At 38.3% G+C, this 72089-nt stretch overlaps 2 protein-coding genes across 5 annotated transcripts in view; one reads left to right on the top strand and one right to left on the bottom strand.

Moving 5' to 3' along the window:
• The window catches only part of RTCA (RNA 3'-terminal phosphate cyclase), a 26236-nt gene extending 24341 nt beyond the window's left edge, over positions 1-1895 (bottom strand). Inside the window, exons 1-2 of one of the 3 annotated variants that reach the window (XM_059375508.1) lie at positions 1612-1895; positions 1423-1523 (exon numbers count right to left, since the gene is read on the bottom strand). In XM_059375508.1, coding sequence (XP_059231491.1) covers positions 1423-1523; positions 1612-1656 — 146 coding nt within the window. In that variant the 5' untranslated portion in view covers positions 1657-1895. Of the gene's footprint in view, positions 1-1422; positions 1524-1611 lie in introns of those variants that run through there. The other 2 variants (XM_059375507.1, XM_059375509.1) reach the window with 2 other exon arrangements.
• Positions 1896-15913: 14018 nt separating this feature from the next.
• On the top strand, positions 15914-70222 carry DBT (dihydrolipoamide branched chain transacylase E2). Of its 2 annotated transcripts, XM_059375505.1 has the most exons (11): positions 15914-15996; positions 21879-22002; positions 25394-25469; positions 36868-37049; positions 46022-46143; positions 56047-56263; positions 57813-57979; positions 62476-62553; positions 64116-64307; positions 64459-64530; positions 68570-70222. In XM_059375505.1, exons 1-11 carry the CDS (start codon positions 15946-15948, stop codon positions 68735-68737), a joined length of 1449 nt encoding a protein of 482 aa, XP_059231488.1. In that variant the 5' UTR covers positions 15914-15945; the 3' UTR covers positions 68738-70222. The 2 variants fall into 2 exon arrangements, with proteins under 2 accessions (XP_059231488.1, XP_059231489.1); XM_059375506.1 differs by lacking the exons at positions 15914-15996; positions 21879-22002; positions 36868-37049 and having other exon boundaries at positions 25393-25469.
• The last annotated feature ends 1867 nt before the right edge of the window (positions 70223-72089 follow it).

The raw sequence follows: 72089 nt of genomic DNA, 5'->3' as shown, positions 1-72089 counted from the left end.
CTCATGTTGAAGCCCTGACTCCTAATACCTCAGATTCTGACTCTATTTGGCGTTAGGGCCTTTAAGGAGGTGATTAAGTTAAAAAGAGACAAGGGACAGCTGGTTGGCTAGCTGGCTGGCTGGCTGGCTGGCTGAGTCAGTAGAGCATGGGACTCTTGATGTTGGGGTTGTAAATTCAAGACCCACATTGGGTGTAGAGATTGCTTAAACATAAAATCTTAAAAGAAAAGAAAAGAGGCAGTTAGGGTAAGCCCTAATCTATTCTCTGTGATATCTTTATAAAAGGAGATTTGGATATACAGAGACATCAGGAGTACACATGCACATAAGGATGACCATGTGAAGAGGCAGCAAGAGTGAGGCCATCTCCAACCCAAGAAGAGAAGACGGAAAGAATCTTCCCATATGGCCCTCAGAGGAAACCAGCCCTGCCAGCACCTTGATCTTGGACCTGCAGGCTTCAGAACAGTGAGAAAAATAAATTTCTGTTGTTTAGGCTACCCAATCTGGTATTATGGCAGCTCTAGCAAACTAATGAAGTACCTAACACATTCTTAATAAATTGGATTTTCCTTCTGGTGAAACTGATTGCTGCAAACAACTGGTGTGACTAAGGTAATTAATGTTTGCACACATTAATAACTGCCTTTTAATAATTTCAGAAGGAAATGTGGTTAAAATAAAAGACCAAGAGATTGCTCATCTCTTACAATGTCCAAAGGAATCAGTCTGGCTTCAACCTGGGTCCCCTTCTAATAGGTGCCTATACCTGAAACTTAGCTAGTGACCCGCTTGGTTTCGCAGACAGAACGAAACAAGTTCAAGGGTCAACGTGTTTCCTTGTCCACAACTGGTAATTCTGATTGTACTCGTAACTTCTTAGAGGTCTGAATGTAAGCTAGGATAATATGTTAGGGTCCTTGCCTGAACTAGGATTCTAAAATGTGCAGCAGCAGAGAATACACTGGTTAAAAAGTGGGTTTCCTCCCGCCCTCCCGGCCGTGCTGTCCTGAACCCTCTTGCCCTTTGCCGCAACCTCTCCAGGTACTTAATAAGCCCAATGACGGGAGAAAACATTTAAAAGACAACTCATCAGAAGACTAGAGAACTTTAGCTATATAGAATGAACGCGGGCCTATTTTTTCAACTTGCCCCTTCAGGCTGTCAAGACCGCACAGCCCCTACTACCGCTAACCGCCCCAGCTGGAGCGTGGTGCCCCGGGGCATTGATGTTGGCTTCAAATTCCTCAACCTTGGGACCGGTTCTAACAAGCATCACACCCGGGCTGCCAATTCCCCAGCCACCCAGGGCGACCCAAACCCCAGGCCCCGAAACAGCAGCCCGTCCCCCCTCCCGCACCCGGCGCTCGCTCACCCGCATCCCCCAGTCCCGCGGCCCCGCCCCCCAGCGCGCCGATTCACCTCAGGCCAGGCGTGCTGCGGCCGGCTCGGATCTTCTGTACCCGCAAAGGGAGGCCCAGGAGACAGCTCAGGGCTGTAGACACCCTCAGGATCTGGCCGCCCTGCCAAGGGTGTGGGTGGGCGAGGAGAGAAAGAACATCAGACGGGGAAGCTCACTTCCCTCCGCCACCGGCCCTGCCCCGCACTCACCCCTTCCATGATCCCGCCGTCCACCTCCACCCGCTGAGCCGCCATCTGGGGCGCCCTGCGGTCCGGCCCGTAGCGACCAGGCCTCTGCCGGAATGCGAGGAAGAAAAGATGCTCGCCCCGGCCCCGCAGCTCCGAAACTTCCGTCCCCGCTTGGGGCCGCGGGGGCTTGCGGAAGCACGAAAGCGGCGCCGGCTCCCGGGAAACCGGAAGCAGCTGAAACAAACCCCGACACTCCGCGCGCGGGGACCCGGGATCTCCCGGCCCAGCGGCAGTACGCGTGCGCGCCACGGCGCTTATAGAGGCGATGCCGGAAAGATGCAGTCAAATCCCACGCTCTCCCGGAGATGCGGCGGCGGCCTGGCAGGCACCCTGGGGCTGCGCAGTAGACTCGTCGCTTGAAAACACCAGCCCCCTAGCACGGCAAAACACGCAGACTGAAGAAACTCAAACTGGATTCTCCGGTTGTCTCGCGGGCTTCTGCAAACATCTGTGTTTATCTCTTTTCTCAAGGATCCTGCTGTTTCCAGAGCTGACCAATTTTAGAGCTGAAGCTGGAAGAAAGATCTGGGTCCTGCAATGCACAGACCACCTTCTCCCTGGTCGGGTTTGCCTCTTCTGCAGACGGCCCTTTAATACCTTTGAGCCCGTCATTGGTCACAGGGTTGTGTGTAATAGTAGTAGTAGTAGTAGTAGTAGTAGTACTGTAGTAGTAGTAGTAGTAATAGCGTTCTTTTTCTCTTCTGAAGCATGATTTATTTGGGGATGGGTGGGAAAGGGCAGAATTGGAATCAGTAATGTTCTAAAAAACTAGTTATGTCACCTTGTCCAACAGCAAGGGCAAGTTCATGACAGTTGAACTAACGTCATTCACCTCAGACGATGGCAGAAAAAAAGTCAGCTTTTTTATTCTGCTTGTGGCTTGTTCCTGCAGTAACTGAGTATCCTATGATATGCAAACCTCTAGGTAAGCAAAGAGTAAGGCAACTTCTGCCATGAGGTTACTGGAGGTATATTTAGGACGCTGAGAAGTAATCAATTACAGCGTTATACTCAATGGTAATATAAATAATATTTAGCATATACTAATCTTAGAGTTAAATAGGAGGGCACACAAATCAGAATATGGTAAACCACAACAATAACAGACAACATTCATTGGGCATTTGCTTGAGTGCCATGCCCAGCATGCTTTCACAATCTGTTGAAGTACTTAGTGTTTTTACCTCTGCTTTACACCTGCATATATTAAAATTTTGCTGCAAGTCCACACAGTTGTTAACTAGAAGACTGGAACATGAACCTGGGTAATCTGATGTAACTACCATTGTTTCCTAATCCTAATAGCCAATCCTAAGAGATTATTCTGCCACTTTTGTGACAGATATGTTCTGGGAACACATACTCTGTATACTTAACCAAATCTGAGACACTGTAATATCAGGGACTAGCCATAAGTCATTAATCAGGGAAGTAATCATATTTGCATTTTAGAATGTTGACTTTGACAATGTGTGGAGGGTAAATAGGGCTAAGAGGCTGAAGAGAAAAATGACAATGGTATAATAATCTAGGCAAGAGAAGATAAGAATTTTTTTTTTTTTTTAAAGAAAGGTGGGATCACTTCTCGGCCTTTTGACTGAGATCAAGTGTAGAAAGGTGGGTCTTTGTTTTTGTTGTTAAAGATTTATTTGAAAAGGAGAGAGAGAGTGAGTGTGTATGTGTGTGTATGTGTGTGTGTGTGTGTAAGCACGGAGCAGAAGGAGGGGCAGGTGGAGAAGAGAGAGAATCTCAAGCAGATTCCCTGATGAGTGCAGAGCTGATGGCAGGGGCTCAACCCCTGGACCCTGATATCATGACCTGACCCAAATCTTTTTTTGTTTTTTTTTTAAGATTTTTTTTTTTTTTTGACAGAGAGAAATCACAAGTAGATGGAGAGGCAGGCAGAGAGAGAGAGGGAAGCAGACTCCCTGCTGAGCAGAGAGCCCGACGAGGGACTCGATCTCAGGACCCTGAGATCATGACCTGAGCCGAAGGCAGCGGCTTAACCCACTGAGCTATCCAGGCGCCCGACCTGACCCAAATCTTGAGTCAAAAGCTTAACCAACTAAGCCAGCCAGGTGTCCCAAGAGATAATAAGAATTTGAAGAAAAGCAGTTGCAGTGGGGATGGAATAGTAAAGCTCTACTCCTATTTGACATCTTAGATCCTATTGCAGAAACTTAACCTTCTCAGGATCCTTGGTCTTCATTTCTAACTTTGCTATGAAATTCTGCCTCTGATCCATTTGTCTCATTTAACTACTTCCAGATGTAGGAGGAAGTGAACAAGATGGTAAGATAATGGAGAAACTAGCCAGGCAAGAGTAAATAATAGTAAGCATTTATATAATGCTTTCATATACATTATCTGTGTTAATGTTCACTGGAAGCTGTGAGGTCGATGTTACTGTATCCATTTGGCCAATAAGAATCTGAGGCCTAGGGCGCCTGGGTGGCTCAGTGGGTTAAAGCCTCTGCCTTCAGTTCAGGTCATGATCCCAGGGTCCGGGGATCCAGCCCTGCCTCGGGCTCTCTGCTCAGCAGGGAGCCTGCTTCCCCTTCTCTCTCTCTGCCTGCCTCTCTGCCTACTTGAGATCTCTGTCAAATAAATAAAATCTTAAAAAAAAAAAAAAAAGAAGAAGAAGAAGAATCTGAGGCCTAGGGAATCAAAAGACATGCCAAGGTGACATAACAAGTAGTATAGTTGGGTTAGATCCTGGGTCTTCGCAATTATCTACAAAGAAAAGACACTTAAGCTGACAACAAATTCCTCAAGAGAACAATGGAAGTAGAAAAGATAATGAATTGGGAGGCTTCTGGCTCAGTAGGTAGGGTATGGGACTCTTGCTCTCAGGGTCATGAGTTCAAGCCCCATATTGGGCATAGAACTTAAATTTTTTTAAAAAAGGGAAAAAAAGACAATAGATTCATATCTTCAGAATGCTGATAGAAAATTAACCATCAACATAGAATTGAATCATCAGCAAAATTATCTTTCAAGAATGAGAATGAGATGAAGAAAATAGTTTCCAGATATATAGAAACTGAGTTTAAGATACTTAGTAGAGGATGTACTTAAGAAGAAAAATTATATCAGTGACACCTGGGTGGCTTAGTTTGGTAAGCCTCTGCCTTCTGCTGAGGTCATGATTCCAGTGTCCTAGGATCAAGCCCTGCATCATCGGGCTCCCCACTCAGTGGGAAAACTTTCCCACTCTCCCTCTCCCTGCTGCTCTCCCTGCTTGTGCATGCTCTCTTGATCTGTCAAATTAAAAAAAAAAAAAAAAAAAACTTTAAAAAAGAAAAATTAAGGCAACTGGGTAGCTCAGTCGTTAAGTGTCTGCCTTCGGCTGGGGTCACACTCCCAGGGTCTGGGATCTAGCCCCCCATCAGGCTCCCTGCTCAGCAGGAAGCCTGCTTCTCCCTCTCCCACTCCCCCTACTTGTGTTCCCTCTCTTGCTGTGTCTCACTCTGTCAAATGAATAAATAAAATCTTTTTTAAAAAAAAAGAAAAAAGGAAAAATTGACTCAGAAGGAAAGTCTGATATGTAAGAAGAAAAGCGAAAAAGAAATTATAAACCTATCAGTTTATCTAAAAAAGCATTACATAAAATAACACCAGACAGCAAAAGTCAAGAGGTGGATGACTAAAGTTAAAGAATCCTAAGATCTTCTTTGGGCATAGAATTAAAACATAAATTGATTAAAGACTTTAAAGTAATATGCAAACAGGGTGTCTAGGTGGCTCAATTGGTTGAACATTTGCCTTTGGCTCAGGTTATGATGATCTCAGTCCTGGGACTGGCTCTCTGCCTGGTGGGAAGTCTGCTTGTCTTTCTCCTTTTTTGTTCCTTCCTCTACCTCATGTACTCCCATGCTCTCTCTCATAAATTTTTTTTTTTAAAGGTAAGTATCAAGTTAAAATTCAAGGGTAATCAATAAAGTAACATTGTATATAACTTCTAAATGAGCTGAAAGGAAGAATGAACTAAGTGGAAAACACACTTCCGTCTTTAAAAAAAGAAAAATTGAATCAGCATAAAAAAGCAGGATATAAAGAAAGCACTAAAGCAAGAAAGTAGAAATGCGTTCACGTATACAACTAATAAAAGTAAAACTTAAAGTAATTTTCTGGTTGAAAGCCAGAGATTGATTCTTTTTAAAAATAATCCATTTGGGGCACCTGGTGGCTCAGTGGGTCTGCCTTTGGCATAGGTCATGATCTCCAGGTCCTGGGAGGGGGTCTGCCTCTCCCTCTACCCCTCCCCAACCCTCACTCATGTTCTCTCTCTCTCTCTCTCTCAAATAAATAAATAAAATCTTTTAAAAAGAAATTCCAGGGGCTCCTGGGTGGCTCAGTCAGTTAAGCGCTTGCCTTCTGCTCAGGTCATGATCCGAGGGTCCTGGGATAGAGCCCCACCTCGGGCTTGCCCAGGGGAATCCTGCTTCTTTCTCTGCCTGCTGCTCCCTCTGCTTGTATTCTCTCTCTCTGACAAATAAATAAATAAAACCTTTCTAAAAAATCCATTTATAAGAGATACACTTAAAATATTAAGGATCATGAGAAGTTGAAAATAAAAAAGATGGAAAGATGTACCAGATAAATGCCAATTTTTAAAAGAAAGATGATATAGCTATATTAATGATAAATTAGATTTAATACATAAAGCATTATCATTGACAACAAAAAAAGGTAGCTACAAAATAAAAGGTTGAATTCATGAGGAAAATATAACTCTTCAAATCTTTGTAAGCCCTAGATCAAGCAGGTGAAAATTTAGGAAAGATAAGGATAATTTGAACAAAACAACAAATAAGTGTGATTTAATGGCAATGATATATACATATATATTTCCATATATATATATTCTTCGGGCAGTTATTATAGATTATGTATTTTCTTAAAGAACTCATAAAACATAAAAGTGACTAAGTCAAAAAGCAAATCTAAACAATGTCCAAAAGTCTTGTATCTACAGGTCACATTTTTTTTTTTATTTTAAAGATTCTATTTATTTATTTGACAGACAGAGATCACAATTAGGCAGAGAGGCAGGCAAAGATAGAGGAAGGGAAGCAGGCTTCCTGCTGAGCAGAGAGCCCCATGCAGGGCTCAATCCCAGGACCCCGGGATCATGACCTGAGCTGAAGGCAGAGGCTTTAACCCACTGAGCCACCCACGCGCCCCTACAGGTGATGTTTTCTAACCAAAATGTAATTTTGTTAGAAATTCATTCCAAAGAGGTCAAGCAAAACAACAAGCAAAGAACAAGTACGTTTATAAAATTTACAAACACCTGTAAATAAATCATAGGTAAATGAAGAGATGATAGTAAAAAAATGTTAAAATACTTAAAGGTGACCCAAAAATCTAAAGAATGCAATGAAATTAGTACTTCAAAAGAATTTTTTCATTAGATATTACTATTATTAAAGAATAAAGGCTGAAAATTGACTTAAGAAGCCAGAAAAAGAATTAAAAAATCAGTCAGTAGAAAGGAGCTAATAAAAACAAAGGCAGAAATTAATAAATTACAAAATAAATTAGTTCCTTAAGCTGATAAAATTGACAAACTTCTTAAAAGACTGATCAAGAAAAGCAAGTACAAATGCACAATATCTGAAAAGAAAAGAGAGCACATAATTACAGATACAACAGATCTTTTTTTTTAAGATTGTATTTTTTATTTGACAGAGAGAGAGTGCACAAGCAGGTAGAGGGAGAGGGAGAAGCAGGCTTCCTACTAAGTGGGGAGTCCCAAGTGGGACTCAATCCCAGGACCCTGGGATCATGACCGAGCTGAAGGCGGATGCTTAACAATGAGCCACCCAGGCTTCCCAGACCTTTTTTTTTTTTTTTTTTTAAAGCAGAAGAATACTCTGAACAACTTTTGCCCATTAATTTGAAACTTAAATTATATAGACAAATTCTTTGAAAAATATAACTTACTAAAACTGGCTCAAGAAATAAACCCATTTTCTTCAACAAGCAAATTTTGCAGGGAAAACAAGTAGTGGTAGTTTTTTGGATCTTGGTTGAAACAAACTGTAAAAATATAAATGAGACCACTGAGAACTTATATTATTAAAAAAAAAAAAAAAAAAAGAAGGAACAGGGCACCTGGATGGCTCAGTCTGTTAAGGTCTGCCTTCAGTTCAGGTCATGATCCCATGGTCCTAGGGTCCTGGGATTTAGGATCAATCCTCACATTGAGCTCAGCAGAGAGTCTGCTTCTCCCTCTCTGTGCTCCTCCCCACCGCTTGGTGCACTTTCTCAAAAATAAATAAAATCTTGAAGAAAAAGAATAGAAGGAGAAGTAATATAGAGACCTACTTATACTATAACTATTTAAGAAATTTAACTGAATTCAAGGAGAGAGAGTGAAACAGGAAAGGCTGTCAGTGTTCTACTGACAAGATATCCCAAATTTTCTGGGAACAGATGATCATGAATTCATATAAGCTCTTCCAGGTAATATGAAAAAGAAGTAAGACACTCCAATTCTTTTTACAAGTATGACTTTGTTTTTGTTTTGTTTCTTTTAAAAATATTTTATTTATTTTATTTAGTGATTCAGCACTTACATATAACACCCAGTGCTCATCCTAAACAAGTGCCCTCCTTAATCCCCATCATCCATTTAGCCCATTCCCCACCCACTTTCCTCCATCAACCCTCAGTTTGTTTTCTATCATTAAGAGTCTTAGGGTTTGCTTCACTCCCTTTCTCTCCCTCCCTTTTTTTTCTTCCAACATGTTCACGTGTTTTTGTTTTTTAAATTCCACATGTGAGTGAAATCATGCAGTATTTTTTTTCTGAGTTATTTTGCTTAGCATGATACACTCTAGCTCCATGTCATTGTAAATGGCAAGATTTCAGTCTCTTTAATAGCTGAGTAATATTCCATGTATATATATACCAATATATAGAAGATTTATCCATTCATCAACTGATGGACATTTGGGCTCTTTCCATAGTTTGGCTCTTGTTGATAATGCTGCTGTAAACATTGGGGTGCATGTGCCCCAAGACTCGTTTGACGTTGATACCAAAACCAAACAAAGATGACATGGGAAAGAAAAATTATAGACCAATTTTACTTATAAATTTAGGGGTACCTGGGTGGCTCAGTTGGTTAAATGTCTGCCTTTGACTCAGGTCATGATCTCAGGGTCCTGAGATTGAGCCCCATGTCAGGCTCCCTGCTCAGTGGAGGGTCTGTTTCTCCCACACCCTTGCTCATGTTCTCTCTTTCTTGCTCTCTCTCTCTCAGATAAACAAATAAAATCTTTAAAAATTAATTAATTGATTGATTTAAATGTACCAGCATCAATGGAAATATTAACAAATAAATCCAACAATGTTTATAAAATACTATGTATTATGACCAAGTTAGGATTGAAGATTAGTTTCACATTAGAAAACTGTTATGATGATCTATCAAAAACTTAAGATTTCATCAATAAATGAAGAAAAAACATTTGAAAAAAATCAAGATCTATTTAAAATAATTCATGGTTAAACAAGGTCAAAACTAGAAATAAATGTAAACTCCCTTAACCTGATTAAGGGCATCTGGAAGACCTTACAGTAAATTTCATTCTTCTTAATAGTAAGTAATAGTAAAACATTAGACATCTTCCTTTTAAAATTAGTAACAAGATAAGAATGCCCACATCATGGCTTCATTTCAACAGATGATGGAAGTCTAGCAAGATTTACAAGAAAAAGATAATGGACTATATTATTGAAAACATAGTTCCAATGAAAATTCCAATCAAATGCCCCTGGGGACTTTTTTAAAGAGCTAGATTTGCATATTCTCAAATTTATATGAAAGAACAAAAAGGGAAGAATAACTTTAAAAAGAATGAGGATGAAGGCACCTGTCATCTCAAAATCCTGAATTTCTAAGTAATTAAGATACTGTGAGATTGGTGTAGTGACAAATAGTGCCCAGAAGTGGATTTCCTAAACTGATGAGATGGCAGATCTTTGGAAAAAGAGAAACTCCTCAGTTTATGAAGCTGGAACAATGGGTTAACCATAAGGGAAAAATGGAATTGGATTTCTATCTCACAGCATACATAAAAACTATTTCAAGATGTTTTAAAGACTTAACTATCTTACACTATGTACAAAAATTAACTCAAAATGGATCAAAGCCTTAAATCTACTAAAACTGTAGAACTCTTTTTTTGTTTTATTTTTTTTTACTTAATCTCTACAACCAACGTGGCACTCAAATTCATGACCCTGAGATCAAGAGTTGCATGATCTAACTGAGCCAACCCCTACAACTATAAAACTCTTTTTTTTTTAAAGATTATTTATTTATTTATTTGACAGACAGAGATCACAAGTAGGCAGAGAGGCAGGCAGAGAGTGAGAGAGAGGAGGAAGCAGGCTCCCCGCGGAGCAGAGAGCCCGATGTGGGGCTCGATCCTAGGACCCCGGGATCATGACCTGAGCCGAAGGCAGAGGCTTTAACCCACTGAGCCACCCAGGTGCCCCAACAACTATAAAACTCTTAAAACATGGATATAAATCTTCATTGACCTTGGATTAGTTAATGGTTTCTGAGAAACCAAAAGCTTCAACAATTAAAAAAATTATTAAATTGAACTTTAATTAATTAAAATTAAAAACTTTTGTGCTTCAGCGATACCATCAAGAAAGTGAAAAGACAAACTGCAGAATGGGAGAAAATACTTGTAAATCATATATCTGTGAAGAGTGTGGTATCTAGAATATTTAAAGAATGCTTACAACTCAAAAATAAAAAGCCCAATTTAAAATGCATAACGGATTTGAATACACATTTCTTCAAATGGCTAATAAGCACATAAAAAGGTGCTTAACATCATTTGTCATTGGGAAATGTAAATGAAAACCCCAATGAAATAAGAGTTCACATCCCAGTAGCATGACATTAAAATAAAAGACCAGTAATAACAAGTGTTGGTGAGGGCATCAAACCAGAACCTTCCTACACTGCTAATGGGGATGCAAAATGGTGCAGTCACTTTGGAAAACAGTCTGACAGTTCCTCATAAAGTTCAGCATAGGGTTATCATTCTACCTAGCAATTCCAGTCTTAGATATATACCCAAGAAAAATGAAAACCTATGTCCACACAAAAATTTGTACAAGAAAAAAAAAAGTAGAAAAAAAAAAACTTGTACAAGAATGTTCATAGCATTATTATTCACAGTAGTTCCCAAACAGAAACAACCCAAATGTCTATCAACTGATGAGTGGATAAACAAAAATGTACTATATCCATACTATGAAATATTATTGAGCTATTAAAAGGAATAAAATACTGATAAATGTGTAATATAGATGAATCTCAAGAACATTATGCTAAATTAAAGAAGCCACTCATAAAAGAACACATATTGTATGATTACATTTATATGAAATGAAATGACTGAATAAGCAAATTTGTGGAGACAGGAAATAGATTAGTAGTTGTCAGGAGCTTGGGGTAGGGGTGGGTGGAATTTCAGAATAGGAAGTTACTGTTAATGGGTATGAAGTTTCATATGGTGGTGATGAAAATGTTCTGAAATTAGATAGTGGTAATGGTTACACAAGTTTATGAATGTACTAAAAATCATTGAATTATATACTTTAAAGGGGCGAGTTTCATGGTATCTGAATGATATTTCAATTTTAAAATTACAAAACCAACAATGACTTAAATGTGAAGAAATATATAGCAGATTGCCTTCAGAACTTTGGATAAGGAAGCATTTCTTTTTTTTTTTCTTTTAAATATTTTATTTATTTATTCATTTGAAAGAGTGAGTTGAGTTGTAATAGAGGAAGGACAAGTAGACTTCATGCTGAGTGCAAAGCCTAACATGGGGCTCAATCCCAGGACCCTGAGATTATGAGCTCAAATCAAGAGTTGGAGGCTTAACTGACTGAGCCACCCAGCTACTCCAATTGGGAAGTATTTCTTAAGACAGAAAAAGCACTAACCATACAGGAAACAAACAAACAAACAAACAGATACATTCAACCATGTTAAAAGGAGGAACTCTGTACACCAAAGACTCTTAGAGCAAAGACAAGTAAAAAGATACCAAAAACACAAATAAATGAAAAAGCATTACAATCTAAAATATATAAAGAACTCCCACACAAATCATCTAGAGAAAGACATACACACGATAGTGGGGAATAAAAGCTAAAAACATGAGCTGGCACTTTAAGAATGATTGATAAATATATGAAAATGTGTTGACCTTATTAACAATCAGGAAATTTAAATTAAGAACATGATACCATTTTACAACTACTATGTTAGGAAAAATATTATTTTGGTTTTAGTGTGACAATATCAAATCAGAAATAATGGGTAATCTCTTAATAGCTGCTGTGTAGTTTGCATGATCATGTTGGGAAACAATATAGCACTATCTTGGGTAAAGTTAAAGGTAAGTATAATCTTGGGGTGCCTTGGTGGCTCAGTTGGCCAAGCAGCCAATCTTCAGTTTGGCTCAGGTCATGATCTCAGGGTCGTGAGATCCAGCCCTGTGTTCGGGTAGGTGCTGAACATGGAGCTTGCTTAAGATTTCCTCTCCCCTCTCCCCGCCCATGCTCTCTTTCAAAAAAAAAGGGGGGGGGGATAAGTATAATCCAAGTCTCCACAATTCTATATTTTTAAGTTTGTTTGTCTGTTTTAGTAATCTCTCCCTTCAGCATGGGGCTTGAACTCAAAACTCTGAGATCAAGAGCTCTACCACTTGAGCCTGCCATGTGCCCCTCCACAATTCTATTTTTAAGCATATATCCTTGTCTACTAATCAAAGTGTAATTGGCTAACCAGTAGCAACTGTATCACCTAGAGCTTGTTAGGAATGCAGAATTTCGGGCCTCATCCAGATCTACTGAATGGGAATCTGCATTTTGACAAGATCCCCAGATGATATGAATGTGCATTAAATCTGAGAAGCACTGCCATAAAGAAACTCTTGCACATGTACCAGGAGAAAAGAATGTATGTAGCAGCAGTAGTGGTAACAGTTGTAATGGCAATAGAAAAGAACTGGAAACAACACAAATGTTCACTGCACAGAGAATGGATAAGTAAATTGTGGTACAGTCATAAAAGCTAGTTGCAGAAAGATACAATTTGATGACATTTTTATAAAACTCAAAAATAAGCAATGGTAAGCAAGATACTGTTGGAGATTCATATATAACATATGGAAACTGGAGATTCATATATAACATATGGAAACAAAGTTATGCTGTACACACATGCAGGATAATTTACCTCCAGTGAGAGGAAGGGTTAAGAGGAGGAGGGGAGAGTGTGATCTTCACCAGAATAGGACAGCTTTAATTTCTTAAATTGGGTTATGGGCTCCAGGTTTTTGTTACTATGTGCGACTTACCGATATGTTATATTATTCTTTGTAAATGTATGATGTAACACAAATTTTAACAGCTTCATTGAGCTATATACCATAAAATTCACTTGTTTTAAGTGTATAATTCAATGATTTTTAGTACATTTTATAGTTCTGCAACCATCACCACAGTCTGGTAATAGGAAATTTTCATTACCATAAAAAGCTTTTTCCCATTCCCAGTCATTTGCCATTTCCCACTCCTATTCTCAGGCCCACGCAACCACTAATCTGCTCTGTCTCTGTAGATTGTTTTCTTTGGACATTTCATATGAATAGAATCATGCAATGTATGACCTTTCAGATCTGGCTTCCTTTACTTCCCATAATATTCTTGAGGTTCATCCATGTCATAGATGTACAAGTGTTTCAGTCATTTTTAAGGATACATAATATTTTATTATGTGAATATACCACATTTTGTTCATCTGTTCACCTGTTGAAGAGTATTTGGAGTGTTTCTAGTTTGGGGCTATTAAAAACAATGCTATTGCCATTATTCTTGTACTGGTCTTTGTGTGGACATGTTTTCATTTCTCTTGGGTAGATACCTAGCAGTGGAATTGATGGGTCATAATCAGTCATTTATCAATTAGGAAAAGGGAAAAATGGTTCTTAGTTTCTTTTGAACTCAAGCAAACGGGTTAACTAGTAAGTAGGTGGCATAACAGTTGATGGTGAAAGATAAGGACACACACAGTACTGAATGTGGACTCAATCCATTGAGGTCAAAAGAGGGTTAAAAAAAAAAAAGAATAACCAAGTATTTCCTTGGAAGAAGGTAGAATTAAAGGGAAAGTTAAGGGGTGCCTGGGTGGCTCAGTCGTTAAGTGTCTGCCTTCAGCTCAGGTCATGAAAACACAACACACCAAAATTATGGGCTGCAGCTTAAAGCTGTGCCATGAGAGAAATTTATGACCTCAAATATTTGATTAGAAAAGGAGATGTTGGGGTACTGGGGTGGCTCAGTTGTTAAGTGTCTGCCTTCAACTCGGGTCATGATCCCAGGGTCCTGGGATCAAGCCCTACATCGGTCTCTCTGCTCAGCGGGAAGCCTCCTTCTCCCTCTCCCATTCCCCCTGCTTGTATTCCCTCTCTCACTGTGTTTCTCTCTGTCAAATAAATAAATAAAATCCTTAAAAAAATAAATAAAGGGAAAGTTAAGAGGAAGAAGGTGGTATACAGGCCCTGGGAAGAAAATAATTCACTTCAAATTCACAGCTATTACATCTTCTCTTTATTTATTTATTTAAAGATTTTTAATTTATTTAACAGAGCAAGATCACAAGTAGGCAGAGAGGCAGGCAGAGAGAGGGGGAAGCAAGCTCTCTGCTGAGTAGAGATTCCCAATGTGGGGCTTGATCCCAGGACCCTGAGATCATGACCTGAGCCAAAGGCAGAGGCTCAACCCATTGAGCCACCCAGGCACCCCACATCTTCTTCTTCTTCTTAAAGATTTTATTTATTTATTTACAGACAGAGATCACAAGTAGGCAGAGAGGCAGGCGGTGGGGGAGGGGAGCAGGCTCCCTGCTGAGCAGAGAGCCCGATATGGGGCTCGATCCCTGGACCCTAAGATCATGACCTGAGCCAAAGGCCGAAGCTTTAACCCACTGAGCTACCCAGGCGCCCTCCCACCCCCGCCCACATCTTCTTTTTAAAACACACACACACACACAATTGGGAATATCAAGTAAATAGTGCTTATAAAATGTTTTGTTAATTGGAAAGTTAAAAAAATTAAAGTTCTTCTGACTTTTCAGATATTGTTCTAAAAGTAATGATTCGTATGTATTGCTTACAGTAGTTTGTATGAGAAATATACTGAAAAGCAAAAAAAAAAAAGGCAAAAAAAAAGTGTGAGTTTGGGTAATATTAGCAAATTTGTGAAACAACTGAGAATTTGTTCCAGTTATTAACCTTGAATATTGAGGATTTAAAACGTCTTTGTTCCGATATTTTGGTCTTTAATTCTTTAGACATCTGTACAGATTTTATTTCTCATGTGGAGGGCAAAAACCATGCAAATGTCATCCTGGAAGTTTCTAGTAATTGTTGTCCTAGTTGCTCTGAGAAAGATTGACTATTAAAACTCTGATCTCATATTTTCCCCCCAATCAACTTGACCTGAATTTGACATTCTCCAAGAGCCAAGTAAATCAAGGTTATATATGTCTGTGATATATATTGTATATGCTGGACAGCTGCATCTGACAACATTCTCTAAGAAGAAAAGATAAAGTTGGTATCTTTATTTCAGACGTTAGGGTAACCTTTATCTTCTGTAGGGGAAAAAAATTGAAAAGGCAATTTCGGTCACTAAGAACCCTCAATGGAGTAAGGAATACCAGTCACTGGGTAGGATCCCAGCATAGACTTGTGACTCGATTAGTGATACAGAGCCTTGCTGCAAAGTTTGGAAACGTCGCATTTTCTGTAATCAAGGCAGGTAAGATACAAGCTGAAAGGGGGTATTTTCCTACTCATCAGGTCTTCACCATAACTCTCTCCAAGTAATAGTCTTCCTTTTTGTTCCCTTAACAGTCTCCATTTCTACTACACGTATGAAAAAGATGATGGTTAGTGGACACAGCCATGGCCTGCCCAACTTTGTCCCCGAACCTCACGTCGAGCTGCCTCCACCTGGCTCTTCCCCACCAGCGTTGCTCTCTTACCTCGGTGCCGGACTCTCCGCCCCTTCGTGTTTCCCTCAGGCCCCGCCCCGCCCGCTGGTTGGCTGTGGGGTGGGAGGCTCGTTCCTGCCCTCGCCATTGGCCGCTCAGGGGGAGGTGCGTTTCCCGGCTCCCCATTGGTCGGCCCTGCGAGACAACTCTTCACAACCACCGAGCATTTGTCATTTCCGGGTAAGATGGCTGCAGTGCGTGTGCTGAGGACCTGGAGCCAGAATGCTGGGCGGCTGGTAAGGGGTTTGGGGCTGATTTGAGGTCGGGAAGGAATGACTTGTCGCCAGTGTTCCCGGAGAGGTGTGTTACTTTGTCGTCCGAGAGCCAGGCGGTCGGGGCACGTGGGATGGAGAAGTGGAAGGATGTATGCTACACGAAGGGCAGAGAAGGTGGCGAGCGGACCGGTCCAGAGACCCACTCCTTCCTTACCTGGCCGCGTTTCTGTCGCAACTCCGTCTCCTTCCAGCTTATCTACACCCAATGCCATCTAGCCTTTCACCCGATAGCCTTTCATTGGGCACCATCTAGGTGCTGGGGATATGGAGATATATATTCATTCAGCATTTATTGAGCACCCACTGTGTGCCAGACACTGAGCACACGACCCCTGCCTCGGAGAACTTGCAGTCTAGAGGAACTCGGAGAACTTACAGTCTAGAGGAAGAGACCCGTAAAGCAAACCGTAACAGCACGGGTCCTTGCCTCCAAGGAGCAGGGAGACTCAGGCTCCATTCTGTGGACCTGTGTTCCTCTCCTGTGTCTGTGCCACATATCTTTACAACTTTTTATCACCATAGCTGCGACCTACCTCCATCTCCCCTGAAGTTTTCCCCTTTGAACAACCCTTTAGCACCAATCACCTGACATCCCGGTAAGCATAGTGTTTCGTCCTATTTGCATAGCGTTTTTCCTTCTGGGATCCCTTTTCCCTAAGGTCTTACAGTGGTCGATCCCTGAGCTTAGAAAATCTGTCAAGAGCCTGCTGTGTACTAGGTCCTGTGCTAGGCACTCGCGAAGCAAATGTGAATGAGAGAACCCTGCCGTCTCAGATTAATTACAGCCTTGGGGTGGAAGGCAGGGAAGAAAAAGTTACTACAAAGAATTAGGACAGCTTGAGAAGTGCTATAATGGGACATTATAGAGTTACAGGAACACATAGGAGGGGTACTGGTGGGTCAGAGAGGAGTTCTTAAGGGATACTGTGTAACTTGAGATTTACACCGTGGTAGGTATTGGCCTCTCTTGAAAGTTCTCCTTGCTTGGCTTCTGTGACACCACTTCCCACTATTCTTCTTCCTAGATGTTTGGCCACTCCATCCAAATCTCCTGTTTTTCCTGCCCGACTTGTAAATATGTATTGGTGTTTATAAGGGCTAGGACTTTGGCACTCTGCACTTCCCAAACTACTTCAGCCACTTCTTTCAATTTAGTTGCTGTCTGTATGCTGATAATTCCTAAAGTTCCAGTCTTCAAGCCAGCTCTACTCCAGACCCACATATATCCAGCTGTCCTGGAGAGCTCTAATTGCATACATAGTAGGTATTTTTCAGCTGCAAGAAATAAAAACCCAGCCAATAAATGGGACATTAACTAACTATGCATCCCATAGCTAGATGGCAGCTGGCATTGGTTAAGTGGCTCATACTTATCAGGGTTGTCATTTCAACAATTCATGAGGCCTTTTCCTTATGGTTACAAGAGGGCCACTACAACTTCATATTTGAGGGAGGAAGGGGGAGGGGGTGGTACCAGCCACACTTTGGCCAGGACTATGTTACATGGCCACCGCTAGCCCAGGGGGTCTTGAAGGAGTTAGCATTTAGCCATCTCACAGCATTTACCCTAATGCCTCAGAGGCACATCGGATTCTAGTTTCCAGAGCTAAACCCTTAGACCTGTTTCTCTTTTGATTCTAGCCTATACAACTTCAGAATTTAGTCATTATTTTCCACCTTGCCCCCAGCTGCAGCTTTCCTGGTCCTACCTAATTGGACTTTCTGCCTCCAATTGGTGCCTCTCCAACCCATTCTCCGTAGTGTAACCAGGGTGATCTTACAAAGTAAGATACACATTTGAGAATGTCATTTCCTTGCTTAAAATTGCCAAATCTCTCAGGCTTCATCTCTTGCTGAAACCTACCCACCCCAACCCCCACTCTGACACTTGCCTCACCCTTGCCCCACACTGAACTACATTGGAAATACAGTGAGCTTCAGTTAATTAAATACACTGCCTCTCTCAACTTCAGACTCCAGACCTTTGCACATGTATTTCCTATGCTTTAAAGACTCTTGCTTTCTTTCCCTATGTCCTCATCTGTAATAACACCTCATGTCCTGGATTACTCCTACTCAGCCCTTAGGTCTTACTTCAAATTTGCTTTCTCGAAGTAGATTGGTTTCCTCCTTTGTGTTTGTTTTTAATACTCTGTTCTTCCCATTATAACACTATGTCATGATCAACTCTTTAACTGTCTTCCTTTGACTTTTTTTTTTTTTAAGATTTTATTTATTTATTTGACAGACAGAGATCACAAGTAGGTAGAGAGGCAGGCAGAGAGAGAGAGGAGGAAGCAGGCTTTCTGCGGAGCAGACAGCCTGATGTGGGGCTCGATCCCAGGACCCTGGGATTCTGACCTGAGCCGAAGGCAGAGGCTTTAACCCACTGAGCCACGCAGGCGCCCCAACTGTCTTCCTTTGAAGGTATGGACTGTACATTCCATGAGAGAAGGAATTCATCTATTTTGTTCTCTAATCCCAAGTGCCTAGCACAGAGTAGACACTCAATAAATGTTTGTTGAACAACTCAGTAAAAAGTCTATTTTTTCCATCTGTTGTAAAGTATAAATAACAGGAGGTCTTAATATGTGTAGTAAATCATGAACAAGGTCTTACTACGTTGTGTTTTATTCTCCCTTATTGCACTGAGCATTTGACTCTTGATGAATTTACCATCGAAATAATAGTGAGCTTTTCTATTTTGTCTGTCTTCTTGTAATGAAGTGTAAGCAACTTGAATTTAGGGACTATATTCTATAGCTTATTTAGCTTTGAATTACTAAGCCCAGCACAATCCCTGTCTTTAGGAATGCTCAACAATTACCTGTTTAATTATTATTTATTTCCTTGTTTGAATCTACTAAAACTTGGCTTCATTTCCTATTTTTTGCATTCTGTTTCTAGAAAAAGTCTTTTTAGTTTGACAAATTATTTTTTCTCCTTCTCCCTTCTGTTGCCTTTTTTTTTTTTTTTAAAGATTTATTTATTTATTTATTTGACAGAGAGACATCACAAGTAGGCAGAGAGGCAGGCAGAGAGAGAGAGAGGAGGAAGCAGGCTCCCTGGTGAGCAGAGAGCCCCATGCGGGACTCAATCCCAGGACCCGGGGATCATTACCCGAGGCGAAGGCAGAGGCTTCAACCCACTGAGCCATCCAGGCGCCCCTTCTGTTGCTTTTTTATCTTTCCATTCAGCAGCTTCACTAATTAGTCTAGTCTTCTCTTAGTCCCAATTAGTCACTGTCACATAATGCCTGTTGTACTTATGTTGCTTTCTCCTTTTCCACTGTAAATCACTTCAGGAGCCTGGTAGTTCATGCCTCAAATACTGTAATAGTTTCTTAACTTTTTCCTCTCTTATTTGGCTTTACCTGTTATAATCTAACCAATAAACTGCAACTATATTAATTTCTTAGTCCTTTTTCTTCAATAATCTGTAGTGTAGAAGTTCAAACTCCTTAGCCTGACCGTTATATTCAACAATAATTCGGTCCTCATTGAGCCACTTCCAACACTCCCCCCTCCTTTTTTTTTCTTTTTAATTTCATTTGACAGAGCAGAGAGCATAAGCAGGAGGGGCAGCTGGGGGGCGGGAAATAGACTCCCCACTGAGCAGGGAGCCTGTGGGGCTCTATCCCAAGACCCTGAGATCATAACCTGAACAGAAGGCAAATGCTTAATGACTGAGCCACCCAGGCACCCTGCAACACTTTTATAAATTTGATCAAGCCAAATCAAGCAACTCACTGCCTGAGGAGACAAGTTCTGGCAGCAGTTCTTTGTTTCTTCTGTTCCCTCTGCTTTAAAAGTGCATTGCTGCTCTTTAATAATTAATACTTACAATGCAAGGCCCACCACAACTCTTCCCCCGGAAGCCTTCCCAGATCAAGCCAACCTTAAAAAACCAAACTAAAACACAAAAAAACTCTCGGCTTAAGTTCCTCTAACGCCTACTGCCTATACTTATTACAAAAAACTAGAGCATACATGTCCATGCATGAATGTGTGTGTGTGTGTGTGTTTATTTGTTTCTGCTAGGTTATAAATTCAAAGCAGGGATTATTTCTACTATATATAACAATGTGATGTGAGAGAAAGAGCCTCAGCTTCAGAGTCAAATTTTCTTGGTTTCAGAGGTGAATTTTGCTATTTGTTTGCTATTTGTGACCTTAGACAAAGCATTTAACCTCCTTGATCATTAGTTTCTCATGTGTTAAAGAGGGCTAATGTGCCCATTATTTCAGAAGGTAATTGTGAGATTAAAAAGAAGATGATGGATTTAAAGACCTTTAAAGTATCCAGCACATAGTAGGCATTCCTGCCTCCCTTGCCCAATTAGTAGTTCTTCAATAAAAGTTGCCATTGTTTAAGGTAGGACTTCCTAGTAGTTTAATTTTCTCTCAAGGTTTTTTAAAAACCATTTCTTTATATCAAGGTGAACCCATATTCTTCAAAACCTCCATTTATTGCCCTAAATTAAAATTTATGAATGTCTGATGAAGTGGAGGTTGATTTACACCTTTCATTCTGTTGTTGATTAAGAGCCAGGATTGTGGAAGTTGAAGGAGAAAGAAAGGACACAGAAAATGGGGGTTTGGGAAAGAGAATTCTTTCACTATCTGCTAAGTTTTAAGCTATCAATTTTCTTTAGGTTTTATGTTTCCCAAATGTTAATGTTAATAAAAATAAAATATATATTGTAAAGATTAGTTGCTTTACGATTATCTCTTAAGGTAAAACTAAGATGCATGATTTAAGATTATTTGTGTTTTAGGAAAGAGATCTTTAGTTTTTCTTTGCTTTCAGAAATCAGTAACAGCTTAGAAATTAAGGTGAAATATCACATAATAATTTAAATGTATTATTCATGTTGGTAAACCAAATACTTGTTTTTATATTATTTGCTGTCAGAAAAAGAACAAAATTCTTGTTTATAAATACACATTATAATGTGGCTATAGTACATAACATAATATGTATTATAAAATAACTTTTAAATTTAAGGGCTAATCACCACCGAAGGATAAAGTACATGATAATAAAATAATTTTTTTTAATTAAAAGTAACTCCTACATTAATAAAAAAAATTGTGAATATATACCACCTTTCTCAAATACAGTAATGGGGTTCGAAATTTCTGTACATTATGTTTAAAAGTGTGATATAGTTAACCTGCTGTTAATAACATTGAAATGTTAACTTTCAAAATAAAATAGTCTACCTTTCAGACACATAGGTTCTAATATATCAAGATGAATACATTAAGGTCAACTTACTTCTCTTGTATATTGTCTTGCATTATACTGAGATGTTATACAAAATGGTCACATCTAAAGAGTCATCTGTAGATTATAGTAAGAAAACCTTTCCCTACAGCACTACACATGTTTTCAATGTCTTTAGTAGTTTTATTTTGGGAAGTCTTTAGTGACGCAGCTGTACCTACAAACTCATGTGTTTGTACAAAATATATCGTTAAAATTTCTTCACTTTCTCAAGAAATTTTAAGCAAGGATCATAAGCATATAAGCAGCTGTGACTTTAGGGATATAGTTTTACTAAGTAAAAGAACAAAAGAATGTTCCTGGGTGACAGGGTTTAAGTTCCTTTGATTTCTTGAACAGAAATACTTGAGAAATAACCAGTCTTAATAAACTTTATTTTCACTGATTCCAGGTTTGGGCCAGTTCAGATATTGGCCTGGATAATTTCATACTGTTTGTATTGTGATAATGACTGTTCTACTTTTAGAACAGACTTGAAATTCAGTGTGAACTTACAGAGATAAGCCATCAAGAACATTAACAAAAGCTTTTACTTTTTTATTTTCTCATCTTTAGATTTGTGTTCGCTACTTTCAGACATGTACGAATGTTCATGTTTTGAAGCCAAAATACGTGTGTTTCTTTGGTTATCCTTCATTCAAGTATAGTCATCCACATCAGTTGCTGAAAACAACTGCTGGTAAGTATGATCTCAAAATAGACTGTATACAATAATGTTTTATATCATACTCAGAACTTTTTAAAAAGGTAATTAAAAACTTATCAAAGTAGAAAGAGTTAACCTTTTCATTCTAGCCCAGCCCTCCTCGCTTTCCCTGAATCTATCCTTTTCTTACTTTCTTTTTTGTGTGCCCTGCCCCTATCCCTTTCATATCTTTACATAAATGTGTGTGTCTTCATAATGTTGGGAATGGGTTGTCTTGGGCCATCTGCTCTGTATCACCTGGCTCATCCGAGTGCAATAGTCAGGTAAATTGTTGACTTAGTAGATTATATCCTTATACTGTCACTGTATTACTGGTTGGATGAAGCACTTACCTCAGTCTGTTGTGTTAAGATTGTGTGATGAAACTTTCACCAAGTGTTCCTAAATAGAAAGTTTCCTGACTTTTACCATTTAATTACCTTTCTCACATCTTTTTCTACCCTCAGTAAAGAACTTGAGGCTTAAGTATTAGATTTGGCAAGGGCACTAAGATTTTTTTTTCCTGATTTTCTATTTAGATCTCTGATAAAGAATCCTAGGCTTTTGTTACATCATTAAGCTTTTGACAGATACTTGTTGCCAGTCTGTGCTAGCAATGAAAAATAGGGGGATTCCAGGCAGATCTAACCCTTGAGATCAAGTCTTTCCATGCCTTTTTATAGGTCATTTTCCATAATACCTTAAGATATATAAACCCTACCTTTGCCTTCTTTTTTATTTATTTTTTTTTTTAAGATTTTCATTTTTAAAAGTTGATCTTTTCTCTTTACTTCTTTGAGAAAATAGAGGCCATTCAAGCAGAAACTCCCAACTTCTTGATCTAGTCTCTAAACACTTACCTGAAGCTTTGGGTTCTTGGTCTATCAATTACTAGCTGTGTAACTTTAAGCAAGTTACTTAATTCCTTTCTATTTCATCATCTGTAAAATTGGAGTAATCACTGTACCTAACTCATTGTGTCATTGTGAGAATAAATTAATTTAACACAAATACTTACTTATCACCTGCTGTCTTCCAAGGCACTGTTCTAGGTACTTGGGATACATTCTCTTCCTATATTCCCTAACTTGGTGAATACTTAAGAGAGAAACCTGGAGCCTTCCTGATTCCTGTTTCACATCAAATTGATTACTGAGATCTATTAATTTGACATCCTCATGATTCTTAAGTCTGTCTTCTCTTTTTCAGACAGTTTTGAAAATATATAAATATATTAAATTCTATACTTCTGTTTCATACGTGTAATAGCCTCCTAACTGCTTTCTCTGTCATCCCTTCCCCAACCCCATCCACCACATTCCTGCCAGGGAGATTCTTTCTAAAATTTATAGATTTAAAGTTACAAATCTGAAATTGCAGATGGTATTCCCCATTGGTTAATTATTGCTGACTAATAACCCTGCCCATGACTTTAGGCTTAAAGCAACAATGATTTATTATTTCTCAGGATTCTGGAAGTTACCCAGATGGTTCCTGTGCTGGTTTCACCCGAGCTCACTAAGGAGGATCCTCGGCTAGAGGATTATCTGGGTGGAAGGTCCAAGATGGTCCCACATACATGTCTGACAGTTGGTCCTGGTTTTTGGGTGGGGTGTCTCATTTCTTCTCTACTTGGCCTTTTATCCTCCAGTAGACTAGATAAGTTTCCTTACTCCAGGATTTCAAGGCAGTATTCCAAGAGGGAGATGGTAGAAGAAGCTGCGAGGTCCTGGCTCCAGAGTTTGTACAGTTTCACTTCTGCTGTATTCTGTTGTCCAAGCAAGTAATAAGCCAGCATAGATTTAAGTAGTGGTAAATTAGACTCTACATCTTATGGGAGCAACTGCAAAAAATGTGTAACCATATTTACTTACCACTGGCTCGTGATCACCTTCAGGGCAAATTTCCAGCAGCTCACCATGGCACAGCAAAGAAAGCCTTTTTCAATCTTGACTGATTTATTTATTTATTTATTTGCCATATGTACTATCTTCAGCCATGGAATTGTGTGTTATTCCCTAACCATGCTCTGTGCTATATTTCCATATTCTTCTTGCACATGCTGTCCCTTGAATAATACTGTTTTGTATAGAGGTTCCATAATATATTTGTCGTTTTTCAGTTACTTCAATTGGAATTATAGATCTTCATTTTAACTCTATGATAACTATTCTTTTTTTTTTTTTAAGATTTTATTTATTTATTTGACAGACAGAGATCACAAGTAGGCAGAGAGGCAAGCAGAGAGAGAGAGAGGGAAGCAGGCTCCCCGCTGAGCAGAAAGCCCAACTCAGGGCTTGATCCCACGACCCTGGGATCACGACCTGAGCCGAAGGCAGAGGCTTTAACCCACTGAGCCAGCCCAGGTGCCCCTATGATAACTATTCTTGAGTACAAATCTTTGTGTACCTTTCTTAATTATTTCCTCATGGGGAAAAAGTCTTAACAGCAGAATTGCTTATTGAGTCAAAGATGTGGACTTTTTTTTTTAAGGCTTTTGATATTTAACACCAAACTACTTTTTCAGAAAGGTTCCAGTTTGTACTTTGAGCAGAAGGCCATAAGAGGACCGAACTTATCAGAGAGGAAATAAGAGGTGCCTAATACCTCTATATCAAAAATGCACTTGTATTTCTTAACCATAAACTTATCTCCTCATATTTATTAAAGAAAATCTTAGGACTTGAATCAGCTTGTTGTGTATTTTGTAAGCAATTTTGATGAATTTTGATGAAGATAGAGGAGAACTCTTGACTCAGTTCAGAGCCACTTGTTATCCTGCAAAGGTGAGAGGATCCATATCTACTTCCTGTTGACCAGAAATACTTTTTCTGGGGAATAATTGCCATAAAGTATCACTTGGCATCTAGTTGTTAATACAAGTGGAGTAGAAATTTAAAAAGGGATAAACAATGGAAAGGAAGGAGAGAGACAAAGATTTAATAAGTTGGCAGAACATGGTTTGGACAGATGAAAATTTTCCAAGTTTTCTATATATGGACCCATCTGATTGTTATCCACTAAGAATGAGTAGAGTTACTTGAAGTCAAAAGAGATCTAAGAGCAGGACAGTAAGGTTACTATAGTTTAATAGCAGAAAACAAGGAGATCCAGCTAGCTGGGCCTTCTATACCTTTGTAAGAGTGCATTCTTTTTCTTGAATGTTGGAAAATGGAAGTGCTGTGGCCATTATTCATAGGTCTGTGATGCTGAGTAATTTATTTAAATCTTTGATGGTTATGAATGATGTTTATGCTTTCAAAAATTATTAAATACTTTTTTTATCTGTAAAATGCAATAGGTTCTGCCTCTCATTTAGTTGTGAAAGCATCTATTAGGAATATATTATGTATTTAATGAGACCATTTCTCATTTGTCTTTGAAGCTCTGCAGGGGCAGATTGTTCAGTTCAAACTCTCAGACATCGGAGAAGGTATTAGAGAAGTAACTATTAAAGAATGGTAAGTTGGGGCAACTCTCTGGCTTGGTTAGTAGAGTATGTGATCTTGATCTCAGGTTTGGAAGTTCGAGCCCCATGCTGGGTGTAGAGATTACCTAAAAATAAAATCTTAAAAAAAAAAAAAAAGTAAGTTATTCTGAAAAAGATTGTAAGTCAATGTAAAAATTAGTTGTTTGAAAACAATATGAATTCTTTAAGTTGAGAAATTTCTTTCTGTAACAATGCTTTGTTTTAAAAGCATTAAGGTAGTTTATGTTGCTAATATGTTGTTAACACAATTCATCATACATCATGACATTTTATTTGATGTAATTTCTTAAGGATTATTTTTTATTCTTTTAAAAAAATTATTTCACTGCTCACCCCCCTATGAAAAAGGGAAATTAGTCTGTAAAATATGTTAACTTGATATGACCATGTGTTTGAATGACATTTTATATGAACTATTTTTTTCCAGACTATTTTATAATCATGATATAGTCTAAGCTCTCTTTACTGAAAATGACCTCAGTAAGAATGTCTGTACATTTTACTCACTGTTCTCTGACAGTTGGCCTGTATTTTTAGGATAGGTTAAATATAATACTGAAAGATATTAATCAAAAAATAATTTTGCAAAGGTTCAGAGTTTTTCAAAAAAAGCCTTGTAACAGGCTCCTACTGCTTTAATCATTCTTCTACCTCTTTTCTGTTTCCTTTTTGGAAATAAAAAAGAAACACCTCTGGGTAGTGAACTAATTTTTAAAAGTCTCTAGGAATAGCAGTGAAGATGAATAAATGGGTGCTCTTCTCCATAGTTTTATACCATTGAAGATCCCTATAAGAATCTAATTCAGCCACTTGTATATTCTTTCTCTGTAGTTCTCACTGTTTTTACTTCGTAAATTAGAAAACAGTAAGAATGTAATTGTGCCTTACCGTTACATCTCTAGTGGCATTGTGGGATTAAGGAAGGAACAAGAGCAAATTAGAAGAGCCTGACTCTGATACTTATAAACCATCTTGCCTGGGATTCACTTGGTCTCTACTGAGCATTGATTCTTAATGTGTAAATTGGGGGAAACAGCACTTACTCTGCCATCTTACAAAGGTTTTTTGTTGTTATTTTTGTTTTTGTTTTTTTAGCAGGCTCCCCATGAGCAGGGGAAGCTAGATATTGGATCCCGGGACCCTGGGATCATGACCCGAGCCGAAGGCAGTGGCTTAACCAACTGAGCCACCCAGGCGCCCTCACAAAGGTTTTGAAAGGATCAAATAATATAATATATAGAGAATGCCTTTTAAATCTGCCAAGTAATATGTACATTTTTGCTTCTTTCTATCTTTTAGAAAAATAACTTCTTTCTAAGACAAACACTAGTCTTTGTAGATTCTAGAATTTTTTTTTTTAACATTTCTTAATTTCTACCTCTTACTAATTCTCTGGACACATATGTTTTGATATAGGGTTTTAAGGTTCTTGGAAAAGGAGATTATGTCATTCCTAATGAAAATTAATAGTTCATTAGATAAGAAACACATATTTGATTAAGGTTTTACAGAAGTTTTTTTTTTTAAGGTTTTACAAGAAGTTTTTAAAGAAATATTAAGAGCTTTCTTAAATTCTGTGTGCTTTTTCTCTAACTTAATATCTATAAATCTCAATTCAAGGGGAAATAATATATATTGTAAAGCAGTTGGGGGCGCCTGGGTGGCTCAGTAAGTTGTGGTTGGCTCTTGATCTTGGCTCAGGCCTTGATCTCATGGTTGTGAGTTTGAGCCCCACATTGGGCTTTTTTATTTTTTTAAGTCTACTTTAAAAAAGTATATGTATATATAATTACATATATACACACACTCTCTATATATACAACATCATGTATTTAAGCACTCTATATATAATATTATGTGATATATGTAGTATGTATTACCATATGGTATATATATAGATACACATACTATATATATATACACACACACATACATCATATGTATATATAATGTAGATTGGTAAAATGTTCAAAAGTAGAATAGTGTGCTGTACAGCAAGAATAGAAATTTGAATGTGTAAGGAAGCATGATTTCACAGAAGGTGATGTTTTTGTGTAAGTGGCAGTAAAACCTTATCCTTAGAATTTGTAGCAGCAAATAAATGGGTAAAGAAGAAAAATACTTCAATTTCAAAAAGGCTTTGACAGATTTCCAAAACAAGTTTGGATTATATATTTGCTTTTGCTTTAAAGTCAGTTTTGTCTGATAGTAATACAGCTACTCCAGCTTTCTTTTGGTTACTGTTTGCATGATTTTGTGTGTGTGTGTGTGTGTGTGTGTGTGTGTGTGTGTGTGTTATGTATTTTGCATGTGTTGTGACTGTATAATTGTGAGTTTATCTCTGGATTTTCTGTTTTGTTCTATTGATCAACATGTCTGTTTTTGTGCCAGTACCATACTGTTTTGATTATTACGGCTTTGTAATATAACTTGAAGTCTGGAATTCTGATCCTTCTGGCTTTGCGTTTCTTTCTCAAGATTGCTTTGGCTATTTGTGGTCTTTTGTGATCCCATACAAATTTTAGGATTGTTTGTTCTACCTCTGTGAAAAATGCTGTTGGTATTTTGATAGGAATTACATTAAATGTGTAGATTGCTTTGAGTAAAAAAATATAGTAGAGTTTTTTTTTAAAGATTTTTTATTTATTTATTTGACAGAGAGAGATCATAAGTGGACAGAGAGGCAGGCAGAGAGAGGGGGAAGAGAGCCCGATGCGGGCTTGATCCCAAGACCCTGAGATCATGACCTGAGCTGAAGGCAGAGGCTTAACCCACTGAGCGACCCAGGTGCCGCAGTAGTATAGACATTTTTAATCATATTTGTTTTTCCAATCCATGAGCTGAAATATCTTTGCATTTCTTTGTATGATCTTCAGTTTCTTTCATCAGTGTTTTATTTTTTTCAGAGTACAAGTCTTTCTCTTCTCTTTGGTTAGGTTTATTCCTAGATGTCTTCTTATTTTTGGTGCAATTGTAAATGGGTTTGTTTTCTTAATTTCTCTTTGTGCTGCTTCTATAGTGATGTATCAAAATGAAACAGATTTCTGTACATTGATTTTGTATCCTGCAGCTTTACTTAATTCATTTAGCAGTTTTAGTAGTTTTTTGGTGGAATCTTTTGGGTTTTCTATATAATATGTCACCTGCAAAAAGTGGAAGTTTTGCTTCTTCTTTACCAGTTTGGATGCCTTTTATTTTTGTTGTTGTCTTATTGCTGAGGTGAGTACTTCTAGTACAATGTTGAATAAAAGTGAAGAAAGTGGACATCATATCTTATTCCCGACCTTAGGGAAAGTCTCAGTTTTTCCTCATTCAGGATGATGTTAGCTCTGGGTTTTTCATATATGGCCTTTATTATGTTGAGTTATGTTCCCTCTAAACCTACTTTGTTGAGGGTTTTAATCATGAATAGATACTGTACATTGTAAGATGCTTTTTATATGTCTATTGAAATGATCATATGATTCTTATTATTGATGTGATGTATCGATAAGACTTCTGTTTGTTGGGAGTTTTTTCACTACTGATTTGATTTCTTTGCTGGTTCTCTACTCAAAATTTCAATTTCTTCTGATTCAGTTTTGGTAGTTTATATGTTTCTAGTAATATATCCATTACTTCCAGTTGTCCAATTTGTTGGCAGATAGTTTTTATAATAATCTCTTACAATTGTTTGTGTTTTTGTGGTGATGGTGGTTGATTCTCCTCTTTCATTTGTGATTTTATCTATTTGAGTTCTTTTTCTTTTTTCCTTGATAAGTCTGGCTAGAGGTTTATCAATTTTATTGATTTTTCCAAAGAACCGGGTCCTGGTTTCATTGATCTGTTCTATTGTTTTTAAAATTTCTTTATCATTTATTTCTGCCCTAATCTTGTTTATTTCCTTCCTGCTACTTTTAGGTTTTGTTTTTGTTCTTTTTTCTAGCTTTTTTGGGGATAAGAGTAGACTGTTTATTTGAGATTTTTCTTGCTTCTTGAGGTAGGCCAAATTGCTGTAAACTTCCCTTTTAGAACTTTGTTTGTGGACCTTATGTTTTCATTTTCAATTGTTTCTATGTACTTTTAAAATTTCCTCTTTTTATTTCCTGTTTGACCCATTCTTGCTTATTAGCATGTTATTTAACCTCATTGTATTTGTGAGCTTTCCAAATTTTTTCTTGTTGTTGATTTCTAGTTTAATAACATTGTGATAGGAAAAGATACATCGTATGACTTTAGTCATCCTGAATTTGTCAAGGATTGTTTTGTTGCTTAATATGTGATCTATTCTGGAGGATGTTCCATATATGCCTGAAAAGAGTGCATGTTCTCCTGTTTTATGCTGGAATGTTCTGAATATATCTATTAAATCCATCTGGTCCAGAGTGTCTTTCAAAGTCATTGTTTCCTTGTTGATTTTCTGTTTAAATGAGCTGTCCATTGATGTAAGTGGGGTATTAAAGTACTCTTTTATTATTGTATTATATATTGGGTCCTTTATTTTTGTTATTAGCTATTTTATTTATTTGGGTCCTCCCATGTTGGGTGCATAAATATTTACAATTATATCTTCTTGTTGGATTGTCCCCTTTTTTATTACATAATGTCCTTATTTGTCTCTTTTCTTTTCTTTCTTTCTTTTTTTTTTTTTTTAAAGATTTTATTTATTTATTTGACAGACAGAAATCACAAGCAGCAGAGAGGCAGACAGAGTGGGGTGGGAAGCAGGCTCCCCACTGAGCAGAGAGCCTGATGTGGGGCTCCATCCCAGGACCTGAGATCATGACCTGAGCCAAAGGCAGAGGCTTTAACCCACTGAGCCACCCAGGCACCCCTCTTTTTTTTTTTTTAATTAAAGATTCTATTTATTTGTTTATTGTAGAGAAAGAGAACATGAGCTGAGGGAGGAACAGAGGAAGTGGGAGAAAAAAATCTCAAGCAGATTCCATGCTGAGCATAGAGCCTGATATAGGGCTGGATCTCATGACCCTGAGATCAAGACCCAAGCCCAAATCAAGAGTCAGGAGCTCAACCGACTGAGAGACCCAGGTGCCCCATACTCAGCTTTCTTTTGACATCCATTTGTATGATAGATGTTTCTCCATCCCCACTTTCAATCTGCAGGTGTCTTTAGGTCTAAAATGAGTCTCTTGTAAACAGCATATAGATGGGTCTTTTTTTTTTTTTATTTTTGTTTTTTATCCATTCTGTCTCCCTGTGTCTTTTGATTGGGATATTTAATCCATTTACATTCCAAGTAATTGATATGTATTTTTAACTATTTTATTACCTGTTTTGTGGTTGTTTCTGAAGAATTTTCCTGTCTTTCATGGTTTTCTGGTTTTGTTGAGTGATATATTTAGATTTCTTTCTCTTTATTCTTTGCATATTTATTAGTGGGTTTTGGTTTGTTGTTACCATTAGGTTTATATATAACATCTTCTGCATATAGCAGTGTAAATTAAGTTGATGGCCATGTTAATTTGAGCACATTCTTCTCTCCTCCCCATGTTTTAGGTATATATTGTTATATTTTACATCCTTCTACTTGTGAATTCTTTGACTTATTTTTTACAGGAATAGTCATTTTTACTGCTCTTGTGTTTCCTACCATCATACTGTCACTGTCAGTCTCTCCTTTCCACTCAGAGTCTCTTTAAATGTTTCTTGCAAGGCTGGTTTAGTGGCCATAAACTCCTTTAGTACTTGTTTGTCTGAGAAATTCCTTATCTTTCCTTCTATTCTGAATGATAGACTTGATCACTAGAGCATTGTTGTCTGCATTTTTTTTCCATTTAGCACTTCAAATATATCATGTCAATCTCTTCTGGCTTTGAAAGTTTCTGCTGAAAAATCTCTTGATAGCCTTATGTGGTTTTTCTTGTATGTTGCTGTTTTCTTTTGTCTTTCTGCTTTTAAATTTTCTTTAACACTGTATTTTGCCAATGTGATTACAATATGTCTTGGTGTAGATCTGCTTTTGTCAGTTTTGATGGGGGCTCTCTGTGCCTACTAGGTCTGGATATCTGTTTCCTTCCCCAGATTAGAGCTGTTTTCAGCTATTATTTCTTCAAATAAAGTTTCTATCACCATTTTCTCTCTCTTTTGGGACTCCTATAATATAAATGCTACTACATTTGGTGGAGTCACTGAGTTCCTTAAGTCTGTTCTCATTTTGCATAATTCTTTTTTCTCTCTTTTGTTCAACTTGATTACTTCCCATTACTATGTTTTCTAGATCATTAATTTGCTCCAAACTGGTGTTCATTTCATAAAGTGTGTTTCTAATCTTGTTTATTTTACTCTTCATCTCTAATTTGATCTTTTTTTAAATCTCCATTAAGGGTCTTACTGATGTGTCCTACTCTCTTTTCAAGTTTAAGGAGTATTTTATGATTATTACTTGAAATACTCCATCAGGAATATTACTTATATCTCTTCCACTTAGATCTCCAGCCATGGCCTATTCTTTCATTTGGATCAAATTTCTCTGTCTTCTCATTTTGTTTAAGTCTCTGTGCCTGTTTCTTTGTGTTTAGAAACATGTTCTTAAAGGTAATAACCTTATAAAGAAGAGGTCCTCTAGTATCCTAGTGCCCTGCCATGTAGTGTCCCCTGTTCTCCAAAGCCTGGCACTTATAGGAGTGTCTCCAGTGTGTGTTGCATGTGCTCTGCTGTTTTATCCTGGCCACTTTATTCTTTAGGCGTGTTGTCTGCAGAGGATACCTTGGCCTGTTGTGGGCAATATTTGGTCCCTGGCCTGATTGTGGTGTGTTTTAATTAGGTGTGCTCTGGTCTGCTTGTCAAATGAGACCCTGTTGCCACTGCTGTCAGAACCAAGGCTCCACAAAACTCCCAGATTGGGAGATACAGCATTGGTAGGGTTTTGGACCAGTCTTTTGGGGGAGGGGACCCACCATGCTGGGACTGAGGCAGTGTGGCCAGGAAGGGTGCTTCCACTGGAGCATGGGGTGCAGGGGGTGGTGGGACTTGGTGTAAACATGCTAAATAGTATGTGTCAGCACCACACAGCTTCCTGTAGGTAGACCTGTGCTTTTGCTGAAGGGGAGGGGAGGGAAATTGCACCTCCCAGTTCTTTTGTTTCTGAAGGGTTCTCTCTGTGAATGCTGCCTCTCTGGGATGTCCTCTAAGATAAACAAATAACCTTCTCACCTTGTGATCCAGGATGTTTTTGAGGTCACTGTTTCCATGCTGTATATCTGCAGGCTATTTGCCTAGTCTTCTTTCCAAGAGCACCCTCAATGCCTTCAGGCTCTTTCTGAGCCAAGTCCACTGACCTTGACAGCTCTAGGCTTTAAGCTGTGCTGTTTGCAAGAACTCCTGAAATTCAGCCAATTCCAAGCCAATTACTATTGCAATTAAGTTTTCCCCGTGCACTCCCCTGTGTGTTAGTCTCTCACCCTTCTCTGCCACCAGTTACCTACCTCGCAACTGCAGCTGCCAGTCTGTTTCTCTCCTAAACCATGTCTCTGCACATCCTACATTCATTAATGTGACCTCTTCTCTACCTTTAGTTGTGGAGTTTGTTCTGCCAGCCTTAAGACTGATTTCTTAAGGTATGATTTCTTAAGGGTATGTAGGTTGATATGGGAGTTGTCTAGTTGTATTTGTGGGATGAGGTGAGCCTTGGGTCCTCCTGCTCTGCCACCATCTTTCCCTCCTGCATGATATATTTTTTTGCATCCTTTTAACTTATTTGTGTCTCATAGATAGTATATAGTGGAATCATTTTTTGAAATCCATTTTTCCAACTATGCCTTTTATTGGCATGTTTAAGCCATTTATATTTAATATAATAGATAAAGTAAAATTCATATCTGCCATTTTGCTATTTGTTTTCTATGTTTTATGTGGTTTTTTTCATATATTTCTCCCATTAGTGCCTCTTGTGATAAATAGCTATTTCTACCATACCATTTTAATTTCCTTGTTTCTTATATCTATATATTTAGTCTTTATATATATATATATATATAATTTAGTTACTTTCTTAGTGGCTGCCCTGTGGTTTAATAAAAAACAATGTAGTTTGGATTAATATCAACTTAGTTTCTATAGTACATTAAAAACGTTGCTCCAATATAGCTTCTTCCCTTCTCCCCTCCTTTTTTGCTATTATCATCATATGTATTACCTGTTTTAAAATTATAAGCCCATCAATAGTTTTTAAAATATTGCTTTATGCACTTGTTTTGTAAATCAGATAGAATTAAAAAGCTGTACAAAGAAAATTTAGTGTCTTGGGGCACCTGGATGGCTCAGTGGGTTAAAGCCTCTGCCTTCGGCTCTGGTCATGATCCCAGGGTCCTGGGATTGAGCCCCACATCGGGCTCTCTGCTCAGCAGGGAGCCTGCTTCTCTTCCTCTCTCTCTGCCTACTTGTGATCTCTCTCTGTCAAATAAATAAATAAAATCTTTAAAAAATATGTATAGTGTCTTGTATATTTACCTATGTAGTTAATCTTTATTAGTATTCTTTATATCTTCATGTGGATTTGAGTTGCTGTCTATTGGCCTTTTATTTTAGCTTGAAGGACTCCTTTTAGCATTTCTTGTAAGGCAAGTTGCTAGCAAAAATACTGTTTTAAGTTATTTGAGAATGTATTTATTTCTCCTTCATTTTTTGAAGCACACTTTTGTTAGATATAAGATCCTTGACTGGCAGTCTTTCTTCTCCTTCTTTTTTTTTTTTTTTAAAGATTTTATTTATTTGTCAGAGAGAGAGAGAGTACAAGCATGGGGAGCAGCAGGCAGAGAAAGAAGCAGGCTCCCTGCTGAGCAAGGAGCCCAATGTGGGTCTCCATCCCAGGACCGCAAGATCCTGACCTGAGCTAAAGGCAGATGCAGCCAGTTGAGCCACTCAGACATCCCCAGTCTTTCTTTTCTTTCAGCACATTGAATGTGCATTCATTACCTTTTGGCCTCCATGGTTTCTGACTAGAAACTATCTGTTAGTCTTGAAAGGGTTCCTATAGTTGATGAGTGGTTTTTCTTTTGCTGATTTTAAGATTTTCTCATTGCCTTTCAGCAGTTTGATTATGAAGTGTCTAGGTGTGGCTCTTTTGAATTTATCCTATTTGGACTTTGTTGAGTTTCTTACATGGGTACATTAATGTTTTCTTCAAGTTTAGGAAGTTTTTAGCCATTATTTCTTCAAAGATTTTATCTCTTTATTGATAGTCTTTATTTAGTGAGGCATCATTTTCTCCTGTGTCCCTTTAATTGTTTAGATATGGTTTCTTTTAGTACTTTGAATATTTAATTGCTGATTTAACTTTTATTGAAGTTAATTAATAACATTAATTATTATTAATTAACATCTGTACATCCTCAGGGATGGTTTCCATTGACTGCTTTTCTCTACACGGGCCATACTTTGTGTTTCTTTACATGTCTTGTAGTATTTTGTTGAAAACTGGATATTTTACATAAAATAATGTGGCAGATAAGTGGTAGGATATATGGACGTCTTATTACCCAGGTCTTCCTTTTAAGAACCTCTTGTTTGCCCTTTTATCATTGCCTAAGCTAGCCACAATTTTCAATTGCTGTGGACTATTTTCAGCAAACACCCTGAGGGAACTGAGTCATGTCAAACAAGAATGAGCTCTGTGAATGGATTTTCCCCAAATAGCTGTCCAACATGTCAAATAGGGACAGTTCTCTGGGAGCATAGCTTTTTGTAAAACTCCAAACTTGGGTCTGCCCTTGCTATAACATAAGGCTGCTGATTTTCAAGACTAATGCTGAGCTGGAAAAGAAAAGGAGAAGAGGAGTTAAAATAATAAAAGTAGGGTGCACCTGGGTGGCTCAATCACATCGGCCTTAAGCTCAGGTCATGATCTCAGGTCACGGTCCTGGATCGAGCCCCATGTTGGGCTTCCTGTTCACTGGTGAGTCTGATTCTCTCTCTCCCTTTCCCTCTGCCTTTCCCCTTGCTTGTGCTTGCTCTTTCTTGCTATCTCTCAAATAATAAATAAAGTCTTTTTTAAAAAAGATAAAGCCAGCTATTTTTAATGAGATTCAGCCACTTTTCCTAAATAGGTCTTTCTTGATTATTGCCCTATTGTAATTTCTAGAATTCTGAAAAAGTCCGTTTTTAATAACTTTTGCTGGTATACTTGTATTTATAGAGGAGCAGAGTTCCAGACGGACATAGTCCACCATTCTAGAAGTTTAAGTCTGCTATATGTGCTTTTTTTTTTTTTTAAAGATTTTATTTATTTATTTGACAGAGATCACAAGTAGGCAGAGAGGCAGGCAGAGAGAGAGAGAGAGAAAGAGGGAAGCAGGCTTCCTGCGGAGCAGGGAGCCCGATGCGGGGCTCGATCCCAGGACCCTGAGATCATGACCCGAGCCGAAGGCAGCAGCCCAAACCACTGAGCCACCCAGGCGCCCCTGCTATATGTGCTTTTAAACCTAGTTTCTGTGTCATGGGTGATGTTTTACTATGGACTGAGAACTGGCTAAGATAAGAAAACAAGGAATAAGAAGGACTGAACAATTATCTTAATGAAGAATTGATGATAGTAAGTCAGAAATGTGCTAGATACATGAAGAACGGTATAAGAATCAAAATCATATGATGCATTTCAGATTTGGTTCCATTCATCCTAGTCTGTTTGCTAAGAGTATCTAGAAGACCCTGGGACACTGGGATGGCTCAGTCAGTTAAGTGTGTGTCTTCAGTTCAGGTCATGGTCCTGGTGGGACTGAGCCCCACATCAGGCTCCCTGCTCACTGGGGGAGCCTGCTTCTTCCTCTCCTTCTGCCTGCCACTCCCCGTGCTTGTGCTGTCTCTGTCAAATGAATAAATAAAATCTTTGGGAAAAAAAAGAATATCTAGAAGAGACTTACAAAGCATACCTAAGATGATTAAGGAGAAAAAGAGACTCATATAAAAGAACAGATTTAAAAATTCTAGAAGGAAAGACTGAGAGAACTCAATCCAAAATTCATGAAATTACAAAGAATATGCATTAGGGATATCTATTTTTGGACTTAATTATAGAATAATAGACAAACCTTAAAGTTTGATGAAGGCTAATATAATAAAAGGAAATAACATTTTAAAAACACATTTTTAGAATTTCTTCCAAGAAATGGGTGAGGCATCACACCTGAAAGTGTAATTAAATTTTTGGATTATATATCTATCAATGGCTTTTAAATTTTTAGTATTTCTTGAGGATACATCAAAGAGACCCCTTTATAGTCTTTTTCTGACATTTTTTGGTGCACTATCTGGGACTAAATGACATAGTGGATAGATACTGACCTAATTCAGTGTAGCATTTACATTGTTAGAATGATTAGTATTATATACTTATAATTATTCATGTAAAAGTGTTTTGTGTCTTTTTCTTTTAGGTATGTAAAAGAAGGAGATACAGTGTCTCAATTTGATAGCATCTGTGAAGTTCAAAGCGATAAAGCTTCTGTTACTATCACTAGTCGTTATGATGGAGTAATTAAAAAACTGTATTATAATCTAGACGATATTGCCTATGTGGGAAAGCCATTAGTAGACATAGAAACGGAAGCTTTAAAAGGTATTGTAAACATGTTCATCTATTTTGCCAAATTGATTACTGCTGTCCTTTTGTTATGGGTACTAATTAAAAGAGATGTTTACTTTTAATAACTTACAGAATTTAATTTGGTGGTTTAAAAGCTGAAATTAGGAAAATAGAAAAGGTCCTCTATGATGAATGATTATCTTCTGACCAGTTACCATATTAGAAACATATACATTAACACTTAATTTATCTGGAGGCCTGCCTTCTATAATCCTTAGTGTTCAAAAGAATCAACAGTCTTTCTCAGGAATTAAAGATTCAGGCCTTGAATCCTAGTCACTAATGACAAAAACTGGAATATGTGAAAGATTAAATGTAACAGTGAGATCATTTAGTTTGCCACTGACTCAAAAACAAAAACACTTTCTTGGGGTGTCTGACTAAGCCAGTCAGTGGAGCATGCAACTCTTGATCTTGATCTTGGGATTGTGAGTTTGATTCCATGTTGGGGGTAGAAATTACTTTAAAAATTTTTTAAATTAAATATTCAAAAAAAAAGCCCATACTCTCATTGGCAATTATGGTTATGAAAGCCAAACTTCTTGAAGAGAACTGGAAGAGAAAAGAAGGAAAATCGTAACGAAAAGTGAAGAGACTAGCATTCAGAAGAAGCAGTGACCATGGGACGTAGAAGCAGTAGATGTCCTGACAAAAGTGAATCTGTTGTGACAGTGTTGCAGAGGAAAACTCAAACAGTGGGCTCTCCCAGTGGTGGGAGACAGCTGTCTACCTCAGAAATTCCTTATGGCATTGTTGTGATACAGTAAAGTTATGTCATCTAGGAAACAGCTTGGCCATCAGGGATTGGCTGGGGGGGCAGGAGGAGGCATGTGTGTGGCATAAATTTTGTGATGCAACCCTAAGCCAGCAATCTATCTGGGAAGGGCTGAAATAGACATCTGAAAGAAGTCTGAATTACGGTGGCTGGTTGACTCATAGTTCTGCAGACTGTATCATTAATAACAACAGCAACTAATATCACAGTCATACTTCACAGTTTATAAAAAGTTTCACTATTTACTTTATCCTTACTTGTGAAGTATTTCAGTTTAACAGATGAAGAAATGAAACGCAACCTATAAAGGTTGAGCGATTTGCCCAATGGTCAGTGACAGAGCCAGATTTAGAACTTGATCGCCTGTCTTTGTCCAGAATATTTTACACTATGACATGCTGCCTCCAAAAGTTGGAAGATGGCCGATTAAAGCCTTCTTATATATAAAATGCAGAAAACCAAAAATAAGAAAATGAAAACTTTCCTGCTACTCAGAACCACTCTTAACACATTAGTGTATATCATTCCAGATGTTTTTCTAAGCACACACACTTTGAAGTAGTTTTTTTTTTTAAACCAAATAATGTATTATGCTTACTGTATTCTAATCTGTTTGCTTAACTAGGTCTGTGTTTTCATGACAATACATTTTCATTTCATCTGATACTCAGACTATTTAAATTTCCCCAGTTGCCCCCAAAATGCCCTTGAAATTTCAACTGCTTTGTTCAAACTGAGGTCCAATAGGGGACTAGACATGGCCCATGGTCTCTTTTCATGTGACTCATACTCTTTCCCATTTTGTTTCGTGACACTGACTTGTGGACAGGACTATGCCATTTGTTTTGCAAAATGTTACGTCTTTGGGATTTGTCTTTTCTCGCTTCACTACATATGGCACTATATAGATACTTCATAATCATTTGAGTGTCCTTGCCTAAATTAACAATTGCTTTAGGGGTTGAGGAATGATGATTTTTTGATTCTGTCATTCTTTTTACATTATTAGCTAGCATTATTCTGTGAAGTGGAGCTTCACCCTCAATCAGTTGGGTCTGTTAGTTACTCTGAAATACAGTTTCTATGGGAAAGACAGAATAAATGCTTCTTTTCCCTTACCAAGGGGTTGCTTTTAATAGTGATATTAAATTTCTAATTTTCTCTTTGTGTGTATTCAATTGATTAGCTTTGTTTAATCTATTATAATCATTCGTTTTCATGCCGAAATTGTAATAGAAGAGACTCTTTCAGGGTGGCTCCTGTGTGTTCTTTTTTTTTTTTTTTAAAGATTTTATTTATTTATTTGACAGAGAGACACAGTAAGAGAGGGAACACAAGCAGGGGGAGTGGGAGAGAAAGAAGCAGGCTTTCTGGCCAAGCAGGGAGCCCAATGCAGGACTCGATCCCAGGATCCTGGGATCATGACCTGAGCTGAAGGCAGCTGCTCAACCGACTGAGCCACCCAGGCGCCCCTCCTGTGTGTTCTTTTAACATGACCTCATTAATTTTCAAAAGCTTTCTTGCCTTTGGCACAAGAAGATGATTGGGGCTCACTGTGTACATTTCCTATCTGAGATCTGGAAATTATCCATTTCTTCAAGGCTCTTGTTCCTTTTAATGTGAAATCGACAAGAGATCATAATCTATGTAGTAGGGGTGATTGCGGTATTGAAAGGCATGATTTAGGAGTATTAAAAACAAAAAAGAATTTACCTTTTAAAATTACCTGAAACACAAAATTATTTTGATGGATCAGTGACTTTTTATTGTTGTTATTATTCAGTTAGGACGTGAAAATGCAGGAGGGTTATACTCTTTGCACAGAGAGTGCTGAATCCTAACCACTAGACCACCAGGGAGCATCAGTCTGGGCACAAACTGAACAAGCAAAGATATTGAACGCTATTGTGAGTGTTATTAAATTAGAACACCCAGTCTAGACTAGATTAGATACTAATCTAGGCCATCCAAAAAAATGAATTATTTATATGAACAAATAAACAGTTGAGATTTATGGGGTCTTTTATTATTTGGCTTTAGAGATTGTTTTGACATTTCTGATGGGATTCAACTTTATAAGTCTTGTTATATAGCAAAATACAAAGTCATAGAACTGTTTCAGAGCAGGGGTGTTTTTTCTAGAGAATTGTTTCATAAAAAATCATCTCCTGTATAGCATGAATGAATCTCAAAAAATTATGCTGAGTGAAAGAAACCAGACAAAAAAGAAAACATGCGGTATGATCTATGTACATAAAATTTTAGAGAATGCAAACTAATGCATAAAGACCGAAAACTGATTAGTGGTTGCCTAGATAAGGAATCTCCTGTGGGTGGGGTGGGTGTGTTCTTTATCTTTATTGTGGTAATGGTATATGGGTATATATATATATATATATTTCAGATTTATCAAGTTTTATGTATGTGCAGTTTATTTTATATCTGTAAAAAATGAGATTGTGTAGGTTATGTTCAGAATAAAAATTATCCATTAATACTCATAGAGAACTGATCATTTGCTCACTGTTGTGTTTTGTTTGCTAGTAGAGTGTAATCTAAACAGTTACCTTGCATAGTGGTTTTATTTTGCATATGTGCTTTTTTGCTCTTATATTTATGTTGTGTTTTTTTACTGTAAGAATAAACTATGAATCATAACCTATCTATAAGCAAACCTATAAAACAGAAGATTCAATTTAATGAGATTTATATATGCTTCTCTTTAATTTTATAAGTGGGAAAGATTTCTAAATATTTTGTGTACCTTTTCTCAAGCAAGAATTTATAGTAATATTCAACTTGTTTATATTGTTTTTGCTTTAGTGCTAGTAAAACCAATTATACTATAAATAGAAAATGACCAAACAAAAAGTCTTTTATAGGTATAAGATACATTATTTCCATTTTACAGGTGGAAAATAATTATAGCATAGAACTACCAAGGGTATAAGGGTATAAGAGATCAAATTTAGACATCTTAATAGTAGTACTGGAAATTAATCCTGTCTTCCAATGCTTTTTTAAATGATATTCTGTGGTACTGTCTTTTGGAACATGGTGGTAGTATCTACTTTTCAAGGCGGGCGTATCAGGATAATTCTGAGAAGGGAAACTCTATTTGTGATGTCCAGGTCCTGTCTATGAGTGCTTTGACTGTAGACAGACCTTTACTTGAAAAGAGCTTACTGGTCTCACTTATGCCTCTTTGTATGTGTGACATTTAGAAGGCATATACTGTTGTGCTTGCTTCAGCAGCACATATACTACAAGGCATATACTATTAAATATATATATAAGTTGAAATCCAATTATTTAATATTATCAAGATTCTATCAGAGCTATTCCATGTCTCAGTGTGTTGTCTGCTGTAAACTCAGTTTTAAGTATAATGCCATGCATTCTTTTTACAGCTAATCTGGCTTTCTCTAGTCTCTATTTAACAAAGTAAGATGGCTCCTCACATTTTTAAATAAGTGAAGTTTCTTATATCAACTTAGAAAATATTTTTAGGGGAACCATTAATTTTCTTTTTTTAAAATTTTATATATTTTACTCCTTATAGTGAGGGTATTGAGTATAGCCTAGAATCTTTTTTGATTACATAAAAATATGTTAATGAACATTTATTATTCTGGAAACAGCACAATTTTGCATCTGGCTTTTGGTTTTTCAGCTTACTTCTTAGCATTATGATCATGCCCACCCATGATTCTCCTTCCTAACTTTCTGGGAACACCAGTAACTAAGTTTGTTAAGAAGTAGGTACAAAGAAGAGCAAGTATTACTGGTTAAGAGTCTAAATTTCTTTTTTCTGGAGTGAGGGCATGGTTTTAATGCTGAGGCTGTGTGGCAGCTGTTCTAAGTATTCTGATCCTAAAGCTGTGCGGAATTAAGTTGCCAGAACATCTGGCCACCACCACTATATCTAATTAATCCTAATTGAGGAGTCTTGCTATCATGGGAAAGTATTAAGGAAAGAGAAGGAGGAACACAAGCTATAGTAGAATCCTGTCCTTTAACATCACTGCCTCTCATTGACTGAATACTTTCTCTGTTCTAATGCTGTATATACATTATTTCATGTAATCATGTAGATTGAGTTATCTAGATTATTACTTGCATTTGACATGTGCATCATTGAGACCCACAGAGGTTTAACATCTTGCCTATAATCGCATAGTTAGTAACTGGGGGAACTACAATTTGACCCCAGCTCTGTTTAATTCTAAAGCCCGTAATCCTAGCCACTTTGTTACAGTGAAAATTCTAGTCAGAAACTATGAGTATCAGCTCCATTCTGCTGCTAGAACACTGGGACTGAATTTCTAGCACTGTTTGTATGCACACTTATGAAAATCTGCTATAACAACATAAATAAGGTATCCCACGGAGTTTATAATCTTATTTTTTTAAGATTTATTTAGATAGATAAACAGAGCACGAGTGGGAACGGGAGAGGGAGAGAGTCTTAAGCAGACTCTGTGCTGCGCCTGACATGGGGCTCGATCTCAGAATCCTGAGATCATGACCTGAGCCAAAATCGAGAGGCAGACATCTAACCAACTGCACCACTGAGGCACCACCCTACAAAGAGTTTATAATATTAAAATGTTTATCAGGATTAATAAAGTATTCTGAATTGAAGAAAAGTTCTTTGAGGGGTGCCTGGGTGGCGTGGTTGGTTAGTGTCTGACTCTTGATTTTGACCACATCGGGCTCTGTGCTCAGCTTGGAGTCTGCTTGTCCCTCTCCCTCTGCTCCCCTCCTCCCGCCACCTCCCCACCCCTCTCACACTCTCTCTCTCCCTCTCTCTCAAATAAAGAAATAAAAAATAAAAAACCTCTTTAACCTAAAACCATTTATAGGTAAAACCATTTCTCATAGCATGTCGGGACGCCTGGGTGGCTCAGTTGGTTAAGCAGCTGCCTTCAGCTCAGGTCATGATCCCAGCGTCCTGGGATCGAGTGCCACATCGGGCACCTTGCTTGGCAGGGAGCCTGCTTCTCCCTCTGCCTCTGTCTGCTGCTCTGTCTGCCTGTGCTCGCTCCAGCTCCTCTCTCTCTCACAAATAAATAAATGAAATCTTAAAAAAAAAAAAAAAGAACATAGCATGTCATTTAATTAAATTATACTCGACATAAATTACAGAGTGTAATCCCTGGGCATCACAAGTGGGCAGTAGTTTATTTAGCTGTAATTTAGTTTTGTTCAGCCAGTTGTAGATTAAACTGATTGAATTAACTGTTTCAATAATTTGATGTGAAAGAGAAAATGCAGTGGGATCTCATTGGTTTGGGTATCATCAATTCTCAATTTATGATCATTTATATAGGAACTAAAGTTTACATTTGTTCTACAAGGAAAGGTCGTCCTAAGAAGTTTTGCAGAGAGAAAACTTTTTGTGAAAACAAATTGTTCCAAACACCCTTGAGTGCCCTAGTATTTAAACATTTTCTATGTAAGAATTTCCCCAATTAAGTGAATTTAATAAACTACTTAATGTCATTTTTAGAAATAGTTCTTAAAATACCTAAGAATATTGCAATTTCAGTTTTAATTTTTTTACCAATTCAAATTACTTTTTTATTTAGTTAATCTGAAATAATAGTTCTGTTAGAAATTTGCATCACTTGAGGAATTCTGACAACATTAAATTGGCAGTTTTTATGACTTATTAAAAATAAATGACTTATTTATAAAATAAAATACATAAAATTTATATAATAAATGACATTTATAAAATAAATGACTTATTAATAAAAATGCTTATTTACCAGAGTTTTTTGTTCATTTTAAAAATTTAAGGCTTTTAAAACTATGTATTCTAAATCCACTACTGAAAGAATAAAACCCCACATATTATAGTGCTAGAACCATGAAAATCATGTCACTTGGGGGAGTGTTTTGAAATTTTTGTTTAGCCTTAACTCCATCGCCCCTAGAGTCTGTTTCTGTATTGGTAATGTTGAGAACTCTGCACTTCATTTCTGTAACAGTGTTGTGATCATAAAAGGAGAAAATATGTGTAAAAACGCTTAGAAAATGATTTAAGGTACTGTGTAGTAAGGTGGTATTTTAGTGCTGAAGAGAGCTTTCTTCTAACAACTACCTGACTACTACAAATAATATATAATATGAATGACTTCTTACCGATGAACTTGTCTCATATTTATACCCAAATTATTCTGAAAGGCAGTACTACTTGGTCATATATCGGAATGTTTTCCAGAAAAGCTGAATAGCAATACATTCAGTGATCTTTTGGAAATACATAACTTTTGTATCTGAGCATATTACCACAAATACACATTAATTCAGGTTATATTTAGAATTCCTACAATAGGATCACCTTGGTTTCCCTTTGCATCCTAGTTCCTAATGCTCATCTTTCTTACTAATTTCTCCAATAACTTCAACAGATGATACTACAAGGTTTCTCAAATTGCAGCAAAACTATACCTTGAACAATAGGAGCTGTATTCTAGCTTCTGTGAGAAAATTTACCAGGGTCGTGAACTAATGGAAACAACACAGGGTGAAGCAGCCTCAGAATGATTTCCAGTTCTTAATAGTGTCTCAGCTGTGTGAACTTAAGCCAATCATTTCATCTTTCAAGTGTCAGATTTTTTTTAATCCACAGGGTGGGATAATAACACCTATCTTACACAGTTGGAGTGAAGATTAAAATATGACACTGCATATGTAGTGGAGTATTTGACATATAATAGGTAATTGTGGGGAAGAAAAAACAATTCTCCCACTAACCTTCTGAGTTCTTAGCTGAGACTTCCTGTAATAAAAGACAGATTCACTAGAGAAAAACAGACGTTTATTAACATGTACACCTCATCTATACATGGGAGACACCCAGGGAAAAATGAGTAACCCAAAGAAGTGGCTTTAGAGTTTAGGCTTAAATAGCATTTTGATAGGGAAAGGGGAAGTGGGATGTTGGCTTCTTAGGGGAGAGTAAATAGTTTTTCAGGAAGACGAATGGGCCCTTAGAGAACAGATGGGAGGTATGACAGTTTTGGGTCAAAGTTTGAGTGTAGTGCTGACTCCTAGTCTCTCCTATGATGGGAATCAATATTCCCTAGTGGATGAAACTCCTGGGGAAGGGGTTTATGACTATTGAGTTCCTTCTGGAAGATCTGTCTTTAGGCACATGAGAGTTTAGGGAATGCCTTTCCCTGCATTTGCTGTTCTTCAAATGCCTACAGCTCAAAATAATCAGTCCATGAAAGTGGTATGCTCAGGATGGCATATTCTGCTAACCTACATGCTCAGTACAAGTTTTGTTTTGCTTTCCCTTCTGTGCTATTAGGGGAACTTTGAGAGCTCCACTGGGGCCATTCATAGCCCACTGAGGAGAAATGAAGAGATTGTCTTTCTGTAGGTACAGCAGTGGAGAATTGTTCCTTGCTCTGAATGGAATGTCGGAGCAAATTCAGTTGCCTGCTTTCAGAGACTTAGTGTCTAATTCACTCATTCCCACAGAGATTTCTGTACAGACTGGAGTTCCAAGCATCAGACTTTGACAGTTCAGTGCTCTCTGAAACTTTTATTTTTGGTTGCAGAAATTCATGCTAAGAGCCTGAGTTCGTTTTTCATCTATTGGCACTCTAGATTTAGAGACTAGACCAACCACATTAGCATTAGCCATGAAAATAAAATCTTCCTCAGCATTCCTTAAGCCGTATTCAAAGCAGAGAAAAATGTTATGTGCTTTATTATATTAGAAAGGCGTTTTAAGATTGTCACAGATTTTATGGATTCTTTCATGTCATTTGCCTCACATATGATTCTTATTGTCTACTATTTAAGTATAAATGAGAACTTTATCAGGGAAGTATTTAAAATACAAAACATTTAAACATTTATTGAAGAAGCTTTCACTTTTTAACTTGTAGCTGCTGCATGATTCTAAGAGAAATGAAGTAAACACCAGGTAATATAAACATTCCGCAGCTCTAGGTACCAGTACCCCCCTCCCCTTAACCCCTTTTGTTTCCCTCTGTAAAGTTGTGTCTTCCCACTTTGAAGTAGCCTGACTAGTATGCTTTTGATTAGATGTATTAAGTTCAATTTATTTGTATATTGTAAGCCACGAAGCTCGTTTTATTTTTTTGTATTTTTCAACTGAAGAGTAAAATTTTACCTTGTTGACCAGATTCAGAAGAAGATGTGGTTGAAACTCCTGCTGTGTCCCATGATGAACACACACACCAAGAGATAAAGGGCCAGAAAACACTGGCAACTCCTGCAGTTCGCCGCCTAGCAATGGAAAACAATGTAAGTTGTCTTAATATTTAAGTGTGAGGTTGCATAGGAAATATACATTTGTATCAGTTAGCCAACTTTTCTGTGAAGAGATGGCTCAAGTTGAGATTCAAGGAAAATGATAGTGTGTGTTACTGAAAAGTGATTGTTGCAGAAAAGCACCAGTGAGAAATGAGAAACCACAAACTTGTTTCTTGTATTAGTTGAGCAGTGTGGTTTTATTATTTTTCCTTAGAGCCTAATAAATGTCAGGGCTACCATCTATGGAACACTTGTAGATACTAGTGTCTTGGATCAGGTCCCCTGGCTGCCAGTTTGAGACAGGGATTTGGATGCATGTGAAGGATCAATTGAGGGGAGGGAACAACTTTTCTAGGAATGAGGGAAGCAGATAGACAAGGGAAGAGAAGGAAAATGGGCCAGGCAAGGATGTGGTCTCAAGGATCTCATCCAGTACAATTTCAATGGTTTCATCAAAACCATTGAAATTGTACTGACTTGAGATGAGGAGACCAGCCTTTTGAATTTCCTCCTGTCCATCATTTGTACTTACCCATCATTTGTACTTATCCCAGGTCCTGGAATCAGTATGTATACATTATCTCATTTAGTTTTTACAGTAATGCTGTAAGTTATGGGGGCTATTTGGAGACGTGGAGAGGTGAAGTAACAGGTCCAGGGTCACACAGCTGACATAGTGGTGGAGCCAGGATTCGAAGTGAGTCTCTGTGACTCCAAAACCAGTGCCCTTACTCCTGATAGAGTGCCTCAACAGTTACTGCGTCCATTTTTTTAGTCAGACACTGTATACACACACAGTCTTTCTAATCCTCATGGCCATCCTGCAGGGTAGTTTGGATTATCCCCATTTTGCAGATGAGAAAGGGCAGAGAAGTTGATTAATTGCCTCAAACTGAGTTAAGTAGCTAAACTGGGGGTTTGAACACAGCTGTTCTTTTCCAAACTTGGGTTCTTTGCACTATGCAGGGTTTTTGTCTCTTTGAGAGAGGTAGTTAAGTTACAGTGGGGAAAAAACAAAAGCTTACATTTTAAAAGTAAGGTAATGAGTCATTAAAATGTTCATATCCCTTCAGACCCTTATCCTATCATTGGGAGACTATCCCAAGGAAATGATCTAGGATATATTCTTTTAAGTCTTTTATATAGCCAAAAGTGAGATGGCACATACGGGTTCAGAATGAGGAATATGCTTAGGTAAATTATGTTAAAGATTTATTTATTTATTCAAGAGAGAGAGAGAGAGGGAGAGAGAACAGGGGAGGAGCAAAGGGAAAGGGATAAGCAGACTGCCCTGAGCACAGAGCTCAAAGTGGGGCTTGATCCCAGAACTCTGAGATCATGACCCAAGTTGAAGGCAAGAGTCAGGGCGCTCAACCAGCTGAGCCACCCAGGCATCCCTGGGTTAATTATGTTTTAAACCCTTAATGAAAATTTATGTAGCAGTTAAATGTGTTCAGATATGAAGACTATTTGGCATAATAGAAAATAGAAATAATATGGAACACTACATTGTTAAGGGCATCAGATGAAAGATTGATATTATGTATTACTTTGAAAGTTATAAGTATTTTACTAATGTTGTTCTTAATTATATAGAAAAACCTCTGGGGTACCTGAATGGCTCAGTCAGTTAAGCATCTGCCTTTGTCTCAGTTCATGATCCCAGGGTCCTGGGATTAAGCCCCACATTGGACTCCCAGCTCAGTGAAGAGCCTGCTTCTCCCTCTGCCCAGACCCCTTTATGCTCTGTCTTGCTCTCTCACTCTCTCTATCTCAAAAAAAAAAAAAAAAAAAAAAAAGGCAAAACTATCTGTAGCAGTGCCTGATTTTGCTTTCCTATACCATTTCTTAAAGATGTATATAATAAATGGAATATTTGTATAATTACCAAAAATTACTAGATTACTTATTGTAAATCACCTTTTCTTTTTCTTTTTCTTTTTTTTTTTTGCAGTTCACATATTTATAAATTGGGTTTGTTTTAAAATTAAAAGCCAGTGGCATTTACAGTTATTTGAAATTACCTAAAAATTATTTGAATCCTCAGAATTTTTTTTATATACTAAATGTTTGACATGATAATATCCTTTATTCTTCTGAAGTCACCCTTAGAGAAGCACTAATACAAATGATGCCGGACTTAACCCTGAGAAATTAATAAATACACAATAAGTATGAGGCTATCATCTAAGGTTATGTCTTTTTATTTAAACAGAATGAAATTTAAAGAGAATATTTTATTTCTGTACCAAACATAGAAGGGATTAAATAAAGCCTGATTAAAGTGTTTCCACAGAGAATCATGAACCTTTTAGGTTCCAGGACCCAGTTCCACTGGGTGTATTGGGGGCGGAGGTTTGGGGCGGGGATGGTTCCCACATCAGCAAGCAATTCTCTAGACATCAACTGAGTGTCCTACAATTCAGGTCAGTTCTGCATGGTCTGTCGATAGTGTCAGAATTGACAGGTTAATGGTTCATTCCTGCAAGACTGCCCACCCTCCCCCACAACAGTTCAGATGCTCTCAAGCCAGGTTATCATCTATGCTTCTGACCAGCTGGCTACAGATAGGAGTTTCCATTGACTCCTCCAACTCAGCATGCCAATCACAAACCCAAGTTATTACCTGTCCTTCTGACCTGTTGGCCCTCTCTTTGGGTTTGATTAATTTGCAAAAGCAGCTCACAGAATTTAGGAACCCCATTTACTTACTAGATTACCGATTTATTATAAAAGAATACAGGGGCGCCTGGGTGGCTCAGTCATTAAGGTCTGCCTTCAGCTTACGTCATGATCCCAGGGTCCTCGCATGGAATCCCACATGAGGTTCCCTGCTCTTTGGGAAGCCTGCTTCTCCCTCTCCCCATCTCCCTGCTGTGGTCCCTCTCTCGCTCTCTCTGTCAAATAAATAAATAAAATCTTTAAAATAATAATATAAATAATACAATTCCAGAACGGCCAAGTGGAGGGACACAGAGCATATGTGGAAAGAGGCATAAGGGATCCATGCCCTTTCCAGGTGTGCCACTCTCCCCAAATCTCCACGTGCTCACATCCTGGAGGCTCTCTAAACACAGTTCTTACTGGGTTTTCTTTGAAGGCTTCACTACATGCTTAGGACTGACTGAATCATTGTCCATTGACAACAGAACAGATTCAACCTCCTGCCCTTCTCCCCTTCCCAGATTTGGAGTAGGGGTACTGAAAATTTTAAACGTCTAGTCGCATGTTGGTTCCCCTGATAACCAGCCTCCATTTTTAGTCTCCCAAGGGCTTCCTAAAGTTAATTAACATAACAAAGGAGACCTCTTTTCACAGGCCCTTTCAAGGGTTTTAGGAGCTCTGTGCTGGAAATGGGGAGGAAGACCAAAAATATACTTATTATAAATTACAATCTCATAATGATTGTGTAGTGGAAAGTGGAATTTTGTCATTTGTTATTATGTAGAAACAATAAGGGCACCTGGGTGGCTCAGTCGGTTAAGCATCTGCCTCTGGCTTGGGTTGTGATCCCAGGGTCTTGGGATGTATCCCCTGTCTGGCTAGCTGCTCAGTGGGGAGTCTGCTTTTCCCTCTCCCTTTACCCTTCCCTCTCTTCATGCTCAATCTGTGTTCTATCTCTCACTCTCTCTCAAATAAATGAAATCTTTAAAAAGAAAAACAACAACAGAAAAGAAACAATAAAACATACATTTGACACTTGGGCTGAGAAAGTCCGTAAGTTTAAATTTACTAGTAAAATTTCAGTGTTTTATACTTATCTTAAACAAATGTGAGAAAAAAAGCTAAGAGAGCTTTTGTATGGTGATTATTTTAACTGTTACTAGTTTACTATTGGCTGAGTTGTCTCAAACATGCTATAAAGGCATATACATGTGTTGCATCTTTCCCGGTGTCAGCTTTATTCAATCACAAAACAAGGTTAAGATCATTGTAAAGTAGGTTCAGGATTCCAAACTCTGACATTTTACTATGCATTTAACCTGACTTCATACACGTCACAGAAAGCAAAGTATGATATAAAGTCATACAACAAACAAAATACAATAAGGGTAAGAAGTTAACAAACCAAACACTAAGTAAGTCCCTGAGTGCACCGTTGAGAGGAGGATGCCATCTGGTCTGGGTCAGCTCTCCGCACATGCTGCTTACTGTGTGCAGGCAGTGCAGGATCTCTTAGTTCAGAAAGCAGTTGGGCGAACTTTTGGTGGCAGTTGCCTTTTTAATGCAGTCAGATAAGGAAGGGTCTAGCATCTGAAGAGTCTGTTTGCTACAGAGGTCTAACCTTTTTATTTGTTTTTTATTTTTTTAAAGGATTTTTTTTTTTAAAAGATTTTGTTTATTTATTTGAGAGGCAGAGATCACAAGTAGGCAGAGAGGCAGGCAGAGAGAGAGGGAAGCAGGCTCCCTGACAAGCAGAGAGCTCGATGTGGGGCTCTGTCCCAGGATCCTGGGATCATGACCTGAGCCGAAGGCAGAGGCTTCAACCCACTGAGCCACCCAGGCGCCCCAAGGTTTTAGTTTTTTGAGAGAGAGATTGAGAGAGTACAGGTGGGGTGAGGGGCAGAGGGAGAAGCCAGACACCCTGCTGAGCAGGGATCCTGACATGGAGCTCGGTCCCAGGACTTGGAGATTCTGACCTGAGCCAAAGGCTGATGCTTAACCAACTGAGCCACCTGGGTGCCCCACGGTCTAACCTTTTTAAAATTTCATTAATTTTAGGCCTTGGCAGGCTTCTTCTGATTCTAATAACTTCTAGTACCTGGTTCTTCCAGGTTTGCATGACTTTACTGATTATTAGTCCTTAGAACTGTGCTGGTTTTCCTGATTTCCTGCTTATGTCATTGCTTGACATGGGCTCTCTCTTGCTCTCTCTACAGAAGGTCAGAAACATTGGTCTACATTTGCTATAGTGTTTAAGTCTTTAAATTTTCAGTTCTCCTTATATAGTCTCCAGAAATTTAAAAACAAAACAAAACAAAATCTATTAAGAACTATGCAAGAAGTTTAAAAATAATTGATTGCTTATAAAATGTAAGTTTTCATAGGTATGGATTATATACAATGTAGATACTGCATTGTTACCACCCCGGCAAATGAATTGTATATACAAAAGTAATAAATAAAAAAGTAACAAGGACTAAATACAGAGGATAGCTATAGTTTAAGAGCATTCTATTAAGATGATAAAAATGTTATTTCTTTGTACAAATTTGTAGTGGACAGAGATTATTTTTACCTTCAATTGATTAAATTCTGTTTAGAGACCTTAATGATGAATATATTTATTTCTAGGTAGTTTTTGATGTCAGAAAATGTTGGGGTTCAGAGCAAACAGTCTTAAGACATCTTTGGTGCAAAAAGGTGGTTTTATTAAAGCACAGAGACAGGACCCATAGGCAGAAAGAGCTGCACTGGGGCCATGAGGAGTGGCCGATTATATACTTTCAAGTTGGGAGGGGGTTAGGGATAGCTTAAGACTCTAAGGAATCTTGAAAGCAAGGTTTCCAGGACCTTGAGGGGGCAAGTTAACCATTGTTAGGAAAAGATCATTTATTTCTAATAAAACTCTAGTCATGAGCCCCTTCAGATGTTTATCAGTGGGCCGTATGCTTGGGGGATGACTGCCAAAATACATCTTGAGGGGTAGAGATAAAGGGAGTTTCCAAAGGAATTTTTAAAAAATAATTTATTTATTTATAAACATATAATGTATTTTTATCCCCAGGGGTACAGGTCTGTGAATCGCCAGGTTTACACACCTCACAGCACTCACCATAGCACATACCCTCCCCAGTGTCCATAACCCATCCCCTTTCTCCCGATCCCCCTTCCCCCAGCAACCCTCAGTCTGTTTTGTGAGATTAAGAGTCACTTATGGTTTGTCTCCCTCCCGATCCCATCTTGTTTCATTTATTCTTCTCCTACCCCCTTTACCCCCCATGTTGCATCTCCACTTCCTCATATCAGGGAGATCATATGATAGTTGTCTTTCTCTGCGTGACTTATTTCGCTAAGCATGATACCCTCTAGTTCCATCCACATCGTCACAAATGGCAAGATTTCATTTATTTTGATGGCTGCATAGTATTCCCTTGTGTATATATACCACATCTCCTTTATCCATTCATCTGTTGATAGACATCTAGGTTCTTTCCATAGTTTGGCTATTGTGGACATTGCTGCTATAAACATTCGGGTGCATGTGCCCCTTCGGATCACTACGTTTGTATCTTTAGGGTAAATACCCAGTACTGCAATTGCTGGGTCATAGGGTAGTTCTATTTTCAACATTTTGAGGAACTCCATGCTGTTTTCCAGAGTGGTTGCACCAGCTTGCATTCCTCTTTCTCCGCATCCTTGCCAGCATCTGTCATTTCCTGACTTGTTAATTTTAGCCATTCTGACTGGTGTGATGTGATATCTCATTGTGGTTTTGATTTGTATTTCCCTGATGCCGAGTGATGTGGGGCACTTTTTCATGTGTCTGTTGGCCAGCTGGATGTCTTCTTTGCAGAAATGTCTGTTCATGTCTTCTGCCCATTTCTTGATTGGATTATTTGTTCTTTGGGTGTTGAGTTTGCTAAGTTCTTTATAGATTTTGGACACTAGCCCTTTATCTGATATATCGTTTGCAAGTATCTTCTCCCATTCTGTCAGTTGTCTTTTGGTTTTGTTAACTGTTTCCTTTGCTGTGCGGAAGGTTTTGATCTTGATGAAACCCCAATAGTTCATTTTTGCCTTTGCTTCCCTTGCCTTTGGCGATGTTCCTAGGAAGATGTTGCTGTGGCTGTGGTCAAAGAGGCCAGTGTTCTCCTCAAGGATTTTGATGGATTCCTTTCTCACATTGAGGTCCTTTATCCATTTTGAGTCTATTCTCATATGTGGTGTAAGGAAATGGTCCAATTTCATTTTTCTGCATGTGGCAGTCCAGCTTTCCCAACACCACTTATTGAAGAGGCTGTCTTTTTTCCATTGGACGTTCTTTCCTGCTTTGTTGAAGATTAGTTGACCATAGAGTTGAGGGTCTATTTCTGGGCTTTCTATTCTGTTCCATTGATCTATGTGTCTGTTTTTGTGCCAGTACCATGCTGTCTTGATGATGAAAGCTTTGTAATAGAGCTTGAAGTCCGGAATTTTGATGCCACCAATTTTGGTTTTCTTTTTCAATATTCCTTTGGCTATTCGAGGTCTTTTCTGGTTCCATATAAATTTTAGGATTATTTGTTCCATTTCTCTGAAAAGAAATGGGTGGGATTTTGATAGGGATTTCATTAAATGTATAGATTGCTTTAGGTAGCATAGACACAATATTTGTTCTTCCAGTCCAGGAGCATGGAACATTTTTCCATTTCGTTTTGTCTTCCTCAATTTCTTTCATGAGTGCTTTATAGTTTTCTGAGTATAGATTCTTAGCCTCTTTGGTTAGGCTTATTCCTAGGTATCTTATAGTTTTGGGTGCCATTGTAAATGGGATTGACTCCTTAATTTCTCTTTCTTCTGTCTGGTTGTTGGTGTAGAGAAATGCAGCTGATTTCTGTGCATTGATTTTATATCCTGAAACTTTACTAAATTTCTGTACAAGTTCTAGCAGTTTTGGAGTGTACTCTTTTGGCTTTTCCACATATAGTATCATATCATCTGCAAAGAGTGATAGTTTGACTTCTTCTTTGCCGATTTGGATGCCTTTAATTTTTTTTGTTGTCTGATTGCTGAGGCTAGGACTTCTAGCACTGTGTTGAATTACAGTGGTGATAATGGACGTCCCTGCCGTGTTCCTGACCTTAGCGGAAAAGCTGTCAGTTTTTCTCCATGAGAATGATATTTGTGGTGGGTTTTTCATAGTTGGCTTTGATAATGTTGAGGTATGTGCCCTCTAACCCTACACTTTGAAGAGTTTTGATCAGGAAGGGATGCTGTACTTTGTCAAATGCTTTTTCAGCATCTATCGAGAGTATCATATGGTTCTTGTTCTTTCTTTTATTGATGTGTTGTATCACATTGATTGATTTGTGGATGTTGAACCAACCTTGCAGCCCTGGAATAAATCCCACTTGGTCGTGGTGAATAATCCTTTTAATGTGCTGTTGAATCCTATTGGCTAGTATTTTGGTGAGAATTTTCGCATCTGTGTTCATCAAGGATATTGGTCTGTAGTTCTCCTTTTTGATGGGATCCTTGTCTGGTTTTGGGATCAAGGTGATGCTGGCCTCATAAAATGAGTTTGGAAGTTTTCCTTCCATTTCTATTTTCTGGAACAGTTTCAGGAGAATAGGAATTAGTTCTTCTTTAAATGTTTGGTAGAATTCCCCTGGGAAGCTGTCTGGCCCTCGGCTTTTGTTTGTTTGGAGATTTTTGATGACTGTTTCAATCTCCTTACTGGTTATAGGTCTGTTCAGGTTTTGTATTTCTTCCTGGTTAGTTGTGGGAAAGCATCCATTTCTTCCAGATTGTCAAATTTGTTGGCGTAGAGTTGCTCATAGTATGTTCTTATAATTGTTTGTATTTCTTTGGTGTTAGTTGTGATCTCTCCTCTTTCATTCATGATTTTATTTATTTGGGTCCTTTCTCTTTTCTTTTTGATAAGTCTGGCCAGGGGTTTATCAGTCTTATTAATTCTTTCAAAGAACCAGCTCCTAGTTTCGTTGATTTGTTCGATTGTTTTTTTGGTTTCTATTTCATTGATTTCTGCTCTGATCTTTATGATTTCTCTACTCCTGGTGGGTTTAGGCTTTCTTCCTTGTTCTTTCTCCAGCTCCGTTAGGTGTAGGGTTAGGTTGTGTATTTGAGACCTTTCTTGTTTCTTGAGAAAGGCTTGTACCCCTATATATTTTCCTCTCAGGACTGCCTTTGCTGTGTCCCACAGATTTTGAACCCTTGTGTTTTCATTATCATTTGTTTCCATGAATTTTTTCAATTCTTCTTTAACTTCCTGGTTGACCCATTCATTCTTTAGAAGGATGCTGTTTAGTCTCCATGTATTTGGGTTCTTTCCAAATTTCCTCTTGTGATTGAGTTCTAGCTTCAGAGCATTGTGGTCTGAAAATATGCAGGGAATGATCCCAATCTTTTGATACCGGTTGAGACCTGATTTAGGACCAAGGATGTGATCTATTCTGGAGAATGTTCCATGTGCACTAGAGAAGAATGTGTATTCTGTTGCTTTGGGATGAAATGTTCTGAATATATCTGTGATGTCCATCTGGTCCAGTGTGTCATTTAAGACCTTTATTTCCTTGTTGATCTTTTGCTTGGATGATCTGTCCATTTCAGGGAGGGGAGTGTTAAAGTCCCCTACTATTATTGTATTATTGTCGATGTGTTTCTTTGATGTTGTTATTAATTGGTTTATATAGTTGGCTAGTCCCATGTTAGGGACATAGATATTTAAAATTGTTAGATCTTCTTGTTGGACAGACCTCCAAAGAAATTTTCATACGTTAAAGACAACTTACGGAGTCCTGGGGTTGGGAGAATGTTAAGCTAAGATTGCCTTTTGCCCTTAGCAAAGTATTAACATCAAGGCAGCTGAGTTCTTAGAGGAATGTCACTCTGCCTGTCTCAAGGACTTGTCAGTGGGCCATAAGTAGTAAGGAAATTAAATTTTTTTTTTTTTGCCTTTGTTTCCCACATTGGTTTAACTTTTTTTTAAGATTTTATTTATTTATTTGACAGACAGAGATCACAGGTAGGCAGAGAGGCAGGCAGAGAGATAGGAGGAAGCAGGCTCCCTGCTGAGCAGAGAGCCCAATGCGAGGTTCGATCCCATGACCCTGGGATCATGACCTGAGCTGAAAGCAAAGGCTTTAACCCACTGAGCCACCCAGGCGCCCCTTATTTAATTTTTTAACATTAATATGTGTCTTCTTCTTCTATTTTTTTTTTTTTTAATAGATTAAGCTGAGTGAAGTTGTTGGCTCAGGAAAAGATGGCAGAATACTTAAAGAAGATATTCTCAACTATTTGGAAAAGCAGACTGGAGCTATATTACCTCCTTCGCCAAAAGCTGAAATAGTGCCACCTGCACCAAAACCAAAAGACAGAACTATTCCTATACCAGTATCAAAACCTCCAGTATTCATAGGCAAAGACAAAACGGAACCCATAAAAGGTAATAATAGTAATGTAGGGCACTACTACAAGTTATTGGGGGAAATTTACTTCAGTAGATCCAGGTGTATAGAATATGGTGTTTTCAATTCCTACTGAAGGGAACGTTTAAGTTGATCATACTTTTTTAAGTGGTGAAATAGCATAGTTTTTCCAGGAAATGCTTTAATCTCTACTGTTAATTTCTGAAGAGTATTATGTGAGCAGGTTTCTTGGAATATAAGTTTATATACTAATAGTTGTTCTTTTTAAAGACTCAGTATGTTAGGGGCACCTGGGTGGCTCAGTGGGTTAAAGCCTCTGCCTTTGGCTCAGGTTGTGATCCCAGGGTCCTGGGATTGAGCCCCACATCGGGCTCTCTGCTCCGCAGGGAGCCTGCTTCCTCCTCTCTCTCTGCCTGCCTCTCTGCCTACCTGTGATCTCTGTCTGTCAAATAAATAAATAAAATCTTAAAAAAAAAAAAAAAGACTCAGTATGTTATAAATGTAATTTTTAGTCAGCTTCAGAATAATTAGGTGTGATTTGTTACCTATAAACTCTTAGGATGATTAACTTCCAGAAGTGTGGCTTTGCAAGAAAGCCAGTAAGGATACATGACTTGTATCCTTTTGTATTTTTTTAATATGCCCCAGCATTAAGGGCACTTACCTCTTAATATCATTATACTTGACATTGGGTACTATGCTGCAGTCAGTGCTCCAGCATTGGAATTAATGTCTTTTAATTACATAATGAAGATGGTGGCCTTGAGAGGGAGAGTAGGGTTGAAAAAGTAAATGACATTAGAAAACCCTCCATTTTAGTAAAAAGGTTTAAAGGATTTAAGAATTTAAAAATATGTGCCTACGGGTGCCTGGGTGGCTCAGTGGGTTAAGCCTCTGCCTTCAGCTCAGGTCATGATCTCAGACTCCTGGGATCTAGTCCGGCACTGGGCTCTCTGCTCCTCAGGGAGCCTGCTTCCTTCTCTCTCTCTCTCTCTCTCTCTCTCTGCCTGCCTCTCTGCCTACTTGTGATCTCTGCCAAATAAATAAATAAAATCTTAAAAAAATAAAATAAAATAAAAATATGTGCCTGGGTGGCTCAGTTGGTTAAGTATCCCACTCTTGGTTTCAGCTCAGGTCATGGTCTCAGGGTCATGAGATTGAACCACCTTGGGCTCTGTGCTCGTGCAGAGTCTGCTTGAGAGTTTCTCCCTCTGCCCCTCCCCCCACTAGGGCATGCATGCTCTCTTGTGCTCTCTCTCTCAAATAAATAAATAACCCTTAAAAAAAAAAAGAATTTAAAAATATATGTCAATTTGGGATTCTGGGTGGTACAGTTGGTTAAGCATCCCACTCTTGGTTTTAGCCCAGGTCATGGTCTCAGGGTTGTGAGATTGAGCCTGCCTTGGGCTCCGTGCTGAGCACTGAGTCTGCTCAGATATTCTCTCTCCCTGGTCCTCCCCCGTGTACACACTCATGCATGCATGCTTTCTATACCTCTCTCTCAAATCTTAAAATATATATGTATTCAATGTTAATGTTAAAATATATATATTTAATGTTTTCCAGGATTTCACAAGGCAATGGTCAAGACCATGTCTGCAGCCCTGAAGATACCTCACTTTGGATATTGTGATGAAGTTGACCTTACTGAATTGGTCAAGTTAAGAGAAGAATTAAAATCCATTGCTTCTGCTCGTGGAATTAAACTCACCTTTATGCCCTTCTTCCTAAAGGTGAGGTTTCATTCATTTCAAACAGGGCTTGAATAGGACATTAAAATTTTATTTTGCAAATATGCAATGTGTTAACTATGGATTTAGATAAAAATACTCCTTCTCACCACATCATATAGTTAGAAAAATGTATAAGTGCATTATTTCTTTGTTTCTTAGGAATTTATAAAATTAAAATTTGTGTCTTTTTTTTTTTTAAGATTTTATTTTTATTTGTTTGACAGACAGAGATCACAAGTAGGTAGAGAGGCAGGTGGGCGGGTGGGGGGAAGCAGGGTCACCACTGAGCAGAGAGCCCAATGTGGGGCTCGATCCCAGAACCCTGGGATCATGACCTGAGCCCACGGCAGAGGCTTTAACTCACTGAGCCACCCAGGTGCCCCTGTGTCATATTTTTATCAGCTCATCCCTCAGTGAGATAGTGGCTTGTCTTGCCAGTTAAATAAAGCCTTTAATTCTGATAGAATCACTCCAGCAAAATCCTGATTTGAACAAAAACAGGACTTGGTGTTGATCTTGCATAGATCACTGATATGTATCATTTTCATTTATTCAACAAACTTAATTGGAGGGTCATCATTTCTTGGCCTTGTGACTGGTATAAAACCAGACTATCAGCTGACCGTAGGCAGCTCCTCAGTATCTCACTCATATTAACAACCATTTATGCAGCAGGTGTCGTGTGGCCAACCATGTACTGAGCATGCTATATACATCATCTCTTATAATTTTCAGAATAACCCTGGCATGCAGATATTGCTATTCCCACATTCCATTTAAGAAAATTAGGAATTTCTCAAATTCTCTAAGTTGAGAAACTTGTCAAGGATATATAGCTAAGTGGAGAAGCTAAGTTTCAGGTTCTAGTCTGTTTTACTCAAAAATACATATTGGTGTCTCTAACTCCAGCCCTTTCTCCATACTGCACCTAGACGAACTTTTCATTTCTATAAATGAAAGCACTGTATTATTCCCTGATTCTTTCCAGTGGTCTCCTTCATTGTCCTCAGGTTAGTTTCTAAACCCCTTAATTTGGCATATAAATAGGATTGCAAGTCTCTGCTTCCTACCTCTCCAGCTTCATCTCTCAGGCACTCCTTCTGGGTTTGTTTTTTTCCAGTTTTGTTTTGTTTTGTTTTCAGAGAGAAAGAGAGAGAGCACAAGCAGGGGGAGCGGCAGGGAGAGGCAGAGGGAAAAGCAGGCTCCCTGCCAAGCAGGGGAGCCCACTACGGGTCTCCATCCTGGGATCATGACCTGAGCTGAAGGCAGACACTTAACTGACTGAGCCACCCAGGCACCCCTCCTTCTGTTCTGGTCAGATTAAGCCTGCATAGTTGTTGGAATTCATGTGAAATGCCCCCTCCTCCTTTGATCAAATATCTGCCCATCCTAAATGCCAAATTCTGTTTGGGAACAGCCTCCTCCAGAAGCTTTCTGTGGCTGTCACAGTTTGAGTTCGATATTCCTCTTGCCCATTGCAGTTCATCTCAGTGCAGTGCGAGTGTTGCTCAGTTTTCTCTTACTGCGTGCTGAGCTCACAGGGCCCAAACTGGTCTTTACCTCCTTCATTTCAGCTGCTAGCCGAACAACTAAGTGATCTATGAACATGGGATGTAATAGATGTCTATAAATGAGACGCCTGGGCTATATTTTAGCTATAGAGTCATTTTTAGAGACACAGTCATCGAATCAGGTGGATGAAATTACCCACATGGTGTGCAAGGGAGGAGAAAAGGCTAAGGAATTTACATCAGTGTTTAAGGGATAGATAGAAGTGGATTTGGCAAAGACAGTGGAAGAGAGTGAATGGATCAACAGTATGATGACAGAAAAACCAGGCAAGTGTCTCCTAGAAGCCAAAGTGTATCTCTTTGTGTATAATGGACCACTCCTAAGTTTAGTGTTTTGGAACAACAGCCATTTATTATTTCTCATGAATCCACAGGTAAGCAGGCCCAGTCTGCTGATCTTGGCAGAGCTCACTTCTGTGTCTACAGACAGCTAGTAGGTTGGTGTAGGTGGGCTAGTATAAGATGGCCTTGGCAGGGATGACTCGTTTCTCTCCCTTATGTCTTTCTCAGCTCTGCAGCATGCTAGCCTGCACGTGGTTTCATAGTACTATTAGGGATGAAGAGGAAGCAGAAATGCTTCAGCACTTTTTCCAAGCTCTGCTATATCACGTTGGTTCTTGTCTCATTGACAAAGCAAGTCACGTGACTGAGCTCAGAGTCAGTTTGCACAGAGCACCACCAAGGGCATGGATACAGGAGAGGCATGAACCATTGGGGCCATTCACTCTGCCACTCATGCCAAGAGAGAAGAAAAATGTTGTGATGGGGATGCCTGGCTGGCTCAATTAGTAGAACATGGGACTCTTGATCTCAGGGTCGTTGGTTTGAGCCCCATGTTGAGTGTGGAGATTACTTAAAAATGAATTTCAAAGCCCTTTAAGAAAAAAGTTAGGGTGGGAATAGGCTATTGGATTAGTAATTAAGAGGTCATGAGTAGAAGTGCTTGGATGGCTCAGTGGGTTAAAACCTCTGCCTTTGGCTCAGGTCATGATTCCAGGGTCTGGGATCGAGCCCCATATCGGGCTCTCTGCTCAGCAGGGAGCCTGCTTCCCCTTCTCTCTCTGTCTGCCTCTCTGCCTACTTGAGATCTCTATCTGTCAAATAAATAGATAAAATCTTAAAAAAAAAAAAAAAAAGGTCATGCATGGCCTTAGTCAGGACTGATTGAATAAAATATTGTTGAGGTCGAAGCTTGTCTCCAGTTGCTTGGTGGATGAATAGAAATCAAGGAAGAGGAGATGCTATAAATATCTGGGAAAAGGCAGATGGAGCATAGGTACAGAGGGCAGGTATGGTGGTAGTTTGGGGTAGATTAAGGAAAGATTCCATCTGCCCTCTTCCCTTCCTGGAAAAACTGGAACAGATCTGAGGCTGAGGGAAAGTTGGAAAATGGAGAGTTAAAAATATGTGAGTGACAAATGACCAAAACATATGAGTAAAAACTGGCGACATCTGTTTTGAAGGAAGGGGAGACCAGCTTTTTATTTTTATTTATTTTTAAATTTTATTTATTTATTTGAGAGAGAGAGAATGAGAGCATGAGAGGGCAGAAGGTCAGAAGGAGAAGTAGACTCCCCATGGAGCTGGGAGCCCAATGCGGGACTTGATCCTGAGACTCCAGGATCATGACCTGAGCCAAAGGCAGTTGCTTAACCAACTGAGCCACCCAGGTGCCCCGAGACCAGCTTTTTAATATGCTGAATTTATTTTATTATCATTTATCTTCATCGTTTTAGTCTGAATGAAATACCTGATATTTATTTTGAGAATAAAATTTAGTGTGCTTTGTTTTAAAATGACATTTTTTCTGCCTATATAAGTTTCAGAACATCCAGGAAATACTAAAATGTATTGTATAGGGAAGAAAATAACTTCTTATTGAGGGACTCACCCCCACCTTGTTTTTTCTTTTACAAAATTTGGACTGTACTCAAAATTCTGTTAACACTTAACCGTAATCATGGATTTTTATATAAAGAAGATTAAACTTACAGTTGTCAAATCAAATGCTTAGTAAAGCTTGCCTTAACTCTCTAGTTCGAGGAAATGATTTTTTTTTTCAACCACTGACCCCCAGACAAAAATAACACTTAACACAATGCTGGTAAAGAATTCTTTATTGGACTAGATGAAGGCTAGGATGGGGAGAGGGGTGGATTTCAAGGACAATCTTAAGCATTTTTACTTACCTATTTTTTAAATGTAATACAAGGCATGACAACCAAATTCAGTGTGTGAGCTTTGATTAGATCCTGGATGGGCAGAAAAACAGGGTATAAAGCACATTTGGGGGACAGTTAGTAAAATTTGAATATGGACAGAAGAGGAATGGTACCGAGTAAGAAGAAAAAAAAGGAAAAAAGACGAAGGGAGAAGAAAGCAGAGGAGGGAAACAAAAATCCACCAACTTGGCGAGGTAGCCAATAAGTAAATGTTCACACCAGCTCTGCCCTTCACTTGGCCAAGGACACCAAGAGGAACACTAGCCTCACATGGTCAGTGCCCTTGGAAACCCTTCGTACTTGTTCTTTCTAACAGCTTACTGCCTTTTTGTTTTAACTCAGTGTGTTTCTGAACTTCAGATTTACTTCTCATGTAAGATTCTACACGTAAAATTCTTCTCCTATAGAATTTAGACATTTTGTTTGGTACTTTCTTTGGTCAGTCTCTACACTTATTTTGAAAATCTCCTGAAGTTAATAAGCTGCCTGACGGCTTTATCTTTTATTCTTCAGTGATTACAGTGACTTGGTTCCACCCTCCTTGAAGGTGATATTGGGAGTAGTACGCCTGGGTACATAAAGATGAGAAATTAAGCTCAGTGTCAGTAAGGGTTCCCACCCTCCCTCCCTCACCCGCCTTATTGCCTCTGATTCCCTTTCCCCGTTACGAGTGCTAATGTTGCATTCTCTTTCTGTTCAACAGGCTGCGTCCTTGGGACTACTACAGTTTCCTATCCTTAATGCTTCTGTGGACGAAAACTGCCAGAACATAACTTACAAGGTTGGCTATGTGTTGTGGAAAAGTGCTTGTTATAAATAGAAAATGGTGCAGCTGTGCTTATAGGTTGGAAAAGCTTCTTTTGTACCCTGAAGAGTGATTTTTTTTTTAGACTAGAATTAAAGGTATGGGATAAACTATTAAACTGAAATATAATTTGTTATTTTTACTGGTTATACTGGTTACTAATGATACTGTTCAGATATATGGAGTTCCATTTTCTAAGTCCCTTTTGTTTATTGCTTAAAATAATAGAAATAAGTGGCCGTCAGGCAATGGATTATGTTAACGATCCTATATACCCTCCCCTTAAAGAGATAACCTCTGTCAAAATGGAGTTCCTGTAGTTTTTAAAACAAGAAATTTTTTTTTAAGGTTTTCTTTATTTATTTGACAGAGAGAGACACAGCAAGAGAGGGAACCCAAGCAGGGAGAGTGGGAGAGGAAGAAGCAGGCTTCCTGCAGAGCGGGGAGCCCGATGCAGGGCTCAGTTCTAGAACCCTGGGATCATGACCTGAGCCGAAGGCAGACACTTAATGATTGAGCCACCCAGGTGTTCTAAAACAAGAATAATTTAAACAGAAATAGGACAAGTAATGAAAGTATGCATTCCATTTGAATGAGCTCTTCTGTTTGGAGTGAAGATTTATTGAGACTAAGAACTATTTTGGGGATGTTAATCATTACTTATATTTCTATCTAGTAGTAAGCTTAGGTATTTTAGGGGGTCAGATCTAAAATCTTCCCATATAAAGGGGTGCCCAGGTGGTTCAGTCAGTTAAGCATCCAACTCTTGATCTCAGCTCAGGTCTTAATCTCGGGGCTGTGAGTTCAAAGTCCAGATTGGGCTCCATGCTGGGTGTGAAGCCTATTTTTAAAAAAATAAATTAATAAATTAAATAAAATCTTCCCATATGATTAATTTCCTGATTAAGTATCTACTTGTTGCAAAAAATTCCGGCAAGAAAGTAACTATTTACTTTTTAATCTCATGACCTAAGATAACTCACTGTTGATGTTGAGATATGCATTCTTCTAGGATTTTATTTTTGCATACTTTAAAAAAATAGTATTTTTATTTTATTTTTTAAAAATATTTTATTTATTTATTTGACAGAGATCACAAGTAGGCAGAGAGGCAGGCAGAGAGGAGGAAGCAGGCTCCCTATACAGGAGAGAGCCCTATACAGGGCTCAATCCCAGGACCCTGGGATCATGACTGGAGCCAAAGGCAGAGGCTTTAACCCACTGAACCACCCAAGTGCCCCTCCAGAAAGTCTTATGTAACGACCAGCTTATATATCCACTAATAATGAATGGAAATAGCCTGTTGCCCAATATTCTTACCAACAAAAAATGATTTTTTCAAAAAAAATATTTTTAAAATTCTTTAAAAATTCTTCAGATCATCATCAATCTGGTAGAAAATAGTTTTTGGTTGTTTTTCATAACAAAGGTTAGTCCTTTCTTTTCGTTTACTTATAAAAAAAATCATACTGTATGTATGTGTGTGTGTGTGTGTGTATATATATATATATATTATATACACACATTTTTTTTTTTAGGCTTCTCACAACATTGGGATAGCAATGGATACTGAGCAGGGGTTGATTGTGCCTAATGTGAAAAATGTCCAGATGTGCTCCATATTTGAGATCGCCACTGCGTTGAACCGTCTTCAGAAATTGGGCTCCGTAGGTCAGCTCAGTACCACTGATCTTACAGGAGGAACATTTACTCTTTCCAACATTGGATCAGTGAGTAATAGAAATGTTCAAATTTTAAACTTTAACAGTAATTCTGATCATATGCTCAATTAAAACTATAATATTTCATTTCCCATTTGTTCCTCAAAAGCTTAATTTTTCTACTCTTCTGTTTTACTTTTTTTTTTTTTTTTTTTTTTAGATTGGTGGTACCTATGCCAAACCAGTGATACTGCCCCCTGAAGTAGCAATTGGGGCTCTCGGATCAATTAAGGTATGTTTATTAAATAATTGGCAAAAGAGTTTTAGCAAATTGGGAGGGTTAACACAAGACTGATCGTTTCTGAGGTTTTGCCCTGAGTTTGTAGGCTTGAGTGTAACATTTGGCTCTGTAAGCCAGTTATTCTTCCTAAGAGGTAGGCCTGCAATTCCAGTGGCTGCCTTTATGTATAGGAAATGGTGGTGATCTGGATTGTTCGGTATAGAACCACTGTGGTTCATGCCAGGCACAGATGCGCATCTTTATGGATAATCACAAATACAGTCAGTATGCTCCCATCAAAATATTTCCAAAGACCAGAGATAATAGTAAGCCAGCCCAAATTATTATTTATAACAAAGTGAGACACCATTTAGACCATTTTTCTCATGCTTCACTCTGCTTAAGACTCATTGAGAGTACTAGTTAAAAATGTAGTATTCTTGGGGGGCCTGGGTAACTCAGTTGGTTAAGCATTCTGCTCTTGATTTTGGCTCCGGTCATGATCTGAAGGTTGTGAGATTGAACCCTGCATTGGGCTCTGTGCTAGACATGGAGCCTCCTTAAGATTCTCTCTCTTTCTCTCCCTCTGTCCCCCCATTCCCCCTCCCTCTCTTAAAAAAAAAAAAAAAAAAGCGGTATTCTTGGCTTTGGGGACAGAACCCCCAGAACTTATATTTTAAACAAGAACCCCAGGTGGGGATGCCTAGGTGGCTCAGTCAGTTAAGCGTCTGCTTTCGGCTTGGGTCATGATCCCAGGGTCCTGGGATCAAGTTCTGCATTGGGCTCCCTGCTTAGCGGAGAGTCTACTTCTCCCTCTGCCTACCGCTCCCCCTGCTTGTACTCTTTCTGTCTCTCTCTCTGTGTCAAATAAATAAAATCTTTATAAATAAATAAATAAATAAATAAACAAGAGCCCAGGTGATTCCAACATGAGTGATCTCTTGACCATGTTTTAGGAGACACTGACTTAGAATTAGGGTTGCAGTGATTCTTTTTTTTTTTTTTTCACCTAAGATTTTATTTATTCATCTGACACAGAGAGAGAGACACAGCAAGAGAGAGAATACAAGCAGTGGGAGAGGGAGAAGCAGGCTTCCCACTGAGCAGGGAGTCTGATGCGGGGCCCGATCCTGGACACTGGGATCATGACCTGAGCTGAAGGCAGACTCTTAATAACTGAGCCACCTAGGCACCCCAGGGTTGCAGTGATTCTTGGCTACAAATTACAATCATCCGGGAGCTTGAAAAAAATGTTTAAGCTTACTCTATACCAACTGAATTACAACTGCGTCAGGGGTGGTACAGAGGTTGGGCATCTCTGTTAATTCAGTGTTGAGAGGCATCGGAATCAAAGAATTAAGTTCTTGGATTCCATTGCAGTACCACCATTATTAAATGTCATCACTATTTTGACTTATTTTGGTGTTCATGTTTTCAGAAAAATCATTCTTTCTTTATATTTATGATGCTTGCACACTGAGCATGTCTGGGACTTGTCTTTCATGAGTTATCATTTTTGTATTGGCATCTAAAATTTCCACAGAAGACTTTCATTCAGCCTTTGATTTGCTCTCTTGCAGATAGTACTTTAGCTGCTATGCTACTCCCTTTTCCTAGCCTTCCCTCCAGCATACAGAGGAGATAGAGAGAAAAAAAAAAAAAGAAAGAAAGAAAACAACATATAGCAGACTCTGTTCCTTGGAAATCAGGAGTTTCTCTGAATATACCTTCCCTGTCACCCATTCCCCACCCAGCAAGAGCTCAGCATTTGAATCTCACAGGATTCTGACTTCCTATAGGTTCCCAGTCATCATACCTACTTGGCAAGTCTTGTTTTTCCTTTTCATTAAAGAGATGTATTACCCTCTGGATTATATGTACATATATACATATATACACATTTATATATATACATATATGTGCCTATATATCTCTATATATTTCCATATATGTATATATACATATAATTATATACATATAATTGTGGTATATGTGTATATATATAATTGTGGTAAATTATACATAACATAAATTTACCATGCTAATGTGTACAGTTCAGTGGCATTAGGTACATTCACATGTTTACAACTGTCACCACCATCCATCTCCAGAACTTTGTCCCAGACTGAAACTGTCCACATATATCACCACATTTTGTTTATCTGCTTGGCTCTAATGAGTTGGGTTGTCTCCTTTCTTTGGTTCTTGTGAAGACTGCTGTTGTGAACATTGGTGTGCAAATATCTTTTCACTAGGTGTCTGTTTACCAAATCATTTGACCCATGATTTCATCAAGCTAAGAAGAATAGTTCTTGAAATATAAACCTTATAATATGTTCTGGGTAGGAACAAGTAGGGCGTATTTCATTCTTCTCTCTCAGTGTATCCTCTCTCCTTCGCTACTTTCTGTTTTCACTGTAAATTTTGAATGTCCTGTTGATAAGTGGTCTAAGTCACTAATACCCCACATAACTCAGTTCTCAGTGCTTGTCTTCCCTGACCTGTTAGCCACACTGGAGTCAGCTGATTGACACCACTTCCTTGGAAAGTGTCCTTCACTACGGCTAGTAGAATACCTTGCTGTTAAAGCTTTCCTCCCATCTACCGCTTGTTCCCTCTGAGGCTCCTCTGCCCAGGCTGCCTTATTTCCTAATCTCTAAGCCTCTGAGTACCCCAGGGCTCAGTTCTGGCCCTCTTCTTGATCTTTAAGCACCATGTATATGCTGAAGACATCCAAGTTTATATCTCCAGACCTGGCCTCTCCTTTGACTGCCAAATTCATATATCCTGGTTGGATATCTAATTAGTCATCTTGAATTTTCTGTTCCTTTCCTTGCCACCCCCTACCCTCAAACTTGCTCCTTCTGAAGTTTTCCCTTTTTGGTAAATGGCCATTCTTCCCAAAGACCTCCTCCTGTAGCTTCTCACCTCACTCAGTTTCAGGGCCATTTGAACCTGTGTAGTGGCCTCCATGGACCTGTACTGGTGCTCCTCAGTGTAATCAGGGACCCATGTGGGGCTGTGACTGCTGTATCCCGTGAGAAGACTGTGAGGAGGTCACTGCCGAAGGGGGAAATAGGGTTTGGATACTTTCACAGCAGTCTGACAGGTGATTTTGGGTCTGGTGAATCTAATAAGAAGTTAGGGCTTGTGTTTTCTTTATCATTTAAAATTTTTCTTTAAATTTGTTTGTCTTTAGTAATTTAACTGACTGAGCCACTTAGGTATTGTTTAGTAATTTAATATGTTTTTTTAAAATAGTGTGCAATGGAATAGAAATTTTAAAAAACAACAACAACAAAAAAAACTGTAGGGCATTTACCAAAGACAGATTGAGAAGCATTGCTCTTGACAATGTGCCCTGCCTTCCGCCTGCTCCATCTGTGACCTCATCTCCTACCTCCCACCCCTACCCCCTCCACTGCTGCCATCCTGCCCACCTTGCTATTCCTCCAACAGTCCAGCCCTGCTTCCCCTCTGTATCTCTTGGAGTATCCGCCTGGCTTTCTTCCTCACTGCCTTCATTGAGGAAGCCTCGGTGAGGCTTTCCCTGCCCAGCCTGTCAAACAAAAATGCTGCCTGCACCTGGCCCCTGCCTACCTTCTCTCCCGTTTCTACATGGTATATGTTTCCTTTGCACTTTTCATTATCTAACATGTTACATATTTTACTTATGTATCTTAATTGTCTCTCTACATTAAAATGTTAGCTCCAAGAAGGCAAGGAATGTTGCTTCTTTTGGTTTAGCTCCAGAGTTGAGAAGAGTACCTGGTACATAGTAGGTGCTCAATAAATATTTGTTAAGTAATTGAAATCTGAAGTGAGATTTACTGTATATATGGAAATTGTGCAGGGTACAGGAAGTACCCTGGCAAAACTGAAAGCTTGAGGCAAATATAAAAATGGGAAAAATTGGAGTTAGCATTTTCAAGTCATTTTGGGATGCGCATTTCTTCTATTACAAGGAGGGGAATTTGCTTACTCTTTCACCATTGCTGTTGCTAGAGCCTTCGAGCAAGTGAAGGTTGACTGTTCTTTGCCTTATTTCTAGGCCCTTCCCCGATTTAACCAGGAAGGAGAAGTATATAAAGCACAGATAATGAATGTGAGCTGGTCAGCTGATCACAGAATTATTGATGGTGCTACAATGTCACGCTTCTCTAATTTGTGGAAATCCTACTTAGAAAACCCAGCTTATATGCTACTAGATCTGAAATGAAGATTCATCGGATGTCTTTGAACTTTTTGAGCTTCCAAAGAATATGTAGAGCTAGCTGTGCAGCTTCATCACAATGTGTATTAGAAATGATCTGTATTATATGATTAAGGTTCCAAGGCACAATATTTCTCACTGTTCTGTTAGACTTTTTACCGAAAATGAATGATGGTGTAAGAGTTCTGCGGCTGTCACATTTTATAGGTCATGATGTCACTTCTTAATATGGTGCTGAGGTCTTTGTGTCCATGGGTTGAAACTAGCAAGAACAACAAAATTAATGTTACTAAAAGACAGACTGCCATATCCAGTGTTTACCCTATCTTTCTTTCTTTTTTCTTTTTTTATTTTAGACTGACCTTAGTGAAACTTCTCAGTTATACTTAGTTAGGAAAAGGAATTTATGTACAGAAGTATCTTCCATTTCCCCACAATAGAAATGAGAGATAACACTAACTCTTGGATAAGTGCAATTATTTAACCTTTTAAGATATCCATGATTATGTTGCTCCATAGAGATTATCTGTAAATTTCTTGTTTATATAAATTAATATCTTTTAAAGGGGAAAATTATAAGCTAATCTTGAAAATTGCCCAATTATAGGGATGCTTGGCTGGCTCAGTCGGAAGAGCATGTGACTCTTGATTCCAGGAGTCATGAGTTCAAGCCCCACCTTGGGCATTGAAAATAAAAAATAGCCCAATTATAGTTTTATAACCAGTAAGGCTGTCAAAAGCATTTGTTTAAAATGAATATACTTTTCGAATTTTGGTAACATTTTTGTGACATGTTAGGAAAAAACTTCACCTTGGCAAACTTGCCTCATGTAAGGAAAGTGCTTTAAATGTAGCAGCTGCTGACATTGTCTTAATTTGGAAGTCCATTGCCTTTTAACTATTTTTTTATCCTCCTTGCCTTTAGCTAAAACATAGGATAGGATAATGTATTCCATTCTCAGTATCCGGAGGAGGAATGTGACTACGAGGAGAGAGAAGAGTCTAATGGGTAATTATGGATATTAAAACGATAAATATTCTATAGAAATGAAGGTATCAGAATGATCATTTTGTAAGAGGCCCACTTTAATCAGAAGTAGTAGCATCAAGGTGAATATAATCCAACATTTTGATTTGCATTCAGAAATCCAGGTTGCTTCTAATATTGTCTATATGTTCAAGTGAAATTTTGTAACAAAAAAGTTGTTGTAAATCTCAATTTTTTTCAAAATGAGAATCATGTAAATTAGAAAATAATCAAATGAATGTTATTTTTAAAATTTAGATAGTACATTAAGGAGTTACAAAGAAAATGAAGTCATCCATAATCATATTACTGTTAACATTTAGATCAAGGTATCTGTATACATAGCTATTCTTTTTATAAAAATGAGATCATGCTATATCTACTATTTTATAATTTGATTTTTTAATTTAACATTATGGGTAACTTTACATGTCAATAAACAATTCTACATTATTGTACTTTAAGTGACTATATAATATTCTGTATGTGTATTTGTTATACATTTGATACTAAACTTCTGTACAGCAGGCATGATGCTAAGCACTGGGCACAGAATATCCTCCCTAATGGTCCCTGCCTTCATTGGATTTACAGTCTAGTAAGGAGGAGGAGGCAGATACTGAACAATCATTAAAAGTAAAGTATCATTACATGTCTAAGTAGGAAAAAACAGGGTGCAGTGACAGCATCTAATAAAGGTTACTAATCCTGTCTTAGAGGGTTAGGAGAGTATGTACCATAATTTAACCTACCTCTACTGATGGCATTAGCAGAATTTTAAATGAAGAACAATATGTTCAGTTGTTTCTCTCTCTCTCTCTCTCTCTCTCTCTTTTTTATGAAGGAGATAGAAGTTTACTGAATATACCATAAGGGAGTGACAGGCAGGACCTCAGAGAAGAGGCTGTCTGCCTGTCAGTTGTCTTCTAAGGAAGATTCCCCCAAAGCCCCTCTGGACACTGTTCCTTACATCCCACTGACTATAATTTAGTTATATGGCCAACCTAGTTGCAAAAAAGTGTGGGAAATAAGAGGGCATGTGCTTAGCTAAATATTTTGTTACTTTGGGTAAAGGAGAGAAAGGCTGTTAGGAGATAATTGCCATCTCTGCTAATAGAAGATATTTTATACATTTTAAGTTAGTGAAGACTATAACACATAAAGCAATTTCTTCATGTCACACATCCACTACAGTGCAAAACTGAACCTCAGTCCGGGTAGATCCACTTGCTACTCTGTCACATTATGTCTTAGCACAACTCCGACCAACTTCTCTTACTTAAGCTAATAAGCAATAGAGAGTAGTAATGGGTCATCACTACCAAGTGAAGTGCCTGATGAAGCCCAGATATTACTTTATCCTGTTTCAGGTCTTCTCTAAGCTTTCTCAGCAATTGAGAAGGCTGAGTTTCATTTCTATTGTTTTCTTTTCTACTCTTGTCCCCTGGGACATATCATAAGTACCACTATCGAAAGGGTCAACAATTTGAGGAGATAAAAATGCAGGGACTACCTTTTGCATTCCATTGTTCAAATTTCTCTCTTCTTCAGCTTGAACCTGTATTTTTTTAAGTGTAACAGTCAGGACATTTTCCACTGCAAGTGACAAAAGCCTATTTCTTCCTACCCTTATATTACAAAGGGTATTTCATTCATATTAATTGAAATGCTCAGGGTATCAGTTTCAGGTATGGCTGGATCCAGGGACTTAATAAATTCAAGACAATCTCTTGTTTTTCTGTCTCTATCTCTGACTCTTTACTCTCTTTACTCTGTATCTCTTGGATCTCAAGACAAGCTGTCGCAATGTGTTGACAAAGATGCTTACGAGTACCCAGACTTACATTCCTCAGAACTCACATTCTATTTCCAGTTAAAATCCCAAGGAAAGTTTCAATTGTTCTGGCTTGGTTCATGCCCATCAATGTGGGCAGGAGAATACAATACCCTGATTGGCCAGGCTTGGATAGTAATGGTCATCCTTGGACCCTGGGAGTCAGTCCCATTCAACCACATGGAGTATAAGAAAGGGCATCTGGAAGAATTATCTGAGTAGAGTAAAAGCCGAAAAAGTCAACTACATAAAGTGACTTGTTGCCTTTCCACACCTCATATTAAGTAATAAATGTTTTCTAAGACAGTTCTTGAAGAACCTGGGTAGAGAGGAAGCAGAAGAGGTGGAATATGGAGTGGGAGGTAAATACAGACGATAATACTAAACTGTGTCCCTGTTAGTTGTGATTCCAAGAATTTACAGTATCACTGACAAAAAGTATTTGTATTTTCTTCCTAGTTTTCAGTGTTGATGAGCAGTAATCTCATTCTCCAACC

This window comes from Mustela nigripes, chromosome 14 (assembly GCF_022355385.1).
Source record: "Mustela nigripes isolate SB6536 chromosome 14, MUSNIG.SB6536, whole genome shotgun sequence".
Taxonomy (NCBI): Eukaryota; Metazoa; Chordata; class Mammalia; order Carnivora; family Mustelidae; genus Mustela; species Mustela nigripes.
Note: the sequence above shows the minus strand (reverse complement) of the source record. Positions and strands in the feature narration are given on the sequence as shown.

What these genes read in the sequence shown, in the direction of transcription:
- DBT (XM_059375505.1), top strand. Translation starts at nt 15,946, where the DNA reads ATGGCTGCAGTGCGTGTGCTGAGGACCTGGAGCCAGAATGCTGGGCGG. An exon ending in GCCAGAATGCTGGGCGGCTG is followed by an intron (nt 15,997 to 21,878) that starts GTAAGGGGTTTG and finishes TCTCATCTTTAG; the next exon opens with ATTTGTGTTCGCTACTTTCA. An exon ending in AGAAACGGAAGCTTTAAAAG is followed by an intron (nt 37,050 to 46,021) that starts GTATTGTAAACA and finishes CTTGTTGACCAG; the next exon opens with ATTCAGAAGAAGATGTGGTT.